The sequence below is a fragment of the Phoca vitulina genome, unplaced genomic scaffold (assembly GCF_004348235.1).
Source record: "Phoca vitulina isolate PV1807 unplaced genomic scaffold, GSC_HSeal_1.0 scaffold19, whole genome shotgun sequence".
Taxonomy (NCBI): Eukaryota; Metazoa; Chordata; class Mammalia; order Carnivora; family Phocidae; genus Phoca; species Phoca vitulina.
The window spans coordinates 27,924,889-27,996,173 of record NW_022589722.1 but is presented as its reverse complement, the minus strand read 5'-3'; the positions used below and the strand labels follow the sequence as shown (position 1 = coordinate 27,996,173).

General features: G+C 44.9%; 2 protein-coding genes across 4 annotated transcripts; both read right to left on the bottom strand.

Annotated features, from left to right (window-relative positions):
• Positions 1 to 22,864: 22,864 nt before the first annotated feature.
• WBP2NL (WBP2 N-terminal like) lies at positions 22,865 to 46,773 on the bottom strand. The gene is made up of 7 exons (XM_032416920.1): positions 46,680 to 46,773; positions 46,490 to 46,583; positions 32,094 to 32,202; positions 31,692 to 31,833; positions 31,389 to 31,481; positions 26,364 to 26,474; positions 22,865 to 23,584 (listed from the first exon to the last, which is right to left on the bottom strand). The coding sequence occupies exons 1-7, from the start codon at positions 46,771 to 46,773 to the stop codon at positions 23,145 to 23,147; spliced, it is 1,083 nt and encodes a 360-aa protein (XP_032272811.1). The 3' UTR covers positions 22,865 to 23,144.
• A 2,070-nt stretch (positions 46,774 to 48,843) lies between these two features.
• SEPTIN3 (septin 3) lies at positions 48,844 to 70,670 on the bottom strand. Of its 3 annotated transcripts, none has more exons than XM_032416822.1 (11): positions 69,335 to 70,670; positions 62,786 to 62,977; positions 59,732 to 59,860; positions 59,240 to 59,321; positions 58,130 to 58,267; positions 56,611 to 56,728; positions 55,694 to 55,789; positions 53,982 to 54,081; positions 52,687 to 52,738; positions 52,299 to 52,392; positions 48,844 to 50,183 (listed from the first exon to the last, which is right to left on the bottom strand). In XM_032416822.1, the coding sequence occupies exons 1-11, from the start codon at positions 70,653 to 70,655 to the stop codon at positions 50,118 to 50,120; spliced, it is 2,388 nt and encodes a 795-aa protein (XP_032272713.1). In that variant the 5' UTR covers positions 70,656 to 70,670; the 3' UTR covers positions 48,844 to 50,117. The 3 variants fall into 3 exon arrangements, with proteins under 3 accessions (XP_032272713.1, XP_032272711.1, XP_032272712.1); XM_032416820.1 differs by lacking the exon at positions 69,335 to 70,670 and adding an exon at positions 67,188 to 67,349; XM_032416821.1 differs by lacking the exon at positions 69,335 to 70,670 and adding an exon at positions 67,188 to 67,349 and having other exon boundaries at positions 53,982 to 54,078.
• Positions 70,671 to 71,285: the final 615 nt, after the last annotated feature.

Genomic DNA, 71,285 nt, shown 5'->3' with positions numbered 1-71,285 from the left:
ACACAACATACCAAACTTACAGCAAAAGCAGTGTTAAAATGTGGAAGCTTATAGTGACAAATGTCTACATTAAAAAAAAAAAGATTTCAAATAAACAACCTAACTTCACACTTAAGGAACAATAAAAAGAACAAACCAAACCCAAAGCTAGCAGAAAGAAGGAAGTAACAAAGACTAGACCAGAAATAAATGAAATAGACGCCAGGAAAAAAAAATAGAAAACATTAATGAAAGAGCTGGTTTTTTTAAAAGATAAAATTGACAAGCCTTTAGCTAGACAAAGGGAAAAAAAAGAGAGAGGACTCAAAATCAGAAATGAGAGAGCAGAGACCATACCTAATACCACAGAAAAACAGAGCATAAGAGACTACTACAAACAATTATACACCAACAAATTAGATAATCTAGAAGAAATGGATAAATTCTTAGAAACATACAACCTAACAAGACTGAATCATGAAGAAATAGAAAATCTAAACAGATACACAATGAGTAATTGAATCAGTAATCAAAAATCTCCAAATGCAAAAAGGCTCAGGACCAGATAGTTTCTCTGCTGAAGTCTATCAAACATTTAAAGCATTAATATTAACCATTTTCAAACTCTTGCAAAAAAAACTGAAGAGAAGGGAAGTCTCTCAAGCTCATTTTATGAGGCCAGAATTGCCCTGATAGCAAAGACAGATAAGGACACTATAAGAAAACTACAGACCCATATCCCTGATGAATATAGATGCAAAAACTCTCAAAATATTAGCAAACATCATATTAAAAGGATCATACCAGGGGCACCTGGGTGGCTCAGTCATTAAGCGTCGGCCTTCAGCTCAGGTCACGATCCCAGGGTCCTGGGATCAAGCCCCACATCGGGCTCCCTGCTCCGCAGAGAACCTGCTTCTCCCTCTCCCACTCCCCCTGCTTGTGTTCCCTCTCTCGCTGTGTCTCTCTCTGTCAAATAAATAAATAAACTCTTGGAAAAAAAAAAGGGGGTCATACCATGATCAAGTAGGATTTATCTCTGGGATGTAAGGATGGTTCAACATATGCAAATCAATTAATATGATATACCACATTGATAAAGTGAAAGATAAAAATCATACGATCATCTCAATAGATACAGAAAAAAGTATTTGACAAAATACAACATCCAAACATTGATGAAAGAAATTAAAGACCTAAATAAATGGAAAGACCTCCCTATTTGTGGATTGGAAGATTTAATATTGTAAAAGTCCTAACAGATTCAGTGCAATGCCTATCAAAATTTCAATGGCCTTTTTACAGAAATGGATAGCTGATCCTGAAATTCATATAGCAAGGGACCCAGAATAGCTAAGATAATCTTAAACAAAAAGGAACAAAGTTTAAAGACACACATTTCCAATTTTAAAACCTATTAGAAAGCTACACTAATAAAAACTGTGGTACTAGAATAAAAATAGACACATAGATCAATGAAATACAGAGTCCTGAAATAAACTCATACATCTATAGCCAACTGATTTTTGACAAAGGCGCTAAGACCATTCAATGAGTAAAAATAGTCTTTTCAGTAAGTGGTGCTAGGACAACTAGCTAGCCACACAGATGAATTTGGATCTCTACTTCACACCATATACAAAAATGAACTCAAAATGGGGGTATATAAAACACTTAGAAGAAAATATAGGGTAAATCTTAATGACTCTCGATTAGACAACAGTTTCTTAGACATGACACTAAAAACACAAGCAACCAAAGAAAAAATAAATAAATTGGACCTTATCAAAATAGAAAACTTTTGTGTGTGTCAAAGGACACTATCAAGAAAGTGAAAAGACAACACACAGAATGGGAAAATATATTTGCGAATCCTATATCTGATAAGGGTCTATTATGGGAATATATAAAGATCACTTACAACTCAATAATAAAAACACAACAAAAAATTAAAAAGACAAAAAGCATAATTTAAAAATAGGCAAAAGATCTGAATAGACATTTCTCCAAAGAGATCGTACAAATGGCCAATAAGGCCATGGAAAGATGCTCAATACCATTAACCATCAGTCACTGTGGAAAACTCTCTGGAAATTCCTCAAAATGTTAAATACAAGTTACCACAATGATCCAGCAATTGTATTTGCCTGCATATACCCAAGAGAAATGAGAATATATGTTCACACAAAGACTTACATATAAATGTTTACAGCAGCATTATTCATAATAGCCAAAAAGTGGAAACAACTTAAATGTGTGTCCACTGACAAATGGATAAATATGTCGTATATCCATACAATATGTCTGTACTGATACATGCTACAACATGGATGGGCCTTGAAAATGATACAAAGTGAAAGAAGCCAGACACAAAGGGCTCTTATCAGATTCCATTTATATGAAATGTCTAGAATAGGCCAATCTATAGAGACAAAAAGTAGGTAAGTGGTTGACAAAAGGGAATGAGTAGTGATTGCTAAGGGCAGGGGGTTTCTTTTTCGGTGATGAAAATGTTCTGGGGGGCCCCTAGGTGGCTTAGTCGGTTGGGCGACCCACTCTTGATTTCCGCTGAGGTAGTGATCTCAGGGTCATGGACCAAGGTCCGCATCAGGCTCCCTGCTCCTGTTTGAGATTCTCTCTCTCTCCCTCTCCCTCTGTACCTCCCCCCACTGGCATACTCTCTCTAAAAAAAAAAAAAAAAAATACTGCCCTGTTCATAGAATGAGAACAAGTTGCATGTGGTGATTTAGTTACATATTCTAATATCTAGATTTAAATCTTGGCTCCACTTAACAGCTGTGCAATCTTGAACAAGCTACTTAATTTCTCTGTGCTTCCACTTCCTCCTCTGTAAAGTAGGGATGCTAACAGTTCACACAGATTGTTGCTCAAGAATTACATGAGATAATTTATCTAAAGCACTTAGAATGGCACCTGAATAAGTAATTATTCAAGCCCAGTCTTCTCTACATCGTGGTTTTTGCCCCCAAGCCAGGGAGCCCTCTGCAAGAAGCTGTGGGAAGTAACAGGCTCTCCTCCTTAAGGGGTACCTTAAGGGGTCTTTATCTCTTCTTCCCTGCTACCACCCTTTTTAAAAAGGGCAGTTCTAGGTTTACCTAAAAATTGAACAGAAAGTCAAGTTTCCGTATATCCTCTGTATCTCCCAGGCCTCCTCCACTGTGTCCCCTATTATTAGCATCTTGCATTAATGTGGTACATTTGTTATAACTGATGACAATACTGATACATTATTATTAGCTATAATCCATAATTTACATTAGGGTTCCTCTCTTTGTGTTGTACATTTTGTGGGTTTTGGCCAATGTATAACATGTATCCACCATTACAGTACAGAGGTATCACGGCCTTAAAATCCTGGGCTCCACTTACTCATCCCTCCCATCCCCCCCAACCCCTGCAACCACTAATCTTTTCATTGTCTTCACAGTTTTGCCTTCTCCAGAATGTCACAGAGCTGGAATTACACAGTATGTAGCCTTTCCAGATTGGTTTCTCTCCCTTGGCAATATGCATTCAAGGTTCCCCCATATCTTTTCATGATTTGATAACATTTCTTTTTATTGATGAAAATATCCCATTGTATGTATATATCACTGTTTATCCACTCAGCTACTGAAGAACATCTTGATTGTCTCCAGATTTTGGCAATTATGAATAAAGCTGCTATAAACCTTCAGGTGCAGATTTTTGTGTAGACATAGGTTTTCAACTCATTTGGAAAAATACCAAGGAGCTCAATTGCTGGACCATATGGTAAGAATATGCTTACTTTTATAAGAAACTGTCAAATTGTCTTCCACGTGGCTGTTCCATTTTATACTTCCACCAGCAATGAATGAGAGTTCCTGTTGTTCCACATCCTTGCCAGAATTTGGTGTAGTCAGTGTTCTGAATTTTAGCTATTTTATTTATTTTTTTTTTGAAGATTTTATTTATTTATTTGACAGAGAGAGACACAGCGAGAGAGGGAACACAAGCAGGGGGAGTGGGAGAGGGAGAAGCAGGCTTCCCGTCAAGCAGGGAGTCCGATGCGGGGCTCGATCCCAGGACCCTGGGATCATGACCTGAGCCGAAGGCAGACGCTTAATGACTGAGCCACCCAGGAGCCCCTGAATTTTAGCTATTTTTATTGGTGTGTAGTGGTAGCTCATTGTTTTAATTTGAAATTCCCTAAGGACATGTGATGCTGAACATCTTTTCATATGCTTATCTGCCATCTGTATATCTTCTTTAGTGAGGTGTCTGTTCAGAGCTTTTGCCCATTTTTCATTGGGTCACTTTTTTCTTATTGTTCAGTTGTACGAGTTCTTTGTATATTTTGGAAACCAGTCCTTTACCAGATGTGTCTTTTGCAAATATTTTCTCCCAACGTGTGGCTTGTCTTTTCATTCCCTTAACAGTACCTTTTGAAGAGGAGAAGGTTTCCATTTCCGTGAAATCTAACTTAAAACTTGAAAAAGTTTTCTTTTGCACTTTTTGGTGTTGTTTCTAAAAACTCATCACAGAAGTGAAGGTCATTAGATATTCTCCTATGTGATCTTCTAGGAGTTTATAATTAGCACTTCACATTTAGATCTTTGATGCATATTGAGTTGATTTTTATGAAAGATTTGTTTTTAGATTTTTTTTTGCATGTGCATGTCCAGTGTTCCAATGCCATTCATTGAAAACACTGTTGTTTCTCCACCGAATTGTCTTTGTTTCTTTTTCAAAGATCAGTTGATGGGGCGCCTGGGTGGCTCAGTTGTTAAGCATCTGCCTTTGGCTCAGGTCATGATCCCAGGGTCCTGGGATCGAGCCCCGCATCTGGCTCCCTGCTTGGCGGGAAGCCTGCTTCTCCCTCTCCCACTCCCCCTGCTTGTGTTCCTTCCTGGCTGTCTCTCTGTCAAATAAATAAATAAAATCTTAAAAAAAACAAAAACAAGTATCAGTTGACTATATTTATGTGGTCTGTCCATTCTATTGCCAGTACCACACTGTCTTGATTACTGTAGGTTTAGAGCAGGTCTTGAAGTCGGATAGAGGCAGTCTTCCAAATTTGTTGTTGTTCTTCAATATTGTATTGGCTACTCATGATCTTTTGCTTCTCCATATAAAATTTAGGATCAATTTGCCGATATCCACAAAATAACTTGCTAGAATTTTGATTAGGATTATGTTGAATCTATAGATCAAACTGGAAGAACTAATATCTTGATAATATTGATTCTTCCTATCCTTGAATCTCTCCATTTAGAATTTCTTTCATCAGAGTTTTGTAGTTCTACCCACATATAGATCTTGTATGTGTTTTGTAAAATGTATGCCTAAGTACTTCCTTTTCTTTGGTAAATGGTATTGTGTTTGTTTTTTAAAAAAGATTTATTTATTTATTTATTGGGGGGGGAAGGGGTAGAGGGAGAGAATCCTCAAGTAGACCCCACCACCAACACCAAGTGGGGAGTCCAATGCAGGGCTCAATCCCAAGACCCATGAGATCATGACCTGAGCCAAAACCAAGAGTCAGACCCCCAACTGACTGAGCCACCCAGATGCCCCAATGGTACTGTGTTGTGTTTTTTTTAAAGATCCATTTATTTGAGAGAGAGAGAGAGAGAGCAAGTGAGCGTGGGGAGCGGGAAGGGGCAGAGGGAGAGACAGGATCCTGATGTGGACTCCCTGTTGAGCACAAAGCCTGACAAGGGCTCAATCCCAGGGCCCTGAGATCATGACCTGAGCAGAAATCAAGAGTCGGCCACTCAACTAACTAAGCTACACAGGCATCACCCCCACAAATGGTATTGTGTTTTAAATTTAAAATTCCAATTATTTATCACTGGCATACAGGAAATAACTGACTTGTACATTAACCTTGTATCCTGCAACTTTGCTACAATCACTTACTAGTTTCAGGAGGGTTTTGTTTTGTTTTGGTTTGGTTTTCCAGTCAATTCTTTAGAATTTTCTACATAGGTAATCATGTCATCTACAAATACAGTTTTATTTCTTCCTTCCCAGTCTGTATATCTTTTATTTCCTTCTCTTGTCTTATTGCATTAGCCAGGGCTTGCAGTACCATGCTGAATAATAGTGGTAAGGGAATATCTTTTCCTTCTTTCTGATCTTGGCAGAAAAGCATCTAGTTGTTCATTACTGAGTGTGATGTTAGCTATAGATTTTTTGTTTTGTTTTCTTTTTTGAGGGGGGAGAGGGGCAGGAGAGGGAAAGAGAGAATCTCAAGCAGGCTCCATGCCCAGCACAGAGCCTGACGTGGGGCTTGATCTCCTAACCCCAAGATCATAACCTGAGCTGAAATCAAGAATTGGATGCCTAACTAACTGAGCCACCCAGGCACCCCTAGCTGTAGGTTTTTTTGTAGATGTTCTTTATCAAGTTGACAAGTTCTCTCTAATCCTAGTTTACTGAAATATTTTATCATGAATGAGTGTTGGATTTTGTCAAATGCTTTTTCTGCATCTACTGATATAATCATACAATTTTTTTAGCCCATTGATATGATGGATCACATTAGAATTTTAAACCAGCCTTGAGTACCTGGAATAAATTCCACATGGTTATGGTGTATAATTCTTTTTTATATATTATTGAATTCATCTTGCTAATATTTTTTGAGGATCTTTGCATCTGTTTATGAGAGATACTAATTTGTAGTTTTCTTATAATGTCTATCTGGTTTTGATATAAGGTTAATGCTGGTTGTATAGAATGATTTAAAAAGTGTACCTTCTGTTTCTATTTTCTGGAACAGAAAATATCATTCTTCCTTAAATGTTTGGTACAATGTACCAGTTAACCCATCTGGGCCTAGTGCTTTCTTTTTTGGAAGGCTATTAGTTACAGACTCAATTTATTTAATAGATATAGGCCTATACAAATGATCTGTTTTTCTTTGTGCGCTTTGGCAGATTGTGTAGATTGGTAGATTGTGCCTTTCGGTAGACTGTTTTGATAGATTGGTCCATTTCATCTAGGTTACCAAATTTGTGGGCATAGAGGTATTTATAATATTCCTTATTATCCAACAAATAAATAAAATCTTTTAAAAAAAAGGTTGGGGGGGGGGCACCTGGGTGGCTCAGTCATTAAGTGTCTGCCTTCGGCTTGGGTCATGATCCCAGGGTCCTGGGATCAAGCCCCGCATCGGGCTCCCTGCTTGGCGGGAGGCCTGCTTCTCCCTCTCCCATTCCCTCTCTCACTGTGTTCCCTCTCTCACTGTGTCTCTCTCTGTCAAATAAATAAAATCTTTAAAAAATATATTCCTTATTGTCCTTTTAATGTCCATGGGATCAGTAGTGATTGCCCCGCTTTTTTTTTTAGTTACTCTATTTTTTTGAGTATAACTGACACACGTTACATTAGTTTCAGGTGTACAACTCAGTGATTTGATAAGTTTGTACACTACACTGTGTTCACCAATATAGTTACCATCTGTCCCATTACATCGCTATTACCGTATCATTGACTATTCCTTATGCTCTGCTTTTTATTTTATTATTTTTAAAAGATTTTATTTATTTGAGAGAGAGAGCACAAGTGGGGAGGAGAGGGCGAAGCAGGCTCCCCACAAGCAGGGACCCCAGTGCAGGGCTCCATCCCAGGGCCCCGGGATCATGACCCAAACTGAAGGTAGATGCCTAACTGACTGAGCCACCCAGGCACCCCACCCCTTATACTCTGCTTTTTATTCTCGTGACTTACTCATTCCGTAACTGGAGACCTGTATTTCTCTCTCCCCTGCATGCATTTTGCCCACCCCACCCCCTTTTCATTTCTGATATTAGAAATTTGTGTCTTTTTTCTTAATTAACCAAGCTAGAAGTTAACAATTTTATTGATTTTCTTCAAAGAACCAATTTTGGTTTTGTTTTTCTCTATTGACTCTCTTTTCAATTCTATTGATTTCTGTTCTAATTTCTTTTCTTCTGCTTACTTTGGATTTAAGCTGGTTTTTCTCTAGTTTTGTAAGGTAAAAGCTTAGAATACTGATTTTACATCTTTTACTACATCCCACAGGTTTGATAAGTTGTATTCAGTTTAATATAGTTCAAAATATATTTTGACTTTGGGGTGCCTGGATGACTCGGTCAGTTAAGAGGCCGGCTCTTGATTTCAGCTCGTCATGATCTCAGGGTCCTGGGATCAAGCCCCACATCAGGCTCCACACTCAGTGAGGAGTCTGCTTAAGGATTCTCTCTCTCTCAAATAAATAAATCTTTAGAATTATATATGCATAATTTTTTTCACTTCTTTGAGACCTCTTTGACCCATGTGTTATTTAGAAGTGTGTTGCTTAATCTATCTTTCTCTTATTGACTTGTTTAATTTCATTGCAGTTTGAGAGTATACTTTATATGATTTCTATACTTTTAAATTTGTTAAGGTGTGTTTTGTGTCCCAGAATGTGGTCTATCTTGGTGAATGTTCCATATGAGCTTGAGAAGAATGCATATTCTGCTGTTATTCGATGAAGTATTCTATAATTACCCATTAGATCTAGTTGTTTGATAGTGCTATTTAGTTCAACTACATCCTGATTTTCTGCCTGCTGGATCTGTTAGTGATAGAGGGGCGCTGAATTCTCCAACTATATTAGTGGATTTGTCTATTTCTCCTTATAGTTCTCTGTTTTTGTTTCATATATTTTGGTTCTCTGGTGTTAGGTGCATATGCATTAAGGATTGTTAGGTCTTCTTGGAGAATTAACCCTTTTATCATTATATAATGCCCCTTCTTCTCTCTGATAATTTTCTTTGCTCTGAAGTCAGCTTTGTTTGAAATTAGTATGGCTTCCTGGTTTTCTTTTGGTTTGTGTTAGCAAAGTATATCTTACCCCATCCCTTTTTCTTTTTCTTTTTTTTTAAGATTTTTTTATTTATTTGAGAGAGAGAGAGAGCACGAGAGAGGGGAGGGTTAGAGGGAGAAGCAGACTCCCTGATGAGCAGGGAGCCTGATGCAGGACTCGATCCTGGGACTCCAGGATCATGACCTGAGCTGAAGGCAGTCACTTAACCAACTGAGCCACCCAGGTGCCCAATCCCCTTTTCTTTTTAAAAAACTCGTGGTAAAATACACTTAAAATTTACCATCTCAGCCATTTTTAAGTGTACAGTTCAATGGTGTTAAGTATATTCACATTGTTGTGCAACTAATCTCCAAGACTTTTTCTATCCCTTTTCTCTTAACCTATCTGTGTCTTTATATATATATATATATATATATTTTTTTTTTTTTTTTAAGATTTTATTTATTTATTTGACAGAGACACAGCGAGAGAGGGAACACAAGCAGGGAGAGTGGGAGAAGGAGAAGCAGGCATCCCGCAGAGCAGGAAGCCCGATGCGGGGCTCGATCCCAGGACCCTGGGATCAGGACCCAAGCCGAAGGCAGACGCTTAACGACTGAGCCACCCAGGCGCCCCTGTGTCTTTATATTTAGAGTGGGTTTCTTGTAGACAATATATAGTTGGGTCTTGTTTTTTTAATCCACTCTGACAGTCTCTCTTTTGATTTGTGTATTAGGCTGTTAGTATTCAAAATGATTATTGAGGGATGCCTGGGTCGCTCAGTCAGTTAAGTGTCTGCCTTTGGCTCAGGACATGATCCTGGGATGAGTCCCACATTGGGCTCCTTGCTCAGCAGGGAGCCTGCTTCTCCATCTGCCTGCCACTCCCCCTGCTTGTGCTCTCTGACAAATAAATAAATAAAATCTTTTAAAAAGTGATTATTGATAGAGTTGGACCAATATCTACCATTTTTCTTTTACCATCCTCTATCCATTGTCCTTGTTCTTTTTTTTTTTCTTATTCTTTTTGCTTTCTACACTTTTTCTGCCTTCCCTGGTTTTAATTAAGCATTTTACATGATTCCATTTTCTCTCCTCTCTTGCAATATCATTTATACTATTTTTTCCTAACTTTTTAAAGTGGTTCCTCTAGAGTTTGCCATATACATTTACAACTAATCCAAGTCCACTTTTACATAGTATTATACTGCTTCACAGATAGAGCAAATACCTCATAACAGAGTATTTCCCATTCTTCCCTATAACATTGCGTCATTCATTTCACTTATCCATAAGTTATAATCAGTGAATACTCTGTTGCTGTTGCTATTATTACTTTGAACAAACTGTTATCTGTCAGATCAATTAAGAAGACTGAAGGATTTCATTTTACCTTCATTTATTCCTCCTCTAGCACTCTTCCTTTCTGTATGTACACCCAAGTTTCTAATGTATATAATTTTCTTTCTCTCTAAAAGCTTCTTTTAACATTTTTTGCAAGGCAGCTCTGTTGGTGACAAATTCCCTCAATTTTTCTTTGAGAAAGTATTTCTTCTTTATTTTTGAGGATAATTTTACTGGATATAGAATTCTACATTATTTTTCTTTTAATGCTTTAAATATTTCACTACACTCTTTTCTTGTATGGATTCTGAAGAGAAGTTTGATGTAATTCTTTTTTTTTAAAGATTTTATTTATTTATTTGAGAGGGAGACTGAGAGAGAGAGCATGTGATGGAGGAGGGTCAGAGGGAGAAGCAGACTCCCCACTAAGTACAAGCAGACTCGATCCCAGGACTCCAGGATCGTGACCTGAGCCAAAAGCAGTCGCTTAACCAACTGAGCCACCCAGGTGCCCCAAGTCTGATTAATTCTTATTCTTGTTCCTCTACAGGTAAGCATTTTCCCTTCTGGCTTCTTTCAATATTTTCCCTTTGTCTTCGATTTTTTTTTTTTTTAAACAATTTCAATATGATATGCCCAATTGTAGATTTTTTCAGTATTTATCCTTTTTAGTATACTTTAAGATTCCTAGATTTGTGGTTTGTTATCTGTCATTAATTTTGGAAAATTCTCAGTCATTATTATTTCAAATATTTCTTTTGTTTCTATCTTTTTTCTTCTTACAGGTGTGCTACACATTTTGTAACTATCCCACAGCTCTTGGGTATTTTGTTCCATATTTTTCATTCCTTTTTCTCTTTTGTTTAGGAGGTTACTAGTGACGTATGTTCCAACTCATGGATTCTTTCCTTGGCCATGTCCAGTTCAGTGATGAACTCACCAGAGGTATGCTTCATTTCTGTTACAATGTTTTTTTATTTCTAGCATTTCTTTTGATTGTTTCTTAGAGTTTCCATCTCTCTGCTTACATGACCCATCTGTTCTTGAATGTTGTCCACTTTTTCCATTAGAGCCCTTAACATATTAATCAGTTTTAAATTTCCAGTCTGATAATTCCAACATCTTTGCCATTTATGAGTCTGATTCTGATGCTTGCTCTGTCCAAGTTGTGGTTTTTTTTTTTGTATTTTGGTATGATTTGTAGTTTTATGCTGAAAGCCAGACATAATATACTGTGTAAAAAGGATGAAAGAAAATAGGCCTCAAGTGTGAGGCTTTATGTTTATCTGGTTTGGAGGTAGGCTGTGCTCACTGTTTACTATAGCTACAGGTTGTTAGAGGTAAATTTCCTCTGGTGTTCTTATTTTTATCTCCCCTCCCACCCCCCTTGTCCTTGTATTTCCCTAGAGACGTCTTTTTTTTTTTTTTTTTAAGATTTTTATTTATTTATTTGACACAGAGAGAGAGAGACAGGGAGAGAGGGAACACAAGCAGAGGGAGAGGAAGCAGGAGAAGCAGACTTCCCGACGAGCAGGGATCCCGATGCAGGGCTTGATCCCAGGACCTTGGGATCATGACCTGAGCCGAAGGACTGAGCCACCCAGGTGCCCCCCTAGAGACGTCTTAAATAAGGTCTGAGATATGCAGTTCTTTCATTTGTAATCCCGTTATTATGCAGGGGCCCTACTGATGTGGTAGTAAGGTGTTGGGGGAAGGGAAGCATTCTATAGTCCTATGCTTAGGTGTCAGTCTTTTAATGAGCCCATGGGCTTTAACCTTCACAAGTGCTTCTCAGTTGCTGCGTTTCCCCCACCCCCTTAGTTAAGGCAGAAAGGCTAAAGGTATTTAGCCTTTAGCTGGCCTTGGGTATTTCCCTTCCCTGGGCCAGTCAGGCTCTGGTTAAGTAGTTTCTCTTGAGGGCAGTCCATGTTAAGGAGAACATAATGCTCTGGATGTATTTTTAAAATAGCTACTTTTCTATTCCCCCTGCTGGAAGCACAAAAGGATTTTTCTTCACTCTTTATTGTGGGGGACCTGGCAGGACTCCTGGAGGCAAAACTCACAAAAATGTCAGGTTCCCCCTAAAAGTAGGTCCCCCCCTGAAATTTTTAACTCTCAAGTTTGTCTACACAAAGCTTCCAGCAATTCATCAATTACTGTTAAGTATTCCCACCCTGGTACTGGCTCCACCACTGGGGTTCCTTACCTGAGCTTTTGCTCTTGGTAAGTTGTGATTATCTGTATCCACCTGTCTGTCCAATTTTGCAGGCAGCACTCTGCCCTATGACTTCCATTTTCTGATGGATCTAAGAAAAGTAGATGATTTGCAGTTTGTTCACCTTTTTCTTGTGAGGTTGGGAGTTTTGACTTCCAAGCCCCTTACACGTTGGACCAGAAAACCCTTGTCTCCTATTTAGGAATCAATCTATGAAGGAAGCAGGAGGATTTGCAGGCAAGAATATTTGCATAAGGGGACAACTGGTCTCCTTACTAAGACTAGATAGACCATATGCCCAGACCAAGGGCCTTCCTGGTTGGGGCATCCAAACAATACAAGCATCCTCTTCTCCAGGAAAGCCTACAAAACAACCTTAGGCTGGCCGGAACCCCTCCCCTAAACCCCGTGCAGGCCTCTATCATTGCACTTTTGTCAGGAATTAAGAGTTTCTCTCTCTCTCTCTCTCTCTCTCTCATTATCATCAGGTAAAAGCCAGAGGTCTAATGCAAGAATTAGGTCCAAGGGAGAAGCCCAAGCTGGAGTGGAAATATTTCTAAAATAGTTCCCAAACTGAGGTACATCAAAGCCCAAACAGAGGTATGAGGACCAAGGAAAATAAGACCATCGGAGCAAGCTTAGAGGAGCTCCAGACAACCTCCCCAGGGAGATCACACAGAGGGTGGAGTACTTATCTGCTACCATCCTATCTTACAGGTGGGTGGGGTCCAGGGTGGAAACTTGCAAAACATAATAAAACTATCTATTTCTGGAGCAGCCTCCAGATCAGGGCACGTCAGATTCTTCAGAGCACAGGGCTGGTATAAAGCAGCCTCAGTAAGTACTTGACCTGAACTGATCCTTAGGAAGCCCAGACACAATACTGGGCAGCAACATGAACAAGTGGTCAGCCTACAGCTCTCACATCAATTTGTCCCAGTGCCCCTCTCTATGGAGAGTCAGCGAGCAGGCTTCCCCAACTCAGGCAAGGACTCCATTGAGGGGATTCAGAGACATCAGCACTAAGAAGATCCATCTGTCTCGGAACCAGACAAGGAACCGTTGAATGAAGACAAGTGCAGAGCCCAGCCAGGAAGCTGAGAGTCCAGGCCTGTCCAAGCTGCCTACAGGGCGGTCCTGAGGAAACAGCACCAGGCAGTACATATCACAGATGCCCTCAGAAACAGAGAGACCAAGGGCACGGCAGAGGTGTTGAAACAGCAAGCAGGCTTTAATGGAGGGTGTATAGCCAGGGTGACCCCAGCCTCTTCGGTTACATTAGCTTCTTTTTTCTCCTCAGGACATAGGCAGGAAGAAGGCCTGTTTTCTAACGAGAACCTAGAAATCAGTCTCCATCCCCAAGCTGTATTACGTGGGCTGGTTCAGATCTCTCTCACTCTGATTGGCTTGCAATCTGTTTTCAAGCATTTTCCTTCCTTGAGAATAGGAGTCTTCTCACATTCATCTATGTCTTGAGTCACCCTGGAATTAAGCTGCCTCTACGCTAGCTGTTTCCTCTGCCTAGAACACCCTTCCGCAGATATCTGCATGGCTAGCTCCCTCACCTCCTTTATCCTTCCAATCTTCACTCAGACATTACCTACTTGACAAGGTTCTGTTACAGTCTGCCCCCTCTGCCAACCCCCTGGCATTCCCAATCTCCCACACTTAGCTCTGTACTTTTCCATAACTCTCATCAACTTCTCTGTCTTTGCTTCTTCTGCAGTTTGAATAGGATATGCCTAGTTATATCATATCACTTATGTACTGATTACATCTTAGTATCACTACAATGTAAGCTCCGTAAGAGCAGGGACTTTCCTCTGCTCACTGATATCCCAAGTGCACAGAGATGGAACACAAAAGGCATTCAATAAATGAGTGTGTGTGAATGAGAAGCGAAACCTAGTTCAGATCCTGCCGTGTCACTTACTAGGTAGCTGTGTGCCTTAGGCAATTTGCTTCCCTCTCTGCCCCAGTTTCTCAACCTGTGAGACAGGGGTCCAAGCACTCACCTTGCTAGATTATGCCTGTGAAGTGCCTGGCAGGGTGCTTCGTTAGTTCATAAATGGACATAATTCCTGCCTGTCTCAAACTCTTCACCTCCTGTCTGTTATTCATACTCTTGACTCAGGGGCATTACTAAGGCCACCGATGGCAGGCCTGTGGTAAGGGCATGAGGCCAAGGAAAACTCAAAGATCCCAGGGTTCCCTCTTTCCTGTACCAGCTTAGCTGACTTGAGGGCAGCTAGCCTTGGGCTCTCCAACCCCCACACCCCAGTCACATGGCAGCAGAGGATCTGGAACCAATCTTCTGGCCCTGTGAGAAATCTGAGCCCTCTCTGACCTACTGGACCATACTGGACGCCCTCGGACCAGCAGGGATCAAGCCCACAACAAGGAAAGGACTCAGAGCTCACCAGGACCTCACAGATGTGCGGAGAGGATCGAGCCACCACATGCAAGGAAACACCTCCTACTGCCTGGCACCTGTGGGATGAAAAGAGGATGATGCTCGGGGGTGGGTTCCTCAGTCAGAGGTTGGGGTAGCAGGCTCTGGAATCAGCCTGAGTTCATGTCCTGCATCCGCCACTCAATAGGTATGGATTCTTGGGTTTCTTAAGGTCTCCCAGCTTTAGTATGCCTAGCTGTAAAATGAAGACATGAATAGTGCTCACCTCACTGGATTGCTACGGGGATGAAGTGAGACATGCTTAGGAAGTGCCTTCGCACATTGCCTGGCATCCAACTCCAGTAATGATCATTCATTCACTTTCAAAGGCCTTTCAACACCAGATGAGTTCTATGGGATCACCTCGCCAGCAGTGGCTTTGGCCAATAGGAACCATATAAACCATGGCTGTGGGGTAGGAAGAGGTGAAACATAACCATGCCTTCAGGACTGGTCAACTCAACCAGCCAGAGAAGGGACAGCTTTCTCTAAAATCTGAAATTCTAATCCTCTCTAACAGCCTGCCAAACAAAACTTATCTTGCAAATTATAATCTTCAACTGGTGGCCAGAATTTAGTGGTGTATATATGTGTTGTGTGTGTACATCATAAATCAAGAAACACAATTTTTCACATCTTTATTCCCTCAACAAATATTTGCTGGACACCCACCCTGTGCAGCACCTTCTGCGAGGTGTCCCTGCAATGGGATACACAGCCTCTGTTCTCAAGGAGCTCATCGGTCATGGAGGAGATGGGCACGCAAACAATCCCAATAAGTTTGGCACAGTTTTTCACCAGGAACAATACAAGCTCAGCAGAAGGGCAATTATTCTGGAAGGGGAGTTCAGGAAAAGCTTCTCAAAAGAAAGAACTTTTCACCCTGTTTTTCAGAGATTCCATCCAGCGTTAGGGAACCCAAAGAGGAAGGCCACTGTATTAATCATATCTTTTATTTTCTGTATTCTGATACTTGGACATCTGGGGACTTGCTACCCCTAAAGGGACTGCCCCTCTCGAGGTTGCCAGTTTCTAAAGATGGTAAACAACCTGCCAGTAAATGTGCCTTTCAAAAGGAAGCAAACCATTCTGGGGCCATTCCCCCAAACATCTCTTTTATGAAGCTCTACCTGCTCTAATCATCCCTGGGCCAGGTACTAGACAACCAGGGATAGCCTCTCTGCCCCCGAGCCCGCTGAAATTACTCAAACTGTGCAATCCTAAACCTGCTTACCCTGCCTCGCCTGTTCCTTCCCATGGAAACCACAATAAAGACTCTGGTCCAGTTCCCCCTCATCCCTGGTGCTTTCCTGTGTGGCGCCCATGGCGTGGCATGCCCCTGCATTTGCATCTGTAAGTATAACAAATTATCTTCTCAATGGCAACTGTCTCCTGATCTGATGGCCTTACCATACCTAGATAGTAATAAAACCTATATTAAAACAATAACCAGAAATTCTTTTCCCTGGATCCTCCAGAAGAGTGGCAGAGTGAGGCAAACAATTACCTAACAACTAGTTCCCTTTTTGCCCTAAAGCGCTGATCAGTAAGTTCTTAGAAGACAGGGACTATATTTTAAACGACTTTGTCCCCTCTCTATAGCACTAGGAGTAATGGCCCAATAAATGTCCTCAGAGAACTCACAGTTCAGGGCAGAGACAGACATATAAACCAACAGTGACAATTTACTCTGTAAATGCTCTCTAATGGAGTCATGCACAAAATAGAGTGGGACAGAGGAAGAAATAACATCTGAATTTGGTTGGGAAGTTCAGGAAGGTTTCATAGAGCCTTTGAGTCGAGACTTAGCAGATGAATAGAACTTTGCTAGGCAGCCAAAAGGAGTATAGTATTGCAGTGGGGAGAGGGGTAGGCAGAAAGCATTCCACACACATACATGGTGAAAGAGGAGAGCAAGGCACATTCTGATAACTCCTCTCCAAACCCAGGAGATGAGCATTACCTCTCTCTGAGGTGGAGGATGAAATTGTCCTTGCTTTTTCTTACAGCTCAAAAATCTAGCCCCACTGGCTTTGGCTAGGGCACTCAAAGATTTGTCAAATGACTATTTAGACCTTAAAAGGAATTTAACAACTGTTTTCAATATTAGTAGCTACTTATTAACACTCAGTTCAATTAAAAAATGTTTTATTTTTAATAATAAATGCTGATTACTAAATATTATACAAGTTCTTAAAATTAGCTACTAAATACATAGCTAGACTAATCAAATGGCTGGTGGAATCTATAGACCCTTTCCCTTAGACAGAATCCCTTCTTCTTGAGCCATTTAAGAATCTTCAAAAGAGTTTATTCTCCAGCAGTCCATGGTCGAGTGTGCCACACCATCTCCCCTCTCCTAAAGGCACTCCAGGTAAAGGTTAGGATGGATGCCGCATGTTTTACTTTCTACCAGATGGATAAGGAACCTGTGCAGATGGATAGGGAACCTGTGCAGTATGGATTTGGATTGGGTCTTTACATTCTATACATAGTCACACATACATAATTTCAAGCAAGCAGCCAGGCAGTGGGCAAGAAAAGCCAAGTCAACATGAAGGCAAAGGCTCTCTATTATCTTCTGTGGAAACCCAAATCCTGAGATTAGGATTACAATGAGTGCTCAAGAAGTAGAGGGGATGGGGTACTGGAGAATCTGAGAGGTTCGGAAAGGAACTGGAGCCTCTCAAGGAGTAGGGTTTGGGGTCCTGCTCCCCAGTGTTCACAGGTGACATGGTACATGGAGTTGGATCTCTGAAACCCAGCTGCCAGGCCCCACCCAAGATTCCAGGGACATAAGGAAATAACCGAGCTATCAGACTTAATGGACCGCCAGGACTGCGCAGTGGTTGTTTCAGAAGTAATCTGATGCCTGGAAGGGCCTTCCTGGCATCTTGATGCCGCATAAGATCTGGATACCTTTGCATAATCTCAGAAGTTTGGGGGAGCCCACCAGCAAGGCAGATGGTAGTGGGGATCTTTATAACAGAACTAAATTAAAAGAAAACAAAGACATGCAATATTTCCTGCATATATTAATCTATGGATTGAAAAATCCCACCAACTGTACATTTTCCCCTTGATTCCACAGGATAGTCAAGCCAGGAAGGCTCTGCACCAGCAGGCTGACAAGCATCCACTCATCCAGGAAAAAGAGTATTTAGATGCTTATTTTGTGGGTTCACTACCAGATAGTCCAGAGATAAAAGGCCTTCTTCCTTTCCCTTTGTATTCCTAATAGGAAATGAGGAGACAAAATACAGAAAGCAAGAGTAGTTTCTGTATTGCAGCTGGGAAAGAGACAGGAAGAAGAAAGAATCCACCAGCTCAGGGAGTGAGTCAGGAAGGAAGCATCCAAAATGTCAGTGGAGGGGCGGGCGCCTAGGTGGTTCAGTCCATTAAGCGTCTGCCTTCGGCTCAGGTCATGATCTCAAGATCCTGGGATCGAGCCCTACGTTGGGCTCCTTGCTCAGCGGGAAGTCTGCTTCTCCCTCTCCCCCTGCCCCCTCCCAACTTGTGCACTCTCTCTCTTTCTCAAAGAAATAAATAAAATATTTTTAAAAATGTCAGTGGGGAGCTGAATGACCCAGCATCAATGCTTTCAGCACATAACAGGCCTAGCTGAATTCTCGTTGGACTTACGATAGGTGGAGCAAAACCAGATCCCTTTGAATACACAAGACCCAAAACTCTCCTTATAGGATGTGCTTCTTGTAGAAAGAATCTGACTGAGTCTTTGGGGGAACAGCTGCCCCAGGCAGTGGGAGCTAAGAGTAGGTGTGTCACATAGCTCCAAATGGGTCCAAACTGTGGCTCTGCTTGGTCCCATCTCTATATAATCACAACCTTTGGTTATAATCGGTGAAACAGGTGAACAGGTTCCCTTTGCAGGGGAGAACATGATGGAATTCCACCTTCAGGAGACTTGGACTTACTAACCCTTCTAGGTCACTGAACCTCAGTTCCCTTTGCAGGGGAGAACATGATGGAATTCCACCTTCAGGAGACTTGGACTTACTAATCCTTCTAGGTCACTGAACCTCACTTCAAATCCACCTGGTACAGGGGCACCTGGGTGGCTCAGTCAGTTAAGTATCTGACTCTTGGTTTCAGCTCAGGTCATGATCTCAGGGTCATGAGATCAAGGCTCCCCCCCACCCCCACACCCAAGTTGGGGTCTGCACTCAGCGAGGAGTCTGCTTGAGGATTCTCCCCCTCTGTCCCTCCCCCCACTCACACATGCTCTCTCTCTCAAATAAATCATTTTTTTTAAATCCACCTAGAATGAAGAGCAGAAGACAAAGTCTAGTTGCTACTCTTTTAGAATTCTAATCCCAGAATATGTCTGCCAGACATTAGTTATTTAGAGAACTATTCCAGCATAAAAGAGGCCTCACCCCTTGACCCTATTCCCAACTTACCATCACATTCCAGCAGAAACTGAAAAGTTGAATGAGGGGAACCCTATTCCTGCTCTGGTTGGTAGAATCTCTCCCTCTTCCTCTCCTTGTCACTTCTGCCCATGTAGAGAGGTTTAGAAGTGAGAAAAGAAGAAACTCTTAAAAGAAAAAAAAAAATCCTTATCACTTTCCTCAATAATTTTTAAGAGAAAGAGATCTGGAACCTGTGACCCACATTTAAGATCCATATGGTCTAAATTCTCTATCTGGAACCTTTAGAAAAGGGTTAAACCTACGTTTTCCCTTTTTACTTCTTCCCTTCGTGACAGTCATCTGGGCATACCAGCAGTCCCTTGTGCTACTGACATGCCAGCTTCCTATACCCATGACTCTGTGCCAGTAATTTCTAAGAGGAATCTGGAGCTGTATTATCATAGGCCTTCTTCAAGATCTCCTGCTCTCTACAAACTGGACATGAAGCTCTTTTTCTTGGAAGGGAAAGAAGAATGGTCCTTGACTTGTCTCATTGCTGGGAAGAGTTTCAAGGGCTAGCATATTCCAGACACTTACAGGACTTTAATTCTAATATCCCCTCATTCCAGAAAGTGTTTCCCAAAGTTTGTTCCACTGAGTAAGTCTTTCCAAAACGTTTAGTGAATAAAATAGTCTAAGGTCAAATAATTTTGAAAAATATGTATATTTTGAAAGTCTCTCCCTCTTGGAGATTTATGTTCATTAGTATATTCAAGGTGCTGAGAAATCATGAAGTAAAGAAATCTGTTCACCTGGCTTTTTCAAATATATATGACTCAATAACCCCCTTTTTCACATAAGACCCATTAACATCCACCACTTCCTTAGGAAAGGCTGTCTTAGCAACGTAGGAGCATCTGGTTTCCTAATTGTTACAATGAGGATTAATCAGTAACTCTAACCTCTTTTAAGGAAATAATCCAAGATTGAAAAAAAAGCTCTATATAAGGGAAGTTAATTGCAATGTTGTCTGTAATAGCAAAAACCTGGAAACAACTAAAATACCTTAAAATAGGGATCAGAAAACACATAATGGTGCAACCCTGTCAGAATGTCATGTAAACACTAACAATGTTTATGAAGAATTCTTAAAAGCCTATGAAACTCATCAAACTATACATTAAGGAGCGCCTGGGTGGCTCAGTCATTAAGTGGCTGCCTTCGGCTCAGGTCATGATCCCCAGGTCCTGGGGTCAAGCCCCATGTAGGGCTCCGTGCTCAGCCGGGAGCCTGCTTCTACCTCTCCCTCTTCCTGCTGCTTCCCCTACTGTGCTCTCTCTCTGTCAAATAAATAAATAAAATCTTTAAAAAAATATATATTAAATATATGCAATTTTTAACGTATCAATTATACCTCAAAGCTATTAAAAAAAACCCTATGAAAATGTAAAGTGTCAGGTGAAACACTATGTACAGCATGTTTTCAGCTACATACAAAATATACATAGAAAAAAATATATGATTTAAATGTCTTCTGGGCCTGGTAATGCTGTGCACTACAGCTTCTGAAACCCTTCTGCTATATATCTAAAAATACTTGATATAATATTTTTAAGACCTCACTTTTAGGAGGCTTGATGAGCCTGAAAGAAAGCAAGAAAAGGCCAGTTAAATCAGGAAGTTGGTCAAAGTAAGGGGAACAGTGAGCTTTTAAGAGGCTGAAAACCTTGGAATAGTCTAGAATAGTCTAGAACGATAGTTCTCAGCAGGGAAGGCATTGACCCCCAGGGGGCAATTATGAAGTAAGTGGTGGCGTTTCTGGTTATCACAGCTAGAGGCCACTGTTGGTATCTGATAGGTGAAGGGTCAAGGATACTAGATATCCTGAACAGTACAGGGCAGTTCCTCACAACAAACAATTGTCCTATACCCCCTCCTCATGACTTTCAAATGAATCTCTGGCCATTGATAAAGGTGAAACATGTGCTTCTAATCATTTAAGCCTAGAGACTAACCCTGTTTTAAATGACTTTAATATACACAGAACTCTTCAGGAATTCAACCACTGCGTAAATCAAGGGAAAACTGAACTCTTTTATTTGGAAATTTGTCAAGAATTGTTCATTTTGGAAAATGACATTGCCAATGACATTGCCAGCATGGTATTCAAGTTACTAATACAACATACACGGATCAGTTGGCTTTCCTAGTGTTTACAAATTTGGTGAATCTACGTATGGGGGGTGAGCAAGTGATTACTTTGTTGTCTTCTAGTATGGTGGAATTTGAGCATTTATATATTAAAATACTTAAAATTTTACTTCAAACTAGTTTTCTATTATTTCTTTACATCACATTTATGGTATTAAATATTGATTTTGTTTGAAATGGTGTGGAATCATACACAGTTGTCTACAAATTTCATTCCAATGATCTAAAGGAGACATTACAAATTATTTGTTATGGGGACATTCAGTCTGATGGGACTGAAATTCACTGTAGTATATAATCCCTACAACTTGCCTTTCTCATTTAACATTAAGACAGAAAATTTTGTACATGTAGCTTAGATGTACCATAGTTTATGTAAATATTTACTATTAGTGAACACATAGGTTATTTCTAATTCTGTGATGTTAGAAACAATGTAATAACAACTTCCTACACACATCTTTGTGCACATGTGCAAGGATTTCTCAGGAATAGATACTGAGAAGTGAAACTGCTAAATCTAGAGTACCTTTTAACCTTTAAAAGGAACTGCCAAATTTCCTTCTAAAAATTAATACCAAGTTACACTCTCACCAATATTGTATTAAATAACCTTTTCCCCACATGTGTTCCTTCTCCAACACTTAAGTTTTTCAATCTTTTCAATATTTGTAAATCTTTGGAGATACAATTGTTTCTCATGTTAAGTTGCATTTTCCTAACACTAGTCAAGTTGAATAAACATCTTTTCAAATGTTTCTAAGCCACCCTATTGCCTCAGTTAATTGGGAATTCACATCTTTTGTCCATTTTTTCTTTTTGATTGACTTGTAGGAGAACTTCATATATTCTGACTATAAATTATTTGTTTAACATACATGTTGGAGATTAACTTTCTCCTATTCTGTTTCCTGTCTTTTCATTTTGGTCATATAGAAGTTTCAAATTTTGATATAGTCAACCTTATCACTGCTTTCCTATATTGTTTCATTGTTTTTGATCTTCTTCTTTTTTGTTTTTTGTTTTTGATCTTTTTTTTTTTTAAAGATTTTATTTATTTATTTGACAGAGAGAGACACAGTGAGAGAGGAAACACAAGCAGGGGGAGTGGGAGAGGGAGAAGCAGGCCCCCTGTGGAGCAGGGAGCCCGATGTGGGGCTCGATCCCAGGACCCTGGGATCATGACCTGAGCTGAAGGCAGACGCTTAACGACTGAGCCACCCAGGCGCCCCTGTTTTTGATCTTCTTAAAGAAGGTTTTTCCTACATCCAGATATCATTTTCAGTGGCCACATAATATTCCACTGCATGGGTATACCATAATTTATGAAATTCTCTCTCACTAATGGAAGTTTAGGTTGGCCCATCCTTTCAATAATATAAGCAATGCTGTGAAAAACAACTAAGTGTTCAACTTGATATTTCTAACATATTTTAGCAAACAGCATAATAAATGTTTCTTGAGTGGGGGAGGGGAGAAAGGCGGGGAAGCTTTTTTCACCCTCACATATGTTAAAAAATGCAGGCCAATGTCAACCAAATTATCAGGGAATTAGCTCTAATTCTACTTCTCCTTTGGCCCATCTAATCAAGAGTTGACTCAGCTTCTAAAGTCTAGGCATGGAAGTAAAGCTTTATCCTCCCCCTAAGACTGCCCTCCCTCAGGGTGCCACACTACCTCAGACACGCCTTTAATCACATAGCTGAGTCCGCCTTCTTGTCCTGACCTTGGTTCTTGAGTGCCACTTTGCTTGGTGAGTCTTCAAGGGTTATTTCCTGAAAGATGGTGGCTGGACCACAGAAGACGAAGCAGGGGGGAGAGAAGGCTCATGCCCAGCAGGCTGGGCTGCCATAAATCTGCTAGACCCAGCTCCATTTCCAGCAGGTGGAACTTCATATCCTGGAGGCGGGGCTTCATTTGCAGCAGGTGGGGTTTCGTTTGCAGCCGGTGAAGCTTCATTTCCAGCTGGTAGGGGTCCGTATCCTGCAGGGGGGGTTCCATATACCCCAGGTGGGGGTCTGTATCCCACAGGTGGGGACCCATATCCTGCTTGTGGGGGTCCGTATCCCACCTGTGGGGTTCCATACACCCCTGGTGAGAGTCCGTATCCCGCCTGTGGGGGTACGTATCCCGCCTGCAGGTGTCCGTATCCCACTTGTGCGGTTCTGTATCCTGCCTGTGGGGCTCCATAGACAACAAATGGGTATGCTGAGAAGGAAAAAAAAATCAGTTACTCATTTTTTAGAGTGGACAAGGAGTAGGTAAGAAGGAGGAAGAAGCAAACTGACACAGGAAGAGAATTCAGGCAGAATAATGCTAAAACCAGATCCTTCAGCCACCACAAGATGAAGGTTTTATCATTTCCTGTTGTGGAGGGGTTCAAATTAACACGAAAATAACCCTACAGTTATATCTCTATATTACTTATAGTTGTGCTCATAGATATAATTTACTTAATTTTGTTTGAGTATGAAGAAAGTAATACATGCTCAATGGGAATATGCATTTGGAAAATAGAGAAAAGATGAACTTTAAAAGTCATCTATAATTCCATTCTCAAAGACAAAAACTTAATATTTTGGTGTATTTCTTTGTAGGATCTCTTAATATTTTTATACAATCACAATCATAACACCCACACATTTTTTTATCTGGCTCTTTTTACTTGACATTATAAAAAATTTCTTTATATTATTAACATATTTCATACATTAAAAGCTGGACAATATTTTACCACATGGATAGGTGCTACTTAATTTCCCTGCTGTAGGAGAGCATATTGTTTCCAACTTTCTTTTTTTTAGCTTTTATTTATTTATTTATTTGAGAGAGAGAGCACGCTCGAGCTCAAGCACAGGAGCGGGGAGGGGCAGAGGGAGAGGGAGAAAGTCTTAAGCAGACTCCACACTGAGCTCAAAGACGAGGTGGACCCGATCCCAGGATCCTGAGATCACCACCTAAGCTGAAACCAAGAGTCTGACACTTAACTGCACCACCCAGGCACCCCGTTTCCAACTTTCTAATTCACATTGCAATAAACCTGGGCTTTATTTATTTTCTTGGCTACATTTCCAAAGTGGTTTAACTGAGTCAATGAATGGACAACTGTCAAGTTATTTTGCTGTAATACATATTTATGTTTCAGCTAACTAGAAAAAAACTTTAAAAGAATGGTCTTAAAGATTCTCAAAGAACTAAAGGAAAATGTGGAGGAAGTCAAGAAAATGATGTATGCATCAAACACAAATATCAGTAGAGGTGGAAAACTTAACAAGAAACCAAAAAGAAATTCTGGAGCTGAATAGTACAGTAACTGAAATGAAAAATTCACTAGAGGGATTCAAATTCAGATTTGAGTAGGCAGAAGAATGAATCCGTTAACTTGAAGATAAGACAATGGAAACAGTAGAGGTTGAGGAATAGGGAAAAAACAACAACAACAACCCAACCAAACACTGAAGAACAGTGAACTGAGGGACCTGTGGAACACCACCGAGCAGACCAACATACATACTGTGGAAGTCCCAGAAGGAGGAGAAAAAGGGACAGAGCAAATATTTGAAGAAATAATGACTGTAAACTTCCCATATTTGATGAAAACATGAATATAAACATCCAGGAAGCTCAATGAACTTCAAGTAAGATCAACTTAAAGAAACACACGCTGAGATACATTCTAATTAAACTTTCAAAAGACAGAGACAAAGGGAGAATCTTGAAAGCAGCAAGAGAGAAGTGAATCATCACATACAAGGGATCCTCAATAAGATAATTAGCAGATTTCTCATCAGAAACTTTAGAGGCCAGAAATAAACTGTCAAACAAGAATCCTCTATTTGGCCAAACTCCTTCAAGAGTGAGGGAGAAATGAAGATGTTCCCAGATAAACAAAAGCTGAAGTTCATTCTTGCAGGGCAAGAAGTGCTTAAGGTAGTCCTGCAGGGTGAAGTGAAAGGACAACAGACAATAATTTAAAGCCATCTCTTATAGAACTAAAGATCTCAGTAAAGGTGAATCACTGGACAATTACAAAAGCTAGTATTTTTCTACCAATGGCTTGTAATTCCATTTTTTTTCTACATAATTTAAGAGACTAATGCATTTATTTATTTATTTTAAAGATTTTTATTTATTTATTAAGGAGAGAGAGTGCATGAAAGTGGGGGAAGGAGCAGAAGGGGAGGGAGGAGGAGGGGGAAAAGAATCCCAAGAAAACTCCAAACTGACCACAGAGCCTGACACAGGGCTTGATCTCACGACCCTGAGATCACAACCTGAGCTGAAACCAAGAGTCAGAGGCTTAACCAACTGAGCCACCCAGGCACCTCTAAGAGATGAATGCATTTAAAAGAATTATTAGATTATATTTTTAGGTACACAACTATAAAGATGTAATTTTGTGACATCAGTTGCGTACAAAACTAAAAGCTGGTAGACATGTAATGTCATGTTCCAAGGAGAACTCAAGAAAGGGCTACATTTTGGGGCCTGCTGACAGCCTGTTAGGAGACCCTTTGTGGCCCACCTGTAGACTGTGGACCACGTTTGAGAATCACTGTGGACAGGCACAACTGTTAAAGGGCACAGGGCATAAAGCTGGAGTCCTCAGTGAGGTTGAAGTGCATGGCACAAGCATGATGGCTATACTTGTGTGAAATGGGAAGGGTGAGGTGGGGAAGAGCACACTTTTTCTGCTCAGGCTATAAGCAGGAAGTGACTGTTCCCGCTAACAGGAGTTTCCCAAGTATGCTCCATATGTGTGTACATTACAATTAAAAGTAAGCCTGAAACTGAAGCCCAGTCACTTGCTGACCTGCCACTGGGCTTCAGTCTAGAAATGAAGTCATGGACTCAACTATTTTCCAATTCCCTAAACTTCTCCTGTTTCTCCTGTAGCAGAGTTGGAGGCAAACTAGTAATGAGTGGATCTTTGAGCCCCTGGCATACTTTTCCACCTCCCAAGAAGAACTTCCCTGCCATTCCTTACCTGGACAAGGCATCTGTTGGGAGCACATCATGCGCCCCTGCCCAGTAACTACGTACAGTCCTGGAGTGCTGAACCAGTAATTTACACTTCCAAGTGGAACTCCTCTGGCAGCTGAGAAGACAAGTTTGGCAAAATAAGGACTTCTTAATTCTTTTAAGTCAGATGTACAGTAGCTATCAACCAAATAATTAATTGAGTATCAACCATCATCTTACATGTGTGTCCAACAATGTTCCCAGGATACAAGATAAAAAATATACACCTCCCTTGTCCTGAACTGTATGCTTCTTGAGGGCAGAGATTGTGTCTTATTTGCCTGTGCTTATTCAGGGCCTAGCATAGCACTTACCACAAAAAATATTCAGAAAACATTTCCAAGTGAGGATTCTAACAAGTTGGCAAGATACATCCATTAAAGACCAATGTAATGGCAACGTGATACAGAAGAAAGAAAGCACTTCTTGTTATCTTCCTCGGCATCTCTCTTATAAGGACCCTTGTGATGGCATTTGGGGCCCACCTGGATAATCCAGGGTAATCCCCTCATCTCAAGATCCTTAAATTAATTACATCTGCAAAGATTTCTTTTTCCAAACAAGGCAACATTCACAGATTCTGAGGACTAGGACATGGATATATCTTTGGGAACCGTTATCAGCCTACCACACCAATTTCTGGCCTATGGCATATGACCAGAAGTAATGTACACCGCTTCCAGGTCTTCCCTGGTGCAAGCTTCCCTGGTGAAATCTTTACTCTCTTTCCCTCTCTGCTGGCTATCCAGGGGGGCTGTGGAAGCCATGCTTTAAAGATGGCAGAGACCCTAGTACCCTGGGTCCCTAAAGGGCTATGTGGTTCAGAGCCCCCTTTTACCCCTGCTGATTGTCCTTTACATAAGCAGTAATATCTATTGACTTAAGCTATTGATAATTTGGGGTTTATCTGTTTCAGTAGCTAGCATTATCTTAACTAATTCATTATAAATCTAAAGTTGTCCGCTTTACCCCTATTATCCTCCTTTTCAATATCCTATTAATATTCTTCCCAGAAGTAATTATTTTATTAATTTATGTTTGCTTATTTCTTCTTTTTTTTAAAAGATTTTATTTATTTATTTGACACAGAGAGAGAGAGAGCACAAGTAGGCAGAGCAGCAGGCAGAGGGGGAGGGAGAAGAAGGCTACCCGCTGAGCAAGGAGCCCGACGCGGGGCTCCATCCCAGGACCCTGGGATCATGATCTGAACCAAAGGCAGACACTTAATGACTGAGCCACCCAGGCGTCTCTGTTTGCTTATTTCTTATATGACTCTCACTAGACTGTAAGTTTAACAATGGTAGGGACTATGACGCCTTGTTCACTGTTGTGTTCTCAATTATCTTATACAGTGTTTGGCAAACAATAGGTACTCAATATATATTTGGTAAAAACAAGAATCAAAGAGCCCCAACAAGTCAGCTCTGCAGAGGGGAAGGGACTTCTGCAAAGTGTCAAAGAATCAGATCATGAAGCATGATGGGTAGTTAATTCTAAAGGCCTCAAGGAAGCCCATCTCACAAGCCCTGACTCTTACTGGGGGAGTGGGGGTAGGCTCCCACACATAAGCCATGACATAATCAGACCCATAATAGGTCCAGACATTGGGCCAAGTTCACATAAGTTGCCTAAACTCTTCCCAAGTAGCTATGTAACTGCTGGGACTCTGTAGCTTTGCAGGCCAAGGAACAGATCTTAATGAGAGCACAAAGAGGATCCCCACACATTGCCTGATTCTTAATCCATAATCCTAAAAATAAGCCCCCCTCAGTACTGTGAGGCCAAAAATAAGAGTAAATTCAAGACTCAGTATGCAGTTATTCTGAGTTCTGCATACATCTGTAGCAAAGAGGAGCTGGACTTCCAAGTGTCCCCTGACTCTGGGTTCCACATGGCTATGCTCTGTCTGCCAGGACACCTTGTTATCCAATGTCAGGCTTCCAGATGCTGTCTGTCCTTTGGACAACGATGAGCTGTTGGTTGGGTACAGCGTGTGAACTCCTTGGTCTTTATATCTTTGCACTGTATCTTAAAGGTAACAGTAAAAAAATTTCTTACTCCTCAATTTCCTATATATGGCTTTTCTGCCACCTGTCTTCTTTAGCATTTCTCTCTTGTTAAGACCACCAACAAACTCAAATTGCCACATGCAATGCACATTTTTCAGTCTTAATTTTATCAAACATCTCTGTAGCAGCTGACAGATGACCACTCAGTAATGCTTGAAACTTTCCTTCCTTGACCTCTGGGATAATAAACTCACTCAATTCTCCTCCTACCTCAGTCAGCCCCTTTGCAATCTTCATTACCGTCACTCCTCCCTACCCATCCCTGAGATGTTGAGGACCCTTGGAATACCATCCTTAAGTCACTGAATGATCCTATTACTCACATGGCTCCAGAGATGACCTGTGTGCTGAGGATTTCTAAATCAGTCTCTAGATATAGTTCATCTTTGGAGCTCCCAGCTGCACATCCACTGGCCACTAGCATTCCGATGTACCTCACATTTAATAAGATGCAGGAATTAAGAGTATAGGATCAAAAGAATACAACATCATTTAATACAGTATTCCTGCCAAAATGCATGACCTGCATCTGAGCATGAGGAAACAGACAAACCCAAATTAAGGGACATTCTACAAAACAATAAGCCTGTATTCTCTTTAAAATGTCAATGTCAAGAAAGACAAAGAAAGGTTGAGTCCTTATTAAAGGAGACCAAAGACGTAGGACAACTAAATTCAATGTGTAATCTGGGATTAGATCCTTATTGGAAAAAAAAAGTGTGCTATTAGAATTAGGAACAGTAATGGCTTAACCATTTGAATTTGAATATAAACCATATATTAAATAATAGCATTGTTTCTATGTTAAATTTTCTGAGTTTGGTAAGTAGACTGAGGGTAGATAAGAGAATACCCTTGCTCCTAAATACTTAGGAATGAAGGAAATGATCTTTGTGACTTACTCCCAAATAGTTCAGTAAAAACAAAAGCAAAGGGGCGCCTGGGTGGCTCAGTCATTAAGCGTCTGCCTTCGGCTCAGATCATGATCCCACGGTCCTGGGATCGAGCCCCGCATCGGGCTCCCTCCTCCGCAGGAAGCCTGCTTCTCCCTCTCCCACTCCCCCTGCTTGTGTTCCCTCTCTGGCTGTGTCTCTCCGTCAAATAAATAAATAAAATCTTAATTTAAAAAAAAGCAAAAAAAGAATAAGATAAAGCAAATGTGGGAAAATGTTAATAATGGGTGAATCTAGACAAATGGTCCATGAGAGTTTGTTGTAATATTCTTGCAACTTTTCCATAGATATGATTATTTTTCAAAATAAAAAGTTCAAAAAAAAGAGCGAGAAGAGGTTTAGGGTTCAGATTCTAGCTCCATCACTGTCTACCTGGACAGCCTTGGGAAACTGTATAACCATTACTGCCTCAGTTTCCCCTGTTTTCAACTGGGGAAAATGATTGTAGCTACATCATAAGTTTTTGTGAGGGTTACAAATATTGACACATGTAAAGGGCTTGGAACACTGCCCACTATATGGTAAGCATTCATTAAATGTTAGTATTATTATATCTAAAATTGAACTCATTTCCTCTCCAACTTAGACTGTCTCTTGTATTCTTTTTTTTTTTTTAATTTTTTTATTGTTATGTTAATCCCCATACATTACATCATTAGTTTTAGATATAGTGTTCCATGATTCATTGTTTGTGTATAACACCCAGTGCTCCATGCAGAACGTGCCCTCCTCAATACCCATCACCAGGCTAACCCATCCTCCCAACCCCCTCCCCTCTAGAACCCCCAGTTTGTTTTTCAGAGTCCATCGTCTCTCATGGTTCTGTCTCTTGTATTCTTAACCATGGTTTATAGCATCATGATCTAGTCAGTCTTCTAAGCTAGAAAATTCATTCCATCCTTCTGTGTCCCCAGCACTTTGTCCATGTCTCTATTATGGCATATTTGCATATGTCCATCTCAACTAGATTGTGTTCATCTCAACTAGATTGGAGTTGGGGGTGGAGGCAAGGGAGAAAGAGAAAGAACATTCCAGACAGAGCAAATTTCAGGGCACCTGGTGGGCTCAGTCAGTAGAGCATGTGACTCTTGATCCTGGGGTCATGAGTTCAAGCCCCATATTGGGTATAGAGTTTACTTTAAAAATATAAATAAATTAATTAATTAGTTAATTAATTTAAAAAATTACCCATAAAGAACAAATAGCATGAAGGCTCAGAGATGAGAGAACAAGGCACAAAGAAGTCTAGTTAGATTGGAGTACAAAAGGTGAGAGAGTAGGGATATGAAATGAGGCTAGATTAAATAAAAATATATCATTAAGGGATTTATTTATTTTTTTTAGTAGGCTCTGTGCCCAACATGGGACTTGAACTCACAACCCCTAGATCAAGAGTCACATGCTCTACAGACTGAGCCGGCCAGGTGCCCCATAAAAGGATTACTTGTATCCGAAGTCTGAAAGAGTTATCTGGTATGTAGGCTAGGTCGGTGCCGTAGTGCTTGACAATACCTATTCCCTCTTCTCAGGGAAGAGGGAACTAAACCTAAGAGAAGCAAAGGAAAAGCCAGAGAGGAGAAAAGACAAAAAGGCATGACAGAGGTAAAAGAGCTCAGGCAACTGGGGCTCCCTGACCTGAAAATGAGACTACTCAGTGATATAAGACCAGCATTTAAAGGGACAAAAGATTATCAGGTAAAATCAGTCATTCAGGTGTCTGAGTATAAGCTCCTGGTAGATTGCAAACTCCTTTAAGACACGGAGGGACTGAATAATCTTGCTCCCAGCATGTGGTATGGTACGTGTCCCATAGTAGGGAGGCTCAGGAAATGCCTGCTGAATACATGGGCAGCTACCAACTGCCTGACCACAGAGGCCAAAGTCTTGACCCGATGGGAGACAGTCCTACTTCAATTCCACAGGCCTCAAAACCCCAAAGCATTTAGTATCTTTACTAGCATTGCTCACCAGCAGAGGCAGCTTTCATCATCAACTGGGCAAATTCGATGGCACCTCCTTTTCTGAAGGCTAATTTAAAAGTAGCCTGTCCATCCCAGCCACCTGGGGGAAGAAATGGCACACACTCACTAAGATGCTGGCACCGCTGGCCAGAGAGGACTGCCCCAGACAGAGAGAAGCACTACCTAAAGGAGCAGGGCAGCTTTCTTTAAATTCCAGCATGAGCCAAGTCTGAATCTTAAACCTTCTGGAAGCTTTTGAGAAAAACAACAACAACAACAAAAAAAAACACTTCTGAAGGGGAACACTTACCATCTGGAGCTGCCTGAATGATTCCTTTAATGAAGTTGGAGGTAAAGACTGGTTGTTCGATGGTGCAGTTACTCATTAGATCAAATGGCATCATAAAAGAAAACATGGAGTCATTGACTGTGTGTGAGGTCACGAAGATCACCTAGGAGAAGGAAAGAAATTTCAGAGAAGGAATGCAGTTTGTCCACGGATTGAGACATAGCAGAGCAATTCTAAGGTCAAGGCTGCTTTGACATCCTGGCCTAATTGAGAAACATCACCCATTTTCTTCCATATTCCTCAACATGGAAAATCATAAAAGTGTGAATGTTTTAAAACACTTTGAAAGTCAATGTCTAACCTCTCTCCATTTTAAGGAAAACAAATGTGCAGTTAATCCGATCAAAGTAGAAGTAGAATTACCCGGTATGAAGTGAGAAACAGTGTTCCCCTCTTTGTACCACTGAAGAGACTGGATCCCTCTGGTTGCTGTAGAAAGGAGAGCTCTACATCCTGACACTGAGCCAAGATACTGCAGAAAAGAAAGGGCAGACACAACACAATTTAGAAGTTACATAAAATGACACATATAAAGCTTTTAGCACAGTCCTAGTCCAGAGTAAGCACTCAATAAATGTTAGCTGCTGCTGCTACTGCCATTATTTTATTGAAACAGAAAGGAAATTAAATGATCTTATTCTCTGACTGTTCACTTATTCTCCTCCCTTTTATCATTGGGTTTTTTTTTTTAAAGATTTATTTATTTATTTTAGAGAGAAAAGTGCACAAGCAGGGGGAGGGGCAGAGGGAGAGGGAGAGGGGAAGCGGACTCCCTGCTGAGTGGGGAGCCCTATGGGGGGCTTGATCTCAGGACCCTGAAATCATGACCTGAGCTGAAACCAAGAGTCAGAGGCTTACCTGACTGAGCCACCCAGGCGCCCCAGGTTCTTTTTTTTCTTATAAAATTTACCTTCTTCTTAATGTTTACTCATTAATTTCTTTCTTTATATGCAGGAAGTATAAAGCACTGTGGTAATGCAAATGTTTCCCTAACTCTTATAGAAACGGTAAGGCACACAGAGTGCTCCAGATTCCTCTGGCATGTTGTTCACTCTACCTGTCATGTTCTCCCTCACTATTAACCTGAGAAACTTGAACTCATCCTATTCTCACTCACAGAATCCTATTGGGTTTCTTCTCTTTCTAAGTAATTATTATAATACATATGTGCTTATTTGTTCAATGTCTTAACTAATGATCATTAAGGACAATGTCTTTCCACTCTAGCCCTAGCAAACAGTGGATGCTACTAAATATTTATCAAAAGAATGAATGAATGAAAACATGATTATAGATAATAATGCAAGCAGTAATATGACATACATCACATTAATGGCACAAAAATGTCATAGCAATTTAGTGGAAGGAGATTAGCTTTGGTTGAAGTGATTAAAAATGACTTTATAGAAAGGTTGAAGTGTGAGTTGATTCTTAAGATATGAATAGTGTTTCCGTAGGCAGAGGTGAAGGTAGGGGACAATCCAGATGGGGAACAAACAGCATGAATGGAGGTGCGAGAGCAGCATCAATGGAGGTATGCAGTGGAAAGCAAATTGCACACTTGGGAGCAGCCTACCTGTGTGGATTCATCAAAACAGCATGGGAGTGAGGGGGGCGCGGGGAGACCAGTGAGATAGAGCTGGAAAGCCATGCTGGAACTAGAGCTTGGAGACACCACTTAAAAGGCAAGAAGAAACTGAGCTGCAGCTCTCACAGCAGGCTAGTCACATGATCAAGGAGGTGGTGGTATATCAGAGGCACCACTTTAAGAATCCCTAAGGGGTGCTGTGCTGGCTCAGTCAGTAGAGCATGCAGCTCTTGATCTTGGGGTCATGAGTTCAAGTCCCACGTTGGGTGTGGAGATTACTTAAAAAAAAAAAAAAAAAGAATCCCTAAAATATTCCTGATGTGCAGTGATAAGAACCGGAACTGGGGTGGTGGTGTGTTGATAAAAAGGGCTTTTTAAGATACAATGAAAATATAGGATGCCAGCAAAAATATCAGGAAAAATAGGAACTCCAGGAGTGCCTGTCTGGTGCAGTCAGTTGAGTGTCAGACTCTTGGTTTGGGGTCAGGTTGTGGTCTCAGGGTCTGGGATCATGTCCCGAGTCATGGTCCACACTCAGCGAGGAGTCTGCTTGGGACACTCTCTCCCTTTCCCTCTGCGCCTCCTCTCTCTCTCTCTCTCTCAAGTAAATAAATAAATCTTAAATAGGGCACTCCAAAACTCAGTTCAGAACTCTGGAATCTAATCAAAACCTTATAGCAACTAAGAGAATGTTTAATCAGGACAAAATAGTTGAGTCTCAATAAGAGAGCTTTGTGACACTTTAACTTACCCTGGTACCATCCTCCAATCCCCAGTTTGGCAACAGCCTTAAAAATAACCCACATTCTTAGTGTGGTGTCAAGTACCAAAGGGAGCAGAACACACCTTATTCTCAAAGAATTGTGGTTGTTTTAACTTGTCTGGTCGCTCCCTGAGGGGTTGGCTCAAAGGGTATGTGCCTAATTCAGGAACTACCCAGGTGACTACCCAGGGTGCATTTGTCAAAAACAGTTCAAGGTAAATGTATTAGTTGCTGCTATCTGGGGCAAAGGATGACACTTAGTGCAAACAAACAAAACTGAAAAGTTAGGGAGGAAAGGCTGATGAGATGCTTTAGGGAATAAAGGCTTTGAAAAGCTCTGACCATATTCATGGGAATCTAGAAAGCCACGTGCATATCTGCCCAGGGCTGGATTCATGCTCAGAAGAAAACTGAGAAGGCCCAAAACTTTTACCTCTGGTTGACAACGAGGCTCTGCTCAAGCAGGAAGTGAAAGCTAAGACAGAGCTGTAAACTGCCTGGCTGAGTGACAAAAACATGCTCCAAACACATAAGTAGACCCCATCTGCAAAAGCGGGAAGTTTTTGTTTTATTTTTGGGGTTTTCATTTTGTTTTGGTTTTGGTTTTTGGTTCAGATATATGAGGAAATAGTCAAATCACTAGTTGGCTACTAAGTTAACAAGAGACTTCAGTGGCCACACATGACAAAGAGTACAAACTTTACAAAATTTATAATTCAGAAAAGCCATTAAACAATAACTACAACAAGCAGCAACAAAGTACCCTGAGGAAGAGAGAAAATCTGATTTTCAGAGTTGCCAAATTATAATATTCAGAATGTCCAGTTTTCAACAACAAAAAGTCACGAGGCATGCAAAGAAACAAGTAAGTATAGCCCATATGTTCTTCTGTGAACATTAGACAATCAAATTAATAGAAACTGCCCTGAGGAAGCCCACATATTGGATTAACTAAACAAAGACATTATTTGTTTGTTTGTTTGTTTTTTAGGTGAACTCCACCCACAACGTGGTGCTCAAACTCCCAACTCCAAGATCAAGAGTCACACGCTCTACTGACTGAACCAGCCAGGCACCCCACTAGACCAAGACTTTAAATAAACTATTTTAAGTATGCTTAAAAAGTTAAAGGAAACCATGTCTAAATAACCAAAGGAGATAATGAGAACAATGTCTCAAAAAGAAGAGAATATCAATAAAGAGACAGAAATAGAAAAATGAACCAAATAGAAATTCTGCAGGTGGAGACTACAATAAGTAAAATGAAAAATTCAATAGTGCTGGGATTAATGGCAGATTTCAGCAGGCAGAGGAAAGAATCAGTGAACTTGAAGATAGGTCAATTAAGAATAACAGTTACTGGGGCGCCTGGGTGGCTCAGTCGTTAGGCGTCTGCCTTCGGCTCAGGTCATGATCTCATCTCAGGGTCCTGGGATCGAGCCCTGCATCAGGCTCCCTGCTCAGCAGGAAGCCTGCTTCTCCCTCTCCCACTCTTCATGCTTGTGCTCCTTCTCTTGCTTTGTCTCTCTCTGTCAAATAAATAAATAAAATCTTAAAAAAAAAAAGGAATAACAATTACTACCCAAGTAACAGAAAGAAAAAAGAATGAAGAAAAATGAACAGAGCCTAACAGACCTGTTGGACAAAATCAAGCTTACAACCAAATGCATAATGAGACTGCCAGAAGGAGAGAGGGAAAAGGGGGGCAAAAAGAAAATTTGAAGAAATAATGGCCAAAATCGCCTCCAATTTAATGAAAGACACGAATCTACATATCCAAGCTCAACAAATTCCTACTACGATAAACTCAAAAAGATCCACACCAAGACACATTATAATCAAACTGCTGAAAGCCAAATACAGAGACTCTTAAAAGCAGCAAGGGAAAAGAATCATCATGTACAAAGAAACCTCAATAAGACAAATAGCTGACTTCTCATAAAAAACTATGGAGGCAGGGGCACCTGGGTGGCTCAGTCGGTTAAGTGGCTGCCTTTGGCTCAGGTCCTGATCCCAGGGTCTTGGGATCGAGCCCCACGTCAGGCTCCCTGCTCAGTGTGGAGTCTATTTGCCCCTCTACCTCTGCCCCTCCCCCTGCTTGTGCTCTCTCTCACTCTCTCAAATAAATAAAATCTTTTTTTATCATTTAAAAAAATTTTTTAAAAGATTTTTATTTACTTATTTGAGAGAGAGAGCAGGAGAGAGAGAGAGAGAGAGCATGAGTGGGGGAGGAGTAGAGGGAGAGGAAGAAGCAGACTCCCCACTGAGCAGGGAGCCTAACACAGGACTCGATCCCAGGACCCTGGGACAATGAGCCAAGCCGAAGGCAGATGCTTAACTGACTGAGCCACCCAGGCACCCCTCAAATAAATAAAATCTTTTTTTTTTTTTTTTTAAGATTTTATTTATTTATTTGACAGAGAGAGAGTTAACGAGAGCAGAACACAAGCAGGGGGAGTGGGAGAGGGAGAAGCAGGCTTCCTGCGGAGCAGGGAGCCCGATGCGGGGCTTGATCCCAGGACCCTGGGATCATGACCTGAGCCGAAGGCAGACGCTTAACGACTGAGCCACCCAGGCGCCCCATCAAATAAATAAAATCTTAAAAAAAAAAAAAAAAAACTATGGAGGCAGGAGGTAGTAGGATGATGTATACAAAGTGCTAAAAAGAAAAAAAATCTGTCAACCAAAAATTCTGTATCTGGCAAAACCATCCTTCGAAAATTAAGGAGAAATTAAAATATTACCAAGTAAACAAAAACTGAGAGTTCATCACTAATAGGTCTGAACTGTAAGAAATGCCAAAGGAAGTCCTTCAGCCTGAAATAAAAAGACACTAAAGGGGCACCTGGGTGGCTCAGTCAGTTAAGAGTCTAACTCTTGATTTCGGCTCAGGTTATGATCTCAGGGCTGTGAAATCGAGCCCCACATCGGGCTCCATGCTGTGTGTGGAGCCTGACTGGGATTCTCTCTTCCCCTCGCCCTCTGCCCCTCCCCCACCTCTCTCTAAAAAAATTAAAATAAATAAATATAAAAAGACACAGACAGTAAATCAAACCCATACAAATAAACAGAGAACACTGGTAAAGCTAAATACATAGGTAAATATAAAAGTCAGTATTAATGTACTTTTGGTTTGGAACTCTTCATTTCTTCCTATATGAATTAAAAGTCAATTGCATAAAACAATAATTGTAGATCTATAGTGATGGGTACACAATGTATAAAGATGTAATTTGGGATAATAACAGTATGAAGGGACAGAGCTATATAGGAACCAATTTTTTGCATACAATTAAAACTAAATTGGTACTGGGGCACCTGGGTGGCTCAGTCGGTTAAGTGTCTGCCATTGGCTCAGGTCACGATCCCAGGGTCCTGGGGTCAAGCCCTGTGTAGGGCTCCCTGCTCAGTGGGGAATCTGCTTATCCTTTTCCCTCTGCCCACCCCCGCCCCCCACTCATGCTCTCTCTCTCTCTCACTTGTTCTCTCTCTCTCTGAAGTAAATAAATAAGATCTTTAAAAAAACTAAATTGGGTGTCGGGGCGCCTGGGTGGTTCAGTCGGTTAAGCGGCTGCCTTCGGCTCAGGTCATGATCCTGGGGTCCTGGGATCGAGCCCCATGTCTGGCTCCCTGCTCAGCAGAGAGCCTGCTTCTCCCTCTCCCTCTGCCTGCCACTTGGCCTACTTGTGCTCTCTCTATATATATCTGTCAAATAAATAAATAAAATCTTTAAAAATAAAAAATAATAAAAAATTAAAAAACTAAATTGGTATTGATTTGAACTAGATTGTTAATTAAGATGTTAAATGTCATCTTCAGGACAACCACAAAGAGAATAACTAAAATATAAACAGTAAAAGAAATGAGGAGGGAATCAAGATGGTATATTAGGAAATGTCTATTAAACACAAAGGAAGGCATTAATGAAGGAATTGAAACATATAGGAAGCAAATAGCAAAGGAGCAGAAGTTAAATCCTTCCTTATCAATAATTACATTAAGTGTAAATGAATTAAACTCTCCAATTAAAAGCCAGAGATTAGCAAAATATACATTTTTAAAATATGATTCCCTATATACTGTCTACAAAAGACTTACTTTAGATCCAAAGACACAAATAGGTTTAAAATGAAAGGATGAAAAAAGATATTCCATCAAACAGTAGCCAAAAGAGAGCTGCAGTGGCTATACTAATATCAGAAAAAAGACTTTAAAACAAAAATTATTATGAGGCAATATTATATCATGATAAAAGGGCCATCATCAAAAAGGCATTACAAATATAAACATGAATGCATCTAATAAAAGTCAAGGACCTTGACATATAAGGACCTTCACCCACAAAGGTAGAATACACATTCTTCTCAAATACACATGAAACATTCTGTAAGACAGACCATATGCTAGGCAACAAAACAAGTCTCACTAAATTTATGAAGACTGCAGTCATATCGAGTATCTTTTCTGACCACAATGGAATGAAATTATAAATAATAACAGAGGGAATCTGACAAATTAACAAATATGTGAAAATTAAACAAAATGCTCTTAAACAACTAATGGGTCAAAAAAGAAATCACAAGTGAAATTAGAAAATAGAATTGAATCACTAGAAATTAGAAACTTTGAGATGAATAAAAATGAAAACACACATACCAAAACTTTTGAGATGTAGCAAAAGTAGTGCTTAAGAAGGAAATTTATAGGTTTTAATGTTTGCAATTTTTTTTTTAAAGATTTTATTTATTTGACAGAGAGAGACAGCCAAAGAGGGAACACAAGCAGGGGGAGTGGGAGAGGGAGAAGCAGACTTCCCGCCGAGCAGGGAGCCCGATGCGGGGCTTGATCCCAGGACCATGGGACCATGACCCAAGCCGAAGGCAGACGCCTAACGACTGAGTCACCCAGGCGCCCCTGTTTGCAATTTTTTTAAGAAGAGCAAATCAATAATTTTCCACACTAGGAAACTAGAAAAACAAGACCAAACAAAACCCAAAGCTAGCAGAAGGAAGGAAATAATAAAGATTATAGTGGACATAAATAAAGACTAGAAACAAAAGAATTACTAAAACCAAAACTTAATCCCTTAAGATCAGCAAAACTGACCAACTTTTACCTAGACTAAGAAAAAAAGAAAGAAAACCCAAATTACTAAAATTTGAAATAAAAGTGGGTATGTTATCAGAGAATTTATAGGAAAAAACGATTATGAGCGAATATATGAACAATTATATGCCAACAAATTAGATAATCTATTTGAAACAGATAAATTCCTAGAGACAAAAACCAAAATGGACTAAAGAAGAAAGAAGGGTGGAGGGTTTTGCACATGTCTGTTAGGGCCAATCGGGTCCAATAGTGTTGTTCAGTTCCTCTATTGCTTTATTATCTTCTGTCTGGTTGTACTTTTGATCAGAGGTTGTTAGGAGCTGGGTTGAATGAAGAATGAGGAGTGACTGCTTAATAGGTACAGTTTCTTTTGGGGTGATGAAAATGTTCTGAAATTAGACAATGGTGGTGATTGCATGATATTGCGAATATACTAAAAGCCTCTGAATTGTACATTTTAAAATGGTTAAAATGGCAAATTATATGTTATATGAATTTTACCTCAGTAAAAAAGCGGGTTTATATATTAAGTGTAAAACCTCAATAAATCAATTAATCAAATTTAAAAGACTGTGAAGAAAGAATCCCCTGAGTTTGGTAATTCATTGGATCTGGGAGACAAAAAAGTCATGAGAAATCAAAGGTGATTTTTACCTCTAAAGAAATAGGAAAGTCAGAAAAAGAAGCTTATTGGGAAGTAGGGACATAAATTTGGCTCTAGACATGTTGAAATACTCAGGAGGTAGTAGTACTCTGCAATTTCATTCTGTCATGTCCTTGGGTCAGCATATAATACATGGGGTTTCTCAATCTTGGCACTGGGTGACTGTTTGGGTTGGATAATTATTTGTTGTTGTGGGCTGTGCTTTGTAGATTGTTTGGCAGCATCCCTTGCCTCTTCCCACCAAATATCAGTAGTAGCCCACCCCCACCCCAAATTGTGAAAACCAAAATGTCTCCTGGGGGGCAAAATCACCCCAGACTGAGAACCACTGTCCTACAAGGATGGCATATTGACTGCAAAATTTCAGTGAAAGTATAGTCCAGTGAAACAAAGAATGAATTTTCACCACGTTGGTAAATGTTATAATGTGGAGACAACAAATTTCTAAAAAAGAGGTAAAAACTGCAAATGAAATTTCACAGCACCATTTGGTTAAGGATATCAAATATCCTTATGTCTCCAGCACTAACAAGAACTTCACCAAAAATTCAAGCTCCAATAGTTAATCATCTGAATTTGAGTTAATATCCTTATAATGCATTGAGCTCTAAGTAACTGCTACTAAATATGCAAAGATTTCACATACTTCACATACTTTTTATCTATAATTTGTAAGTAGGTTCCCAGCTAAAGAAATGGTTCTGATATATGAACCTTCCAAAAGATGAACAATTTTAGATCCAACTATATGCTATTTACAAGAGACTAACTTTATTTTTTACTATTTTTTATTGAAGTATAATTAACATGCAGTGTTGTGTTAATTTCAAGTGTACAATACGGTGATTCAACCATGTTCTTAAGTACACATGGAACATTCTCCATGATAGGTTACATGTTAGGCCACAAAACAAGTCAACAAATTCAAGGAAATTAAAATCATCTGAAGTATTTTTTCTGATTACAATGGAATGAAACTAGAAATCAATAGCATGACGAAAACTGGAAAATCCACAAATATGTGGAAATGAAGCAACACATTTTTATATAACCAATAGGTCAAATAAAAAGTCTCAAGGGAAATTGGAAAATACCTTGAAATGAATAAGAATGAAAACACAACATGCCAAAACTATGGGATGCATCAAAGCACTGTTAAGAGGGAAGTTTCTAGATAGAAACATGTATATGCATACATAAAAGAGAATAAAGATCTCAAGTTAACAACCTAACTTTATACCTCCAGAAACTAAAGAACAAACTAAACCCAAAGCTAGTAGAAGGAAGGAAATAAAGATTAGAGCTGACATAAATAAGAGAGAGAATATAAAAGCAACAGAAAAAAAAATCAGTGAAACTAAGTTGTTGTCTTTTTTTAAAGATCTGACAAACCCTTGGCTAGATTAACTAATTAAAAAAAGAGAGATGACTCAAATTACCAAAATCAGAAATGAAAGAAAGGACATTACAACGGATGCTGCAAAAATAAAAAGGATTATAAGAGAATATTATGAAAAATTGTATGCCAACATATTGGATAACCTAGAAGAAATGGATAAATTCCCAGGAGCTAATTCATGAATAAATAGAAAACCTGAACAAACCAATAATAAGTAAAAAGATTGAATCAGTAACCAAGAACTTCCCAGCAAAGAAAAGCCCAGAACCAGAGGGCTACACTGGACAATTCACCAAACATTGAAAGAATACTTAACACTAATCCTCCTGAAAATCTGCCCAAAAACTGAAGAGAAGGGAACACTTCCAAGGTCATTCTCTGAGGCCAGCATTACCCTGATGTCAAAGCTAGAAAAAGATACTACAAGACAAGAAAACTACAGATTAACATCTCTGAAAAACACTGATGCAAAAATCCTCAACAAAATACTAGCAAAGTGAATATAACAGTACATTAAGAGGATTATATACATGACCAACTGGGATTTATTCCTGGAACATAGGATGGTTCAACATATGAATATCAATCAATGTAATAAAAATGGAACTACCATATGATCCAGCAATCTCACTTCTGGGTGTATATCCAAAGGAAATGAAAATAGGATATCAAAGAGATACCTGCACTCCTACATTCACTGCAGCATTATTCACAATACCCAAGATATAGAAACAACCTACGTGTAAGTCAATGGATGAATGGATAAAGAAGATGTGGTATTTATATATATGTATCATTCAATCATAAGAAGGAAATCCTGTCACACGCTACAACATGAATGAACCTTGAGAACACTGTGCTAACTAAAATAACCCGGAGAAAGATAAATACTGTATGATCTCACTTATATGTAGAATCTTAAGAAAAAAAAAGTCAAATGCATAGAAGCAAAAAGTAGAATGGTGGTTACCAGGGACTCAGGGAATGGGGGAAATGGGGAGATGGTGGTCAAAGGCTATAAATTTGTAGTTATGTAGGATGAATAAGTTTAGAGATCCAATGTACTGTAGGCATGATGACTACACTTAATGAGTATATTGAAAGGGCGCCTGGATGGCTCAGTCAGTTGGGTTTCCGCCTTCGGCTCAGGTCACGATCCCAGGTTCCCGGGATCGAGCCCCACATCGTGCTCCCTGCTCGGCGGGGAGCCTGCTTCTCCCTCTCCCTCTGCTGCTCCCCTGCTTGTGCTCTCTTGCCCTCTGTCAAATAAATAAGTAAAATCTTTTTTTAAAAAAGATATATTGAACACTGGAAATATGCTAAGAGAGTAGATATCAGGCACAGGCATCATGCCAAAAAAAGGGTAACTGTGTGAGGAGATGATGTGTTAATTAGCTTGACTGTAGAAATCATTTCAGTACGTATATGTACATCACATCATCATGTTGTACACCTTAAATATATATATATAATTTCTATTTTCTAAAAATAGCTAATATGGTAAATTTCATTTTATGTTTTTTACCACACACAAACACAAAATCATGAACAACTTAGTAAAAATTACAAAGAAAATTTATCAAAGACAAATAGCCAACAACCTTAGGAAAAAAATAAATTCACTACCAATACATTTTTTTCAAGATTCAATTATTCAAACTGGCAGAGATAGCAAAGTTTAACACCAGGTGTTGTCAAGGGTGTGGTGAAATGGGCACTCTGAGTATTGAGAGGAATATAAATTGATATAATTCTATAGGGTGACTTTGCAAAAACATGTATTTCTATATACATTTGTATAATTTAAAATACCTTTGAATTTTTATATTTTTTTAAAATACATTTTAATCTTTTTTAAAAAGTCTAGATCCTCTGATTCCACAGTTCCACTTTCAGGAACATATCCCCAAGAACCATTTTGACAGGTGGGCAAAGATAAGTTGTCAAAAGTGTTCACTGAAGCAATGACAAATTACACCCTGAACATCCCGGATAGGGGCTTGAACGAAGATTCATGCATACTGGAATACCAGTTATTAAAAATAATGATGTAGATATTGATACTGGAGAGCATTCCCAATACATTGGTAAGTGAGGAAAACAAATTACAAAGCAGGGGCGCCTGGGTGGCTCAGTCGTTAAGCGTCTGCCTTCGGCTCGGGTCGTGATCCCAGAGTCCTGGGATCGAGCCCCGCATTGGGCTCCCTGCTCTGCGGGAAGCCTGCTTCTCCCTCTCCCACTCCCCCTGCTTGTGTTCCCCTCTCTCGCTGTGTCTCTCTCTGTCAAATAAATAAATAAAATATTAAAAAAAAAAAAAACCAAATTACAAAGCAGTCTCGGGTGTGGGGGTGTTGCATATATTTCCATGGAGGGAAGTGCAGAAGGATACATACCAAAATGTAAAAAGCACTGGATGTTGGAATCTGGGGTAATTTAATTTTTTTTCTAATTTTTCTACAATAAACACATATGGTACTATCTGTACAATTTTAGAATATTGGTTAAAAAAAGAAAACTCAGTGTCTTCCCTATTTACCAGTAGAGCCCTATCTGCACAATTATAACTTAGCTGGGAAAAAAAAAACAACAACCTCCCCAGAACACAGCTACAGTGTGATGAATTTCTCAAATGTGTATTCTGAATAGGCAAAAGAAGTCAAAATACAACCAATCTTCTCCTTCTCAACCTATTTCTTTTTTTAAAAAAAAAAGATTTTATTTATTTATTTGAGAGAGAGAGAGATAGCGAGAGCAGGAACACAAGCAGGGGGAGTGGGAGAGGGAGAAGCAGGCTTCCTGCCGAGCAGGGAGCCCGATGCGGGGCTCCATCCCAGGACCCTGTGATCATGACCTGAGCCACCCAGGCGCCCTCAACCTATTTCTTTAAAGTAGTTTCTATCAATACCAAAAGAACCCAAAACGATCGTATTAAAAAATGGGCAGAGGAACTGAATAGACATTTTTTACAAAGAAGACATACAGATGGCCAACAGACACGTGAAAAGATGCTCAGCATCACTCATCTTCAGGGACATGCAAATCAAAACCACAGTGAAAGATCACTTCACACCTGTCAGAATGGCTAAAATCAAAAAGACAAGAAGTAAGTGTTGGAGAGGACGTGGAGAAACTGCACTGTCTGCAGGAATGTAAATTGATGCAGACACTGTGGAAAAGAGTATGGAGTTTTCTCAAAAAATTAAAAATAGAGATACCATATAATCCAGTGATTGCACTACTGGGTATTTACCTAAAGAAAATGAAAACACTGATTTGAAAAGATATATGCACCCCTACGTTTACTGCAGCATTATTTACAGTAGCCAACATATGGAAGTAACATAAGTGTTCCTCCATAGAAAATTAGATAAGGAAGATGTGATACACACACACACACACACACACACACACACACACACACACACACAGGAATATTATGCAGCCGTAAAAAAGGATGGGATTTGTGCCATTTGCAACAACATGGGTGGACCCAGAAGGTATTACACTAAGTGGAATAAATCAAACTGAGAAAGACGAATACCATATAATTTCACTCGTACATGGAATCTAAAAAACAAAACGAATAAACACACAAAAAGCAAAATAAACACAGAGGACAAACTGATGGTTGCCAGAGGGAACGTCTTGGGGGGTTGGGTAAAATGGGTGAAGGGGAATGGGAGATACAGGCTTCCAGTTTTGGAATGAATAAGTCACAGGAATAACAGGTACAGCATAGGGAACACAGTCAATGATACTGTAATAGCATTGTATGGTGACAGAGGGTGACTACACTTATGGTGAGCATAGCATAACTTACAGAGCAGTCCAATCACTATGTTGTACACCTGAAACTAACGTAACATTGTGAATCAACTATGCTCAAATAAAAAAAATTAATAAAATAAAAATAAAGAAATATGGTCGTTTTCTACACAAGAAGCCAGAGCACTGACGGGGTGGGTCTTCTCTGAGGAGGAGAAGGCAGAGAAGCAGTCCTTTTCCTTTCTGAGGGACAGCTGGAGTTGAGAAGTTCAAACCCCAATCAAAGCTCTCCCACATGCACTGGCCATATATATGATTTTAAGCAATTTACTTCTCTTTGTTTCAGTTTGAGAAATTCCCTGAGAAATAAGGGAAACACTACTGATCCTCATTGTAGATAGAGCAGTGATGAGTATAAAGCTCTTACAAGTGTTTGGCGATGATTAAGCATTCACGAGCACAGAACGGACCCCATCAAGAGAGCTCAAAGGGCCATAAAATCGGTGTTTCTGCTACAATTTTTTAAAACATGCTTCATGCCCTGCCTCCAACCCACACACAGAAAAGCAGAGAGACAGACCCGAGGCTGAGCGAGAAGATGCCCAGACACCAGATCAGAAGTGGCTTCAGGGCGCAGAGCCAGCTGCACCCAGGTCAAAGCACGCTAGGCCGGTGACCAGGCAGACCTCGCGGTCCGAGTGGCGGGCCATCATCTCCTACTACAGGGGAAGACGGACGGCCTCCACCGCCCGTGGGAATCTGTCAAGAACATTTTCTGGGGGAGGAAGCAGAGAAAACAGATCTGGACATGAGCACTCGGTCCTGTCTTAGCGGATCTTTCCGACAAATGCGCAGTCTCCCTGGAACACAGCACCGGGTGTCAATCTCACCGCTACCGGACAGCAAAGGAGCCCGAGGGCCAGTCGGAGCAGAGACGGGAGCCTAAGGAAGAACTGCCGGGGGCACCGCGCAGGAGTCTGGAAAGCTGGGAGGGAGGAACCGAGGAGAGGAGCGGCGTGGAGATGACGCATGAGGTGGGAAGGGGAGCGAGGGGTGGGCCCCGCCGGCCCCGCGCTCAGCCACCGCGCGAACCCCGAAGAGCCGCGCAGCCAGCGTCCTCCTCCCTAGGGGTCTGGTCCCCACCTTTACGGTAAAGTAAGGGCAGCCATCCCCCCACCCCGTCGGGGCGAACAGAAAGGGGGCTTCTGGAGGTTCTGAGGGCGAGGCGAGGCCCCGACAGCGCGGCATCCTCAGAGTGGTCCGCACTCCCGCCTCTTCCGCCTCGGTGTTCCGGGAGCACCGGAGGGGCGCGCCCACCGCCTCCCCCACCCCCACCCCGGCCGCCGTCACCCCGCGGAGGTCTCGCGCTCCCAACGGCAGCTGCACGCGACCCGGAAGGGCGGCGCGACACCCCACTACTGCCTTTCTTCTGAGGCGACGAGCGCCTCGCACCGCGCACCCGCGCATTTACCTGAGCGAGGCCACGCGCTCCAGCCTCTGCCACCTCGGAGCCCCTAAACGCCCGCCGGGGCACGCGCGCTCCAGTGGCGGGGACGGGGCTCCGCCTGCGGCGCCCGGAAAAGGCGGGAGAGGCTCCGATTGGCTGAGACTTTGCAAGCCGCCAGCCCCACCCATCGGTCTCCTCCCGACTCTGACAGCACCCCTCCCCGCCCCCCGGCTTCCCTTCAGGCACCTTTCGCCAAAAGGGATGATGGCCCCGCGGCGGTTCTGGGTGTGACTCTGATTCACGGCCATCTTTCTCCAGGCCCCCTCCTGCCGCCCCTCAGATGGGAAGGGGCGGGGCCTGCGCCAAGCCGGGGGGCGGGGCTTTGAAGGGAGGGCGGAGATTATGGCGCAAGGACGAGCGTGGGGGGTGAGTGGGCGAAGGGGCTGGTCACGTGAGGGGCGGTGGTCAGAGAACCAGGCAGTGTCCACGTTGAGATGCCGGTTGAGGCGGAAGGGAGCGGACCCAGGGAACTGACCCTGCCCCTGGAGCGCAGAGGTTTGAGTGAGTGGCCTCCTGGATCCACACCTGTCCTCTTGGCTCCTGCGTGGTAGCCCAGGCATGGTTGCTGGGCTGCCCACGGGAATGGACTTAGAAGCAGGATTTTCCTGCGTCCCCCGTGGCCGGGGCAGGAGGCTAATGCCCTTTGGAGAAAGGGTCCAGAAGGATTTCTCTCTTCTCCTAGGGCGAGCAGAACTTCTCCCCACCAGAAAGAGCCTGGAATCTGAGCCGGTTTCTTGTGAGGCAGCATTCAGGGAAGGGTGCGAGAGCTGTGTCAGGAGGATCTGTGCCCGCTCCCAAGATCGAGAGTGTGTCAACCATCATACCTGCCCTGCCTCCTCCAAACGGTGATTGTGAGGAACCGGTGGGATACATTATACTGGAATCGCTTGAAGACTAAAATGTTGTCCATATTCTTATTTCCTTTAGAATTCACAAAACAGCGCCGAAGGGCTTCAAGCAAAGGGATGGTAACAGCTTCTGGATTACCGTATTTCATCAAGTTTAAGATGCATCATTTTTAAATGTACCACTAAGAAAAAAAAAGGTGCCGAATAAAGATATGTCATCAGTTGTAAGCTGTTTTTTGTTTTTGTTTTTAAGTAATCTCTACACCCAACATAGGGCTTGAACTCATGACCTGGGGATCAAGAGTCGCATGCTCTACGGACTCAGTCAGCCCGAAGCTGATTTTTTTTTTTAAGATTTTATTTATTTATTTGACACAGAGAGACACAGTGAGAGAGGGAACACAAGCAGGGGGAGTGGGAGAGGGAGAAGCAGGCTTCCCGTGGAGCAGGGAGCCCGATGCGGGGCTCGATCCCAGGACCCTGGGATCATGACCCGAGCCAAAGGCAGATGCTTAACGACTGAGCCACCCAGGCGCCCCAGATGTTTTTTTTTTTTAACACAAGACCATTGGAACAAATGAAATACAATAGGAATTGTGTGAAACTGTAGAACAAGCATTGAGATAGAGTCCTCCTCTAGCACTGGTAACTAAGTGTGCAACTTTGGGCAAGACAACTATGCTCTCTAGACTTCAGTTTCCATATCTGTATGAAAGAATTGGACTAAAAGAACTGTTTTCTCTTAGCTGTAATATTTTAAGTTTGCAGAACTACTCTATCACTCAAATCTTCCCATATCTCTCCATCTCGGTGTGGCGTTGCCGCTCTGGTCCTGGTCCGCATCATTTTACCTGAATGACTCCCCACCACTCTTCTATTCCTTGCATTCACCCTACAGAATATTGAGGCCCCAAACACAATTGCACATTCAAATTCAGAAAGATAGAGACAAAGCCATGTTATTTGCTGGCTACAGAAGAAATTAGGAACCTCAAAGAGAGGAAGTTTGGTTTAAGTTTGAAAAAGACAAGAAACAAGCTAGGGCATTAGATGTAAATTCTTAACTCTTAAAGTATTCACTGTACAGTAGGCAGGTCTCTAGGCAAGATGGGTCCACTCCTTTCATAGAAATGGGTTTTATGCCTTCTGGAGGAAGGAGGGGAAAGCTAGGAAATTAGTTAAATGAAAATAAACCTTGTGTTCATTGAAGGAGACAAGCTATACAGAGCACAGCATCTCTCAAGGTCTAGCATGATAGCTCCATCACTCCTGAATACAAAACTCCGTAGAATAATGACTGAAGTCCAACCTCAAGCCAAATGAAGACAAACTGATCTCATGAAATGTTTTCCATCTATAGTTTTTGTGGCTGCTTCTTACCAAGACGATCCCTGTCTCACCCTCCACCCGCGATGTAATGGCCGATTTGGCCAAGGAGTGAGGAGCACAAATCAGACACAGGCCAGACAGTTCTTGTTCAAACAGCAATGTTTAGTTGTACAACACATAAAGTCTAGCAACATTTACACAACCAGTTTGAGTGTGTTGGCTTGTTTTCAATTGGGAAATTTAACCATAATGTCACCCAAAAGTTGGCTGGGACTGGTAACATTTAAGAAACGGGTCGTTCTTGCATCCCCTAGGCTTGGGCCTCTTGCTCCATCAGGACTTAGTTGTAGATGAATGGCCCACAAGTCACCAGCCTTTGAGAAAGTAGTGTCCAGGTGGAGACAGTGGGGGAAGGGGGCAGCGGGGCGGGGGGGGCGGGGAATCCCATACAGACACAATATGTGGGGCAGTGGCAGCCAACATTCGCAAACATTCATGCATCTGATGGGGGGCTTTGCCCTCCACTGGGTATTTTCCACTAGCCTACAGTGACCAACTGTGGCCAGGCTAATTCATTACTCACAGTAGCAGGGTGGAGGTCGGGGCAGGAGTAGTCAGAGTAGGTGGGAAGAGATCCCTCTTATTGCTAAGTGGACAGAAGGGTGCTTTTATTTCTTCCTAGAGTTCACATCCCATGGGTTTCTGGAGTTTTGTGTCTGTGTTTAGTTCTTTTTTTAAGTTTGAGGGTAAGGAAGTCAATTCCAGAAATGTCTCTTCAGGAAAACCACTCTTTCTAAGCAGCTGCATTACAGGGTGGGGAGGGCATGAAGCTGAACTCTGGGGCCAGCCACAAATGGCTATTTTTTTTTAAAGTGACCCTAGGCCTGGCTCCCCCACATCTGTAGTGACCCATCATTAGAAATAAGCTTTAAACAATGAAGGAGACACCCTTGTCCCACACTGGGGCTCACACGGCTGACCTCAACAAATCTGACAAGCAGAAAAGTTGCTTTCTTGACCCTTGAAGGAAGCCAAGAGTAGCTCATGCAGATGAATGGACAGGGAGCAATGCCATTTCCCCTTGGAGATGGTTACAAGTAGCTGGTATGGGTTTGCAAGGGCAGAAGGAGCTCTTGATGAGTTCTTTCCCCCTGCGGATGGGCTGGGACCGGCTGACACAGACGATGGACGAGGGCCGTGCTGGCGAGAACCCCATTCCACTGGGAGGAGGGGGGTGGTTTGGATACAGGGAGGAAGCAACTGTCCTAAAGAGATAGCTGGGCCCTCCGATCTGCTGAGAGCTGAGAGGGGCTGTGGTGGTGGTGGGCTGGGCAAGGACAGCTCTAAAAAGGGCATAGCCCTGCAGCAATAACAGCTGGGAGGAATGGAGGGAGAAGCAGCGCTTGAAATGGCCTTCATTCAGCAGTGGGGCAGGGGGTGGCTGGCACAGGTGGAAGGACAGTGCCCAGGAGGCCTTCTCCCTGCAGGGGGGGGGTGAGAACGGTTGAGGGTGTGGAGACCAGCGGCTGGCAGCAGACACATAAAACAGCTTCTCCAGGGAGGCTGACATCAAGGTGTAGGGGTGCCAAGCATCATCCTCTACTCCACCTCTCCAACGCCCACCGCCCCCACTAGACCTCCCCTGCCAGTCCTAGTGGCCAGTCCCATGTTTGCACACATGACTGCCCACTGTATACACCAGGGATCCCCCTCCTGTGGAAATGCAGCAACCTCTGGGCTTTAACCCTGATGCTGTTCTATCCTGACAGGTGCTTACCCTGCAATAACTTGTGGGGGAAGGAGGATGTGTAGTGGATTGGTAAAGAGCCTCCAAGAAAGACAGAGACCATAGGTTTTGGGGTCACCCACCTCTTTCCCCTGGCCCACCGAGTCTTGGTCTGAAGTCTATGTGTTTTCCTAGCACCTGAGTGATAAGAGACTAGAAATGCTGGGATTTGTCGTGGACCAGTAAAACACCGAGGGCTGGACCAGGAGATGGAACAGGAGGTTGTATGAGGTCATTGTAAATGGTAGCTAGTTGGTGTTTTCCCTTACCTAAGGCTAAACTCTTTCCCCCAGCCCCAAGTTTCAGCCACCTTACAGACTGAAGGAGAAAGAGTAACTTGTTTGTAAAATCTATGCATTAATAAATACAGGGCTGAAGGGGATGGCAAGAAAAGGCTGACTGTATGATTATGGGTATCATTAGCAACATCCACAGGAGTCAGGAGGCGGGAATCGGGGAAAAGCAGAGACAGACAGACAGACATGCACAGTGAGAGAGAACAGAAGTCCAGAGGGGGTCAAGCATGAATGAGAAGCGAGCAGTAGAGAAGACAGCTTGTGCAGGAGGAAGAATCGTGATGGAGAAAAGTGAGGTGGTGTCTCCGATTCGCCTCTGAAGCCAAACCACTGAGAAAGGTAAAGGTTGTGTATTGCTCTTAATACATCTTTAGATTTAATTCTTCTAGAACTCAGCGCCCAAAGAAAGGCTGTCTCACTGGACCAGCGCATGTGCTTCTCGAACCAGCTACTGGGAACTGGGTAACTCATCGTGTTTCCTCCTCTGCCTGGGCCCACACGGGTCCACCATGCGCTGCGGAAACTTTCTTTCCTCCTCATCTCTGTGGGTCTGATTTCTGTCGTAATCCCATAATCCCAGTGTGTACTGTCACGTGCTTTGGCTGTGATTTTATTTTAAGGTGGCCTGAAGTCCTTTTTGGAAGTAGACTGGGCATAAATCCTAAATATGGAAATGTAGCTAAGGTGGATTAGACTCCAAGCAAGTGGAAGAAGTCAGAGAGGGGCAGGATGAAGGAATGAGGGAAGGGGGAGAAGGTGGGAGCAGAGGGGAGTGAGGCGAGGCGCGTGTGGAAAGCAGCAGTCAGCAACCAGGACGGACGGTGACAGGTGGTGGATTTCGGACAGTGGAGACGACACATGCTGAAGGGTGGAGCTCTCTTCTCCACTTCTGGGCACGAACTGTTTCTGCAGGAGCCCAGCTCCAGCCTACTCTGCTCTCCCTTGACCTTCCCTCTCCTAGGAAGTCCTAGCCTTACCCTAGACAGCCAAGCCCCACCACCCCCTCCCCACCAGGTCCAGCTCCAAAGCTGTCCTCAGAGAGTCTCTGCAGTCCCTGTCTGTGGGCAGTTCAGAGATAAGAGTTACCTGTGGCTCACCTGCTCCCCATCATTTTTAAGTGAAACCTCCCCTAAGACCTCTTGAGTGAGGCACACGGCTTTGTTCTGGGACACAAGGAAAGGAGACAGATAATGGACAGCCATGGAGGAACCAAACTTACAAGGGACCTTCCAGGGAGGGCAGTGAAAATACCTCACCCCTGCACAGGTACACACATGCACACGCACACGCACGCACACTCTCTCTCCCTCTCATACACACACACATACACACACACGTGCACACACTGTAGACAAACTCCACAAACACCAGACAGGCCTGTGGGACAGAGTAGAAAGCAAGAAGGTGGTTGGTGGTGGTTTTGGGATGTGTGTGGAAAAGTGGGGATGTGTGATGATACAGAGAAAGGGCCGTCAGGGGTTACTGTCGTGGCTTTCCTCTGTGTCCACGCTCACCGGAGGGAGGCCTCCATTGTCATTGAGCCGCTTGGCCCTGTAGGTCTCGTAGTGGATGTTGTGTGTCACTTCCTTGAGGTCCTGGAGGTGGGTCCTGAAGGACAAAGGGTGAGGAGAGAGAGGGGTGTGATTAGGGGTGGGGAGGAAGAGACGGACCCACATCTGAGGTCAACGCATCACTCCCACGGCCTGGGCCCAATGACTGGGACCCAGGCCAGAGAGCCAGTAATAATACTTCTTCGGCCCCTTCTGCTTCATGATGGGACCTGGAACGGGGGGCAGAGAGCTCTGTCAGAGAGACCTGGAGATGGAGGAAGTAGATCTGAATGGATGGCCTCCTGACCCCAAATAAACTAACCTGTCCTCTGAGGGAAGGGGTGCATCTCACCTGATGACAAAGTCTCGAAGCAAGGCAAACTCACAGTGGTTGAGGTTTTCCACTGTGAACGAAACAAAACAAAACAGGTGGTCATTTCACTAATGTAGCAACACCCAGCAGGTGCACTTCTGTTCCGGTCACCGAGGCATTGAGGAGAGAGCCACAGGACAGGTCACTTCTTGTAAGCCCTCCAGAGGTTTGCTCCTCTGGGCATTTCTGGGCACGGGAACAATGGCACAATACTATTCTAGACTCTGTGAAATAGCAGCTAATCAGGACTATTAGATTTCTCAATTTATAGGAAAGAAAATTAATACACAGGGGGTCTAAAAACTGGCCCAAGGCCTAAGACACAATTCCTATCCTCGAGGAGCTTATAATCTGATTGGAAAACAATAACACACACAGAATGTAACAATCGAGCCATCTTAAAAAAGGTCACGCACTACACGATGAATCTAATTCAATACAGATTGAGTACCTACTACCTGCAAACCACGTGCTAAGCGTTGTGGGAGCAGAAGGTGATTAAGACATGAATGCTCTAGTCCCACAATCTAATGGACAGGACAGACATCCTCATAAATGATTCCAATTCAAGGTGGATGAGAAAATGCCACTAAAAAAAAAAAATCTCAACATAGGGTCATCGGCAAATGAGAGACAATATGATCCAATGGGATGAACTTGGTTTGGGAACTGAAATAAATTCAGTTGTAGAATTGAACTTCGGCCCTGAAATCCCAGTTTCAACCACCAACAAGTTGTGTGATCTTGGGCAAGACCCTTCACCTGTCTGAAGCTCGTGGCCCTCGGGGGCTAATGTTCTAAGTACAGGCACGTCTCCCCTGCTCCCCGTAGAGGGTTATCATATTTGAATGAGATCACGGAAGCAATTCTTTGAAACCTTTCAGAACCGGTATTGACCTTCTCGAGGTCACATCCATTCCCAACAAGACGAAAACAGCCACATCCGAACCACCCTCCAGCAGTTTGTCAGATCACGTCCCCTTTCATGTAAAAACCTTTCTCCGGTTTTTCCAGTGCTTTTTAGTCTCTCCACGTTCTCCACTCCTTTGACACACAAGTCAGGGCCTCCCGGTCAGGTGCTAAATCGCTCTTTCAGCGCTCCCTGTCTCTGAGACTCATCTTCTCAATTAGACTGTAAGCTCCTTACGGCAGGGTCTGGCTGGCTTTCATTTTGTATCTGACATGCCAGGATAGTGCCCTGAGCTCTAGATGCTGAATAAGTAAGCATAATTCACCAGCAGCGGCCAGGTCTTCAAGAAGATGCACTGAATTACCTTCAATGATCCCCCAGGGAGTTTTTCTGCCGAGGACTCGCTTGCCATTCACTTGGTACTCCTTGTCGCTTCCCACCACAGCGAAAGGCATGCTCTCCTGCTGACAAACCACACACACATGCATGTCAGCCTCCTACCATCCAGGCCTCCACGGACAGGACGCCCAACAGTCCTGGGCCTCTGGCCTTGAACTACATACTTCTGCTGCTCATTCAGTGATCCCACTGATGGCAAGGGCAAGGCTTTTGTCTCTTAAAAGGGAGTCTGAAGTCCTGGGTCCAGCCCTGGTCGCACCCCTGCCTGGCTGGTTAACCTCAGTAGGTCGGCTTTCCTTCAACAGGAGAAAGCTTTGTACTTTTTAGAGCACTTTAACACATCAGTTTGGTTTGGAACAACTCTGAGCTAGCTAGGATAGAGCTCTTCAGGTATACCCACCCATGTGACAGCCAAGTGACGGATGCTTTACACTACCTCCCATCAAACCTACTGGCAGAGACCCACGTCCACTGACCTCTCAGACCCCATAGGTCACCTTCTGAGGTTCGTAGGCTCCTCTGCTCCACCCCCGACCCTTGGGTTGTATATTCGCCAAGAGCCAGCTCTTTGTTCCCAAATCTATTTGCCTGATGTGTACTTGCTATTGGAGAAACTATTATTTAAGCCAAGGATGTATGACCGTGGAGAATGGTTTCTCTGAAAGTCAAGTTGGCTGTTTCTGAAAGACTTGAGAAAGGTGAGTTGCTCTTGCCCTAAGACCAGACTTATCCTCAAAGAAGAGGCCTTGTCTCTATATGAAAAGAATGCTTAGTGAATGTGATGGATGTGTTTTATTTTAACTTAATAATTTAGTGAAATAATGCTTTAAAAACATTTAAGATTTGTATACATCATTTTTTTTAAACGATTTCTTCACTTCAGTGGACGTTTTCCATTAACTGACCAACTACCTGTCTCAACTACATTAGATAAAGGGCTTCTGATAGATGATCCACCCTCCACAGAGGAGGTGATTCAAGACCAAAGCAAGTAAATGGCTTGTCCCAGGTCATAGTGGTGAGTAGAAAAGCCCAGACTGAAACTCAGGATTCTGATGTAAAATCCCAGAATTGTCGAAGTTTGGAACTGAGAGCAATCGTAGAAATCACATGAAGCCTTAAGATCCCTGGGAGACGCCCCACGGACGGCTGAGAAGATGGTGCTCTGTGCCCATGTCCCTGAGCCAGAGCAGCTCTGTTTTCATGTTTTATATACAAGAGTCCTGTTTGACATTTAATTTTTTTAAAGGGTTCCTCTGGGGGGAAAAAAAGCCTATAAGCCACTCACCTAACCTGACTTCTGCACTTTATAGAGGGGAAACTGAGGCAGAGCTCTGACTAGAGCATAGACATCTTGGACCCCAGCCTGATGCTCTTCCTGCCCAGGCCCTTCCATCAGCCACACCCTGGTTTTTCCAGGCCCTGTGGGGGAAGAAGAGGCTTTTGGGGTAGTCTGCAGATGGACGCAAACCTTAGCTTCCTGGATGCAGGGTTCACGGTCCTGGCCAGGGCCCTACTCCTCATCCTCTCCATGTCACTTCTGGTCTGGGTCAGGCAAGGTGGGGCAGACAGTATGAAAGGGGAAAAGCAGGTAGCAAAACAGAAGGGGTACACGATCCACATCCCACTTGTGCCGAGGAGGGCATTTGTGTGCTGAACAGAGCCCCAGGCACCTACCCGGATTTTGTCATTCTCCGTCTTGTCCTCCAAATCCTCATCAAATTCCTTCTGGGGGTAGAACTCAATGCCATTCACTTCGAGCTCCTTTCGAACCTAGGGGCGAGGAAGAGAAGCAAGGTAGCCAAGTGTCAGGATAATGGAGGGGGGGCTTGTACACGGGTGTGAGCATGTGTGTGTGCTGAAATCAGAGGGATGAATGCAGCCTTTGATAATCCGGTCATCTCTGAACTCTGAGGCCCTGAGCAGCAGGAAGATCCTAATAACTGGGAGCCCCAGTCACACAGCTGCTACAACCCAGCCTGAGATGAGGAATAGTCTGGGGGTGCAGCTTGCTCATCTCAGGATCCAGAAGCTTAGGATTTAGACAAGCAGCACTACTGAGTACATGCTCATGCTGCTATGTGTCATATTCCAGGTCTGCCCTCTCTCAAAGCTCAACTTAAGTCTCACCTCCTCCAGGAAGGCATCCAGGAACTCCCTAGTGGTCTACCTGATTGTAAGTTTCTCAAAGGCACCAAATGTCTTTATACCTCCCTTGCAGGCCCCCACTTCTATTCCGGTGCATCCAGCACAGGGGGGAGCTTATAAAAGACACTAATAAAGACTGGAGGGCAGGTGATTAATTAGTCTAGCCCCTCAAGCAATCTAACATTGAGGAGTGTTTTCTCATGCCCATGGTAATTTATGTATTCAGTGGTCTTCACCAGTAAATTTGGAGGATGGGAAGGAGGCAGCCTGAGGTTGTTAACGTCCCTTCACCATTGGTTGGCAGACACGACCAGCCCAGCCTCTTCAATGGTTAAGTGGGAGCTGGGTGGGAAAGGGGGGATATAATAATCAAGGATAGGACACAGCTTGGACCAGAGGAGGGGAAGGAAGGGTGGGGACAGGAAAAAGAGGAGAGGTCTTCTCACCCTTTGCTTGAATTCAGACTTCTCCTCCAGGGTCATGGTGTCAGCCTTAGCAATGACGGGGATGATGTTCACAACTTTGCTGAGGTGCTTCATGAACTCCAGATCGAGAGGTCGCAAGCTGGGGTCCAGAGAAGGCAGGGTGTCAGAGTCACCTTGCTCTCCCCTGGTCCGCCCCGGCCGCCACGCCAGGGCCACCCTTGGGACGGGAGGACTGGACGGGGAACCTGGCTGAAGCCAAGGGGCTGCTCCGTCTCCTTCCTGATGCGCCCCCAGCGTCTTACCGCCTGTGGAACAGGCTGCGACTCCCTGCCCCCACTCGGACCACCGTCTCCCCTTCTCTTCAAATCCTGCCCCTCCCACAGCCCTGCTCAAACTGCTCCTTCAGGACAGCGTTCCTGACGTGGGGCTCTTTTTCTCCTGGGAATAGCCGCGGACTGTTGTCTCAGGCTTTATGTCCCTTTAAGTCCTTGTGTCATGGTTACTCGTGTATCTTATTCTCCGTATGGGGTAGCACTTTTTTTTAAGTAATCTCCTTGCCCAACATGGGGCTTGAACTCATGACCCCCCCACCACCACAATGGAGAGTCGTGTGCCCCACCTGAGCCAGCCGGGCGCCCCAGGACAGCACCTTTTGATGGGCCTTCTCCCGGCCCACACTTAGTCCTGCAGAGGCCCAGCTGGGGGCCCAGGCCCTCCCCATCTGAGGGCCCCGCTCCCTCTAGGCTCTGGGGCTCCCATCTGGTTCTAGTTCCCAGTTTGGGCCACTTACTAAGTCAGGCTATCTGCTAGCTTGTTCTGACCTTGGGTCCACATTCTAGGGAGGAATAAAGCTAATCTTTTTACTGAGTTCCTAGACCCCACCGTTGAACACCTGCTGAGTACCTGGTTCCTCCAAAATTGGGGGCCCACCTTGCTCATGCCATCCGCTCAAGAACTGAACTCTGGCCCAGCAGTTAGGTGTAGTAATAAGTTATGGAAGGTCGCCTGCTTGCTCACCTAGATCTCTCCATCCCACGCTGGCACTCCCTGTCACGCGGCCCCATCAGCCACTCACAACCGACTTCCCTGCACACCTGCTGGTCGCCAGCCTTCATCTCTAGACACACTGGGCTGCCCACCCATCAAATACCTACAGCTGGGTCCCCTACCCCCCCAAAACACCCACCTGATCCAGTAGCCCTGCCCTTCCCCGTTTCACTCTTGTTGCTGCCCACCGCCCCACCCCAGCTTTGGGCAAAGCGGATATCTCCTGAATAGACGAGGAGCCCTCTGCGCCCACACACGGACTCCTTCTGCTGGTACAGTTGTGGTAGAACACCAGTGGGCAGCTTGGGGACTGGGCTTGGTCAGCCTTCCTCTCCTGGTAAGAGAGTCAGACTGTCTTGGAGAAAGTGCGGGGGATCACAGGGCCCTGACAACACCGGGGCCCATCCGGGGGGACTGGTTATCCACGACAGAATGGGCACAGGTGACACAAACCAGAGCGAGGCGCAGCCGTGGGGGAGGGACTGGTACGTACGAGTGTCCCGTGGGGGAGATGAAGTAGAGACAACAGTGGACACGAGTGTCGGGGATGCGTTTCTTCCTGGCGATGTTGACCTCCTCCTTCAGGAACTTCTCGTACTGTTCATTGATGTACTTCTCAATGGGCTCCCAGCTGGGGGGCGGGGGGACGGGAAGAAAGCAGATGGATGTCCCAGAAAGAAAGGCCTGTGGACCATTCTCCCTCAGGCCCTCATGGATGGCTTTCCTTGTTAAGCGAGACCAAAACTCCCACGGGGACCTAGTCCTCTGAATGGGCCAGAGGAATTGCAGCACCCCACCCCACCCCGGAAAGCAGCACACGCTTTCCCCACCTTCATTTCTCATTAGCTAGGAGGCTCTGAGGAAGTCTCTGCCCCTCTCTGAGTACCAATGGGTTCCTGGAGGGATTAAGGATTACAAAGAACGGATGTACGGTACTTAACATAGCAACGGCATATAGAAAGTATTCAACATGGCAACAACTCATTATCATCACTGTTGTCAATGCTATTGCTACCTTTCTCCTTTAAGGAGCATGCCTATGACCAGAGGAGAGGACAACCAGTCACTTTTCTAAGATTGTTCTAAGTTGTGTGGTTTGGCGGCCCTGCCTATGTGCGGCAGACCCCAGCTCCCTCACAGAGGAACCACGGTCTCCGTCCCTATGTGGGAGCAAATCCCTGCCTGGAACTTTCCATCTACATCTTGGCAGGATGCTGATGGCCGCGTTGCTCTGTGAATTCCCAGAGGTGCTCTCCTCGTGGAAATTCCCCTCCGTCCTCTCTTCATGCAGGGTTATGACACTGCCCACAGGCCAAGCTTGGCCACAGCCTTCCCGTCAGCCCAGATTTGTGCCACAGCTCCCCTTGTTCTGTCTGCCCTGCCCTGCTGCCACCTCCAGGCAATCCCACAGCCAAAATTCCCTCTGCACTGGCCGCCTCCTGGGCCTCTTCCCTCGCCTCCTTACAAAGCCCCTGATGCCCATCCTTTAGCGCGCCTTCCCACTTAGCCCCTCAGCATGAAGGGCGCAGCTGGTTCTCAATATGAATGAATCTGCACCGTGTTCAGTGTCTTCAGGGCAGAAATCTCACAGGCAGACATATACCAGTTTTCATTGTTGATCTGGTCTCCAAAGCCCGGGGTGTCGATGACGGTCAGCTTCATTTTGACCCCGCCTTCCTCTATCACTGGGGGGTGAACAGAAAAGGCACCAGGGAAGTCACTCGTTGGGCCGATGCCGGCTACCCTGCTGCCTACCAGCCAGGGAGACCCAGGCTCCTTCCTTCCTCGGGACCAATTACTGGAAAAGTCAAGTTCAGGGTCTTCCCACCTCGGCAGCTCGGTTCATGCTGTTCCCTTCACCTAGCATGCCTTCCCTGCTTCTTGCTGCCTGAATCCCACCCATGCTCTCCCATCCAGCTCAAGCCCCGTTTCTAATCCCCCCTGTCTTTCCTAGACCAAAGAGTTGGCTCTACTCCGTTCTCTTCTGTCTTGAGATTGCTTTTCATTTGTCTCATTCCCCCAGTAGGCCCGTCTCTCCCTCTCTGGCAGAGAGCCTTCTGAACAGTGGCCACTGGAGTCCCTGCCTGGTCCTCACCGTGCCCAATAGCTTTGATCTCCACCGTCTTGGGAATCTTTTCCTCCCGGTTCCAGCTGGAGGCCTTGCGGCTCACCTGGGATTTGAAGAGCGTGTTGACCAGCGTTGACTTGCCCAGTCCGCTCTGACCTGCCGCAAGACAGGAGGAGGATGACACGGTGGGGAAGACCCGTGTCCACCTCCTGAGCCTGCCATCTCTCCCATGAGATTACAGAATTCTAGAGCCTTGATCCAGGCCACTTTACCACTCATGGTGGGCGGGGGGCAGAGGACTGAGTGGGAGAGCAAGCAGGTGGGAATGGTTCCCTGGTACCAGAGAGTTGGATTCCACATTCTCTCCCTCCTGGAGCCCCAGGCCCGTTGGGAGAGGGGACAACCTCTGCCTTTGTCTAGTGTAGCAATTTTTGTTTTGTGCCTGCTGGACTTCAACTTTTAGTCTTTAGTAATACTAAACGGAATGACAGCACTACTTGGCCCTCTGATACTCCTCAGTGCATCCGAGATTTTCATATCTGCTAGCCAAAATTGCCTTTGAATCCCAGAGCCCTGGGAATCCCATAGCAGAGCTCTCTTTACCCCCAGCTCAAGTGTAGAGATTGACCCCCACCTCACATAAAGTGTGTGCAAGGTCACATAACTAATAAATGCAAGACCAGGGCCTTGAACCCAAGGAACCCCCTGGTTCTGTGTCTCTATTCTATTGCCAGTCAGTACCTCATGCAGATAAACGCCCGAGAGGGCACTGAGAGAGGAGGGGGCAGCTGAGCGGGCAGGGCCGGTCTCTTACCTCCACTTCCCTCACGAGTGCTCCCTTTTGACCCGTCTTTTTCTTTTTTTGTATTGTATTGTATTTTTTTTTTAAGTAGGCTCCACTCCAAACGTGGGGCTTGAACTTAGGACCCCGAGATCAAGAGTCACATGCTTTACCGACTGAGCCAGCCGAGCGCCCCATTTTGACCTGTTTTACACAGGTCTACAAAATCTACAGAAGATTTCATTCCAAGGAGGAGTTCTGCAACTAAAAGGCACTTGAAAACCACCGGTCCGAGCCGTGCTTCTCAAACTTGTACACGCACGAGGATCGCACAAGCAGGCCCTACAACTGCTCAATGGCATCAGTGTCACCTGGACCCTTGTAGGAAATGCAGGATCCCAGGCCCTGCCTCAGCCCTATGATTCAGAATCTGCACTTTGACAGGACTCCCAGATGAATCACATGCACAGTAAAGTCAGAAGTTCTGGTCTAGAACATTCCTGTGGTATATTAGTGGGAGGATGAGGGCCTAAGGCTCCAGACCCAACAGTGCTGTCTCCCTGAACACCTGGGACTAGCCGTGTTTGCTCCTCTAGTTTTTTTACTGACAACTGATGGCAAGGGAGGGAACTGGAGGAGACCAGGGATAGCAGATAAGGTGCATGTCTCATTCCAAATGATCAATCAGTAGTAGCCACCTAGGCCAATATGTTAAAAAGGCTACCTGTGGACTCAGTCCCGAATGTGAGCCATGACTGACCGGCTATGTCTCTCCCTCTGGTGCTGCTGGGGAGAGAAGAAGCCTGCACAGCTTCTACTTGCTGTTCCTGATCTGGATATTTTCTGAGGTCATTTGCTCACTAAGTACCCTTGAATGCCAAGTGCTGTCCTGGAATTGGAGGTAGAGAGGCAAACAAGACATCACCTTTACCCTCGAGAAGCCATTTAGTGTGAGGAAGACCAAAACACAAGCAGGCGGTTACGATATGTCGCCATAATCGCCGTGAAAGAGGGAACCACAGGGTATTACGGCAGCAAACTGAAGGGAATGTAATCCAGTCTCTCTGGAATCAAGGAGGACTTCTAGGAAGAAGCAACAACTAAGCTGAAACCTGCGGAGAAACTCTGAAAGACCCCTGAGAAGCTGGAATGGGGTTCTAGACAGAGGGAATGGCAGAGTCAAAATCTCAGAGGCTGAAAAGAGCACAGCGAGTCCAGGAGAACTTACCACTGAGGAGTAGAATGCTACGTGGTTAGTGGTAAGAGGTGAGTGGAGAGAGAGCACCAGGCCAGGCTAGGAATTTAAGCCCTTAAATCTATTGAAGGGTTTTAAGTAGGATGGGTGACCTGATGAGTTCTGCAGGTTGGGAAAATTATTCAGTCACTGGTGAATAATGGTTTGAAACAGAAAGAAGACAGAGGACTGGGAGGGTCAATGCCACTCAGAGTGTGGCCTGGGGCCATGGTCCTTGAACAATTTGCTACTCATTCTTGAGATAAGAAATTTGTACCGGAAAATAAGTTGACCATAACACTAAACACACTATTTAGTTCAGCTGATTTTTTTTTACAGCAAGACTTTCTAGATGATCTAAACTCCAGTCAGCTCCTAATCTTTGAGTAGCACTGAGTCAGGGGGCTGTGGCAATCCAGGTGGGAGCCCTAGCTTAGCTGAGAGTGGTCACAGTAGAGATGGAAAGAAGTGGGCAGACTTCAGAGAGATTTACAAGGGAAAACTGACAGGTCTTGATGGTTGACTGAATTGGGGGATAAGGGAGAAAGAAAGAAGATGCCCAGGTCCCTGTTTCAGCACCTGAGTGAATATCTCACTAATATCAGGCAAAGGTCCCATCCTGCTTTTACATGCTGTGACCTGGCAACACTACTTAGTGACCAATCAATGTCCTGCAAATTCTCTTTAAGCTTTCAAGCACTACAGAAGATCAGAAAGAAAACCACCCTCCATCTGATACCAGTGGAGAAAGACACCGATGATTTCCCCACGCCACACACCTAAAAACTGGCTGAGCAGGGCTAAGAGGCTGCCTGTGTCCACCCCACTGGTGTTGTGGAGTGGACATCCACCCAGGCTGACCATCCACCCAGAGCTCCCACCCCTGCATCAGCTAGTCTTCAGGAGAGAAGAGAATCAGGCTTTTGTGATCAACATAGTGAAATCTTTCCTCCTGGAAAGAGCTCATCCTAGGGAAGCCAGGGCTGAGGCCCATCCTAGGGAAAGAAACAGGATCCTCGGTTCTGCCCACCAGCATGGTCTCCAGTGACCCCATGGCCTTCCCTACCGACCACCATGATGTTGAAGTCGAAACCAGTCTTCATGGTCTTCTTGCGCATCTGCTCAATGATGGTGTCGATGCCGATGTAGCCCAGCAGGTTTGAGTGGATGCTGACGGGTTTCATGGGCACTGCCGGCTTAGGCCTGGGCTCAGGCACCAGCTCTGACATGGCTGCGTCCGTCCTGGCCTCTGGGAGCCCTGCAAAGCCAAGGTGGGAGAGGTGGGCCGGAGGAAAACAGAAGTCACGTGGAAGCCACAGTACTATTCTCCTGACACAGAATCACACGGAGTTGGGACTAGAAGGGACCTCAGCTGTCATCCAGTATGGGTCCCTCATTTCACAGATGGAGAGACTGAGGCCTGTGGGGGAAGGACTTCCCCAAGACACAGAGCAAGTCAGATGCCAGATCGGGATCAGTGCGCAGCCTCTCCAGCTGCTGGGGTGCTTTCTGGCACACTCACTGCTCCAAAGCACATCTGTGTGTCTAATCCTGGGACTTCTCCACCTTGGCCCTGCTGAGATTTGGGTCTGGATAATTATTGGAGGGGGGGTGTGTCCTGTGCACTGTAGGATGTTCAGTGGCCCCCCTGACCTCTCGTTGTGACAACCAAAAATATCTCTAGACAGTGCCCTGGGGGCAGCATAACCCTATGGAGAACCACTGGTCTAAGAGATGTCTGGGGTTATTCTGACCTGAGTCCTGCCTCCTCAAAGAAAGGGCTAAGACCTTTTAGGATACTGGACTTAACATCTATTGACTGTCTGTCACTGACCTCAGTTGCTTTGTTTTTTAGAAGCAAATAGAGCTACCCCCTCACACTGCAGGAGCATCACTCCTGCCCCCAGCCTCAGTGTCCCCTCTTTTCCATGAGCACCACTGCAAAGTAGGGGTGTCTATGCCTTGAGGAGCCCCAGACACCATCCTAGCCATAGTTTTAAATCTGTGGGAGGAATAAGTCTCTCCTTTTGACCAGACCAGTGGGGAGGGGATGAGACGCAGTCACGTTGGGGCAGCCACTTGCCTAAGATGACATAGTGTGTTCTTGGGATGGGGGGTGGCAAAAGAAAGGGGAGGCTGAGGACAGAGCCTTTCCCTACTAGGTCTGGCAGATCACAGGCATGTTCACACACAAAGGAAATCTGCATTTCGTCATGGGGCCAATGTCCCCCGGGGCAGGTTTCAGTATAGAGCAACTCCATTTTCCCATCCATAAAATGGGTGTGTGTGTGGTGAAGTGGAAGGAGCCTGGCCCTGCTACTTGCCAGATCTGGGGACTTGGGCTCACCCCTGTGAGCCTACTTCCTCATCTGTAAACTGGCTAGGGGCACGATTAAGGCTGTGGTAGGCATCACATGAGCTATGATGCCTAGAAGCACCCGGCATATCCCTCACACTTCCAGACCCTCTTGCCCCCACGCCCCTTTCAAGTTCACCAGCTTGTCCAGAGGGCAAATGAAGTGGGGCGTGTACAAGCGATGCTAATTACACAGCAGAGTTATTGGACTCAACGCTCTCTCGAGGACCCCTTCCAGCTTTGCCATTCTGGAATCCTGTGGTTCCTGCAGAGTCTCAGGCTCCCAGGGAGAATTGATGGAGCAGCAGATGGGCAAGAGGGGGAGGGGACAGGAGTGTCTCCCTCCCCCACCCCCAGACTCAGCCAGGAGTCTGTTCTTGTACCGCCACCACCTGGTCCTGCCACCAGTCCTGGCAAGACTCTCTCTCCCGATGGGAAACTGTTCTTTCCTTGTCACTCCCAGGCACAGCCAAATCGGACGAAGCCTCGGGACCTCCCCAGGGCCTGGCGTGGCTCCCTCCCGCTTCCCAGGAAGCTGTTGCCAGCCAGGCGGCTCCAGGCGGCCGCAAGATTGGCTAGGGGGCCCTGCAGCAGCTGACTCTCACAGCCTGGCCTGCTCCTCCACTCTCTGCACGTGGCTCCCGGGCCCCACTCAGCACACCTGCACTGGGGACCATGCCCCATTTTCCCTGCCCAGCTGCTGCCCCGGCTGGCCCAGGCCACTTCCCTCATGGCTCACAGCCAAGCCTGCTTGTTCTCACAAACCATGTTGTGAGATAGATCCACGGGGCAGGGCGGGGTGTCATATACTATTTTACAGACTTGGAAAGTGAGTCTTGATTTATTTCCGGGAGATTTTGTTAGTATCCTTATAAAGGGTGTGCCCTCACTATGGCCTGCTCAGCTCTAGCCCGTCGATGGCAGCATCCTCAAAGAGTGTTCCCAAAAGACAGACGCTGGTTGCAAGAAGGGGGCTGCCCACCAGATTCCCAGGCAACTTCTAGGACCAGCAAGCACCTCCTCGCACCCATGCACATACTGTGTGGAGCACCTGCTGCCAAGTCACCTGTCCCAACCCTATGCCAGTTACATGCCAGCCACACGCTAACAGCAACCACCCATCAGCCATGAGCACTGCAAACGTGCGGCGGGTCACTACATCATGACCTCTGCTGGACGACCCTCGCCCACTCCAGCCCCTGGCTGGCCCCTACTCCTCCTTCACCATTCAGCTCAAGGCCTACCTCTAGAAAAGCCTCTGCTTTCCTACCTGATACGAGTGCCCCTCTTCTTAGTACCTTGTTCGCATCACGTTCATTTCTTTGCTCCATTCCTTCCAGGACATTTCATGTGCTGCCAAATCTCGGGAGCCTACTCCAGCCAACCCACTAGACTTGATGCCAAAGATACTTTTGGACCCCAAACAAGGTCCTCGCCCCCAAGGTCCACTGTGTGGTGAGGGTGACTGACAAGTACATAAAAATTTCCAGGGCACAGGATGATGCTGCTCTGGAGTGGAATTCCGTAGCTCCATCCCTTGCCCAGACAGCATCCCTATTCCGATCATGCCAACCCCAGACGGGCAGCTGGCCCAGGCTTAACTTCCAGCTGGATGACCCCTGTGAGCCTCAGTTTTCTCCTCAGGAAAATGGGCATGTAAGTACCTACGTTGCTGGGTTGCTGTGAAGGTTATACAAAAGCATGGACATAAATTACCTGGCACTGAACATATGCCCATCCTTCTTCAGGGAAGGGGCCATGTCTCATTGATCTCTGTGCCCCATTGACCCTAGCATAACACAGGCACTCAGCAATGGATGGATGGTTGGTAGATGGACAGATGCCTCGCAGGGGGGCAGATGTCAGTGAATGGATGGATGGATGGATGGATGGACGGACGCCTCGCACGGAGGCAGATGTCACTTTAGAACCATCACCTTTCTTCTCCCTCACAGGCTGCTCCCTTTGCAGAGCAGCTGACCCCCAGCCAGCAAATGGCTCCCGTGTAGGCCACAGTGAAGGGAGCAGACTCTGTTAGAAGAGACCCTCTCCCTCCTGCAACAGGGATTGGATGGGGGTTCCCTAAGGGTGGGAAGAGCTAAGGATGAAGGTCACAGCAGGATATAGTTCAAGTGCCATCCTGCCTAGATGGTCCTCTGGGGTCTTCCTAAGCTCCCAGCTCTCTCTAGAGAGGAGGGGGATCTGTCAGCCGCACCCCCTGCCAGGGGCCACCTGCCCCATCAATGCTCTAGGGAGAGGCATTGTCCACCTGACTCAGCTCTGGCTGAGTCCCCCACAGAAACAGAATCCCCCTCCCTGTGCCAAGCAAGGACCCCAGTGCTTTCTTTTACACAGGCAAATGAATGGCTTTGTCTTTGTCTGGCCCAGGGACCCCACCCCTCTGTTGGAAAGGTGGCAGCAGGGGGAGGGGATATTTCCAGAATAGCACCTGCCTCCTTGGCTCAGTGAGGGGTAGGGGTGGGAGGGGTCTCTTCCTCCCTTCCAGCGCTGGAGATCGTCCCCTGCTCCCCGCCCTAGCAGCCTTCAAGACTCCGCCCCCACCCGCAGAGGCAATTCCAGACCACCGCAGCTCCAGCCCCGCTCTCAGAAAACGAATCACAGAAGACATCTCGGTCCTTTCCCATTCACAGTTGCAAAGGGCCCTGGGACACCCCCTTCCCCCATCCCAGTCCTCTGGAGGCCAATGAGTTCCCTTGGAGACCACCAGCTGGTGCCTGTCTCAGTGTGCGCCTGTGTGTGGGGGAAGGGGCCTATGTGTCAGCGCACAGGTCTCTTATCTGGCTGTAGGTGGCCCTGATACCTGTGCGTGGTGTGCATGCGTGTGCGTGTCTTGGTGTGCTCTAGCGTGGGGCTTCCTGCGCGCATCTGGGTCCCTGCTTGTATGTCCGTGGGCCTCTGGGACTCCCCGCGATCCCGTGTGTGCATTTCTCCCGGCATGTATATCTTGGGGTGTGTGCGTGTGTCCGTGCATATGTCACCGCGCGTGGGCTCCTCGGCGCCGCAACCCTCCCTCTGGTAGCACCTCCAGCCGGGCTTTTCGGGGCCGCAGCCTCCTCCCAGCGGGCGCCGGTGGCCCGGCCAGCCGCCCTACCTTTGGACATGAATCCTCCTTTGTCTCTATTCCTCCGGGGAGATGCTCAGGGCGTGGGGCTGCAAGGCTGAGCGGGGCGCGGGCTCCTTCTGGGCAGAGCGGCCCCTGCAGCCGGGCCTCGCCCCTCCGCGCTCTCCGCCCACCCGCCCGGCCCGCGGCCCGGCCGCGCCGCCCCTGCGCCCCGCGCCGCCGCGCCCGCCCGGGACCTCGCTTCGGTTTGCTCGGCGCCGCTGCCCCTGCCCGCGCGCACAGATGCCGCCGCCGCCGCCGCCGCCGCCGCTGCCACCCGCACCACGTGACCCGCGCGCCTGCCGGCCCCGCCGAGGGCCCCTCCCCCTCCCACGGCGCCCGCGCCCGCACCCGCTCTCCGCCCACCCGCACGCGGGAGCGGGTACCGGGTCCCGGCTGCAGGCGGCCCGGGAGGCGCGCGGGGGCGCTGTGCCTGCAGCTCGGGATGCCGGGCCGGGGGGAGGTGCCCGCATCCCAGTCTCGATCCCTGGCCGCCCCCCCCATCCCGCTCCCCGCCTCTTACCCTTCAAGCCGGGGCGGGGCGGGGCGGGGGCGCCGGGGACCGGTGGCAGCAGCGAGCTGCGGTGCGCGCGCGAGTCACGCGGTGGTGGGGATGTTGCGCGGGCTCAGCGCGCTTCTGCCCAGGCGCGGGTGCCTGCGGAGCCCTGAGTCAGGGGCCCCGGTTCCAGGCCCGGCTTCTGGAGGATGAGCCCTATGACCTTGAGCTGATCGGGAACTTTCCTGAGCCTCAATTTACCCGTCAGGAAAAACGTTCATGCATTCAGTCAACATTAATGGACAGTGCATTGCCAGGCCCTGGGGGCACAGGGATGGGGATGACCATTCTAGGCCTTGCGGGGGAGACAGCTGGACTGTCCTAATGTAGGGGGCTGGGGTATGCATAGGGTGCTCGAGTGCTGGGGGGTGGGCATCCTGTGTAGAGAGAGATTTTGGAAGAGTTCATGGGGAAGCTGAGGGCCAAGACGGAAAGGCAAATGGCGGTGGGAGGGAAGAGGGGAAGGACACTCTGTGGACAGGGGCAGCAGAGGTGAGCAGACCCAGAGGGGAGAGCTGCACGGTGCTGGTGGACAACTCACAGCTCCTGATGCAACAGCAGCAGAGAAAATTCCAGATGGAAATATAGAGCTAGAGGCTGGAGAAGATCAAAGTCTTGAAAGCTGGGCTAAGGAGCTGGACTTTGAGGGAAGCCAGTGGTGAGTCACCAATGACTGTCAGCAGAAAGTGCCACCATCAGATATGTGAGTCCTGTGGCAGCTGCGTGGAGGACAGAGAGCCCCCATCCCAGGAGCGGGGGTGGGGGAGGGAGGGTGGGGACTGCGGCATGGCAAGGGCAGAGGGTCGAAGAGGAGGGCACAGCCAGCCAAGTGCTGAGGGGATAGATCAACAGAGTTGGAAATAGACTGGTTGGGATGAAAGAGAGTGAAAGATGAGGAAAAGGAAGAAACCCAGGTTTCTCTGAGACCGAATGAACTTCTAGTCCTTATGTTGACTTATTTATAGTTCTATATAGGACTTCTATACATACAAGTCTCCAACTTACCTTTCAGGACTAAAGGGCCGGGGGTGGGGAACTAAGGAAGAGCAGGTCAGGTGGGGCACTTTTCAAGCAACAGATATCCTCCCAAAAGGCTGAATGTGCATCATTTAGAAGGTCTCAGGTGAGGTCACTACGCATATCTAGAGGAGCACCATAGTGATGGCTGTTGGACAAATCACCACTTACCGACGTGCTGGTCTGTATTTTCATGCAGGTGGTTTGCTTTTAAAGCTGGACCCACCTGGAGATCACCTGATTACTCTAGCTCTTCAGGGACCAAAGAACCAACCACGGAAGATGCTGAAGGAAGGACTCGGCATAATTGCTCGTCTACAAGTCACCCCTGGAAACTTTCCTTCTGGTGGCTTCCCTCAACCTCACCTCTGACTGGCAGGTTGGGACCCAACTCAGGGTACATCCCCTGTGCTCTGCCCCTCGATGTTATTCCCTTTTCCCTCAGCACATTCACCTCTGACCTTACAGTCCCACCTCCCTTGCCCAACCTATTCATCTCCAGGCCAATACACCCTGGCCCCCCACGGCAGCCCGGTACATCCCCAGCCGGGCTCTTTGCATTTACCTTTGGTTTCTCGGGCTCGGTCCAGCATGAGGGGCCCTGCGGGCCAGTCCGTGGCGGCATCTGTAAGAGCGTGGTCCCGCGCTGGGGCTGTGCTTCCGCTTGGCAGCAGTGGGCACGTGGCTGATATGGTCAGGTTAATGACTCTGTCCAGCGTGATCTCCCCCATGGCTATGCCCAGCTTGCTTGTGTCCAAAGCCACAGAATCCGTAGTTCTGTCCAGCTGGGCTGTATTTGCTCTAGCCAAAGCCCTGGCTGTGTCTGTCCTGGATGTGCCCAGCTTGACTGGGTCTGGGACCACCAAATCCACGGCTGTAACCTCTGTGGTCAGACCTGACTTGGCTGGGCCTGCTCTAGCTATGGCTTTGTCCGGCTTGTCTGGCTCTGGGGGTGCCAAATCCATGACCATGCCCAGCTTGCTTGGGCCTGCTGTAGCAAAGTCCATGGCCGTGTCCAGCTTGGTACCTAGAGCAGGCAACTCTATGCCTGTATCCAGTCTGGATGTGCTTGGTGTGGCCGGATGGGCAGTCAAGTTAGGTCTGTTGGTGACCATTGTGGTTGAACGTCTGGCTGTGCCTAGCCTGGCTGTGTCCAGAGGAGCCAAATCCATGGCTGTCGCAGGACCCATGGTAGAGGTGGCCCTTTGGAGATGCAGCCGGGGTCTCGGGATACCCCTGGACCGGGGCTTGCCTCTTCCTGGAGAAGCTCTGGTAGTCACATGGGCAGTCCCTGGGACAGGATGCTTCTGACCTACCGAGCCTGGCCCTGCAGGGCCTGGTGATTTCTGGGCTAACCGGGATTGAAACGGTAGGGCCAGGTAGGAACTCACCAGAGGCTTCTCCACTATGGGCATCCTGCTGGGTTTGGACAGACCTGGGTTCCCTGGGCCCTCAGAGTGGACTCTGCTCCCCGGTACTAGAGTCACAGATCGTGAGCCTGGGCTGGGCAGCCTACCTCCTCCATGGGTGGCAGCCTCCTTGCCTGGGGCGGACAGCTCTTCCCAGTGAGAAGGTAGGGGACCCAGGGGCCATGCCTTGCTGTTCTGATGGAGCGTTAAGGAGATGGAGCTGAGCTTCCGGGGCACGGTCTCCTGTGAGGACACGCTCCGGGCCCTGGCTCCAGGGCCTGGTCTGCTGGAAGCCTGTGGGATATGGCTTTGAGGAAAGGCATCCAGACGGATGGTTTTCCTGAGGACAGGGACGAGGGGAGACACCCCTCCAGGGAGCTTTGAGGGGCGGGCAGCGTGCCCCAGCAGGTAGCTGTGGGAAAGGGAGGCTCCAGGGCTGGGGGCGCCATGCTGCTGCCTCTCAAAGTTGTGGTCCATCCAGGTCTTCCGTCTTCCCCTGAGGCAATCAACAGAGAGAAGGGGCCAAGCGGGGGTGAGGTGCTCAGCTTGCATTTCTTTGATTCCTAGTTAATAAAGAGCATGAAAACCTCTTTGCCAAGTAGCAAATTAATTTTTAGTTGTCAGTGTTTGCCAGGGTCTTATAAACCAAGACAGTATTTTAAAATGCAAAATATTTAACTCCTATGAAATGTTATGGAGTAGTTGTTCATTTAAGCATGATTTATCATTTTAATGTTATGCAGTCAGTAAGGTACAAAATAGTTTTAAAAATTGTTCACTTTATAATTGAAATGGAAAAAAAATTGCTAAATATATATATATATATATAAAGCTTAATTTCTAAATATACTTTTTTTAACAGTAAGAAAACAGAAATATATTGCAAGAAATATATTTACAAGAAAACTTGTAATATATCAAGATGTAAAACTGTGGGATCCTCAATGGCTTGAGTTTTATCCTAGTTATCAAAAACGCAAATGCTTAGAGGTCAGAGGTGCCTGGCTGGCTCAGTCGGTAGAACATGCAACTCTTGATCTTGGAGTTTCAAGTTCGAGCCCCCCATTAGGCATGAGACTTACTTAGAAAAAAAAAAGCACTGCCAGG

Bases quoted from the DNA above. Each gene is read 5' to 3' on its own strand.
- WBP2NL (XM_032416920.1), bottom strand. From the start codon at position 46,773: ATGGCCGTGAATCAGAGTCACACCCAGAACCGCCGCGGGGCCATCATC. The intron at 32,203-46,489 runs GTAAATGCGCGG...TCTTTTCTGCAG, and splicing joins GAGCGCGTGGCCTCGCTCAG to TATCTTGGCTCAGTGTCAGG. The intron at 31,482-31,691 runs GTAAGTGTTCCC...TTCTTCCCCCAG, and splicing joins CATTCAGGCAGCTCCAGATG to GTGGCTGGGATGGACAGGCT.
- SEPTIN3 (XM_032416822.1), bottom strand. From the start codon at position 70,655: ATGGACCACAACTTTGAGAGGCAGCAGCATGGCGCCCCCAGCCCTGGA. The intron at 59,861-62,785 runs GTAGGGAAGGCC...GTCTTGCGGCAG, and splicing joins CTTCAACATCATGGTGGTCG to GTCAGAGCGGACTGGGCAAG. The intron at 56,729-58,129 runs GTACGTACCAGT...TCTGGACCCCAG, and splicing joins ATCTCCCCCACGGGACACTC to CTTGCGACCTCTCGATCTGG.